Source organism: Danaus plexippus, chromosome 20, assembly GCF_018135715.1.
Source record: "Danaus plexippus chromosome 20, MEX_DaPlex, whole genome shotgun sequence".
NCBI classification, from domain to species: Eukaryota; Metazoa; Arthropoda; class Insecta; order Lepidoptera; family Nymphalidae; genus Danaus; species Danaus plexippus.
Window position 1 is genome coordinate 5,120,738 of NC_083550.1, and position 72,089 is coordinate 5,192,826.

Below are 72,089 nucleotides of genomic sequence, written 5' to 3' on the forward strand. Positions count from 1 at the left end.
ATCGCGCTGTGTGGGAGGCTGTTGAAGGCGTTGGCGATGTCCAACGACACTGCCAACACTACCTCTCCTCTGCGTTCCGCCTCTTCCGTCACCGCCCTCAGGCGTTTGAGGGCATCGACGGTCGACCGACGGGCTCGGAACCCAAATTGGGACTCTGACAGTCCCGGGCCCGAGCCTTCCTCCAGGTGCCGAACGAGACGGGTGGCCATTATCTTCTCCAGGGCCTTCCCCGCCTCGTTCAGCACAACCACCGGTCGCACCGCCGAAGCCGAGTCCAGAGGCCGGCTGCCTTTTGGGAGTAGGCAAAGCCGGCCTTCCTTCCAGGCCCTCGGAAACTGCCCGGACCTCAGACAGAGGTCGAACAGCTCCCTGAGGGCTTCCCCGAGGTGCACCAGGGAGAGAGCAAGAACTCTCCCGTGCACCCCGTCCGGACCCGGTGCGCTCTTCTTACTCTGGAGGCGAGTCAGAATCGCCTCCATTTCAGACTCCGTGACGGTGGGCGGAACGCGGTCGCCCTCTTCCAACGTCAGCCGGGCCATTCTGGGGGGAGTGAATCCCGCAGGAGCGTCGGGGAAGAGTTCCCCCACGATCCCCCTCAGAACAGCTGGCTGGAGCACTTCCGTTATGGGGGCCGACTGGGCGCAGAGCTTGTTCCGCGCCCGCTTGTATGGTCGGCCCCAAGGGTCTCGATCGAGACCCTCCACCAGCTCCAGCCAGGCTGCCTCCTTGGCCCGGCAGATGGCCTGCTGCAGGATCAACTTTTTCGCGACGTAGATCCTGTACAGCCGGCCATCTCGCTCCTCGTCCTGGGGGCGGCGTCGCCTACTCCGGGTATATGCCCTCCTGGCCCCGTTGCAGGCGACCCGGAGGTTGGAGATATTCTCCGACCACCAGTACACCGCTCCCCGCGGGGGGGGACGTCCTACGGGGGGCATCGCCGCTCTGCAGACGTTTTGGAGAACGTCTCCGAAGCGACTAGCCCCTTCATCCACCCCCAACTCCGCACTCTCCGGGAGACTCCAGCGGCCGACAACGGCCGCTTCTTCAGCCAGTTCCCGGTTGAGCTTTGACAGTGCCCAACGCGGGAACCGACTTCTCTCCCGGGGCGACGAGGAACTCGACGCTGGACTCCGGCGACCTGCAGGAGTGGAAGACACTTCGAACCGTATGTAGCGGTGGTCCGAGAGCGTCTCCACTCCTGCCTCAACCCTCCATCCCTCCACTCTGCGTGCGATGGTCGGAGTGGCGAAAGAGACATCCACCACTGAACCTCCCGACCGTCGCACGCACGTCTGGACTGTCCCCGTGTTGAGAAGGGACAGTCCGGCAGTTAGCGCCCATTCCTCCAGTTCCCTCCCTTTGGGTGTTGTGTGAGGGTTCCCCCACGCCGTGGACTTGGCGTTGAGGTCCCCCATCACAACCACCTGGAGAGGCGCTAACTGCCCTACCACCGGCCCGAGAGAGTCGAGAAATCTCTCGAAGGCCGGCAGGTCGCGGTTCGGGGAGAAATATACCCCAACTATGGCAATCTCCCCCCGAACCGCCGCCACATACCCGTGGCCCCTCGCTTTGACTGCGAGGGGGGGCACGGTTCCCGGCCTCGTGACGATAGCGACGGAGCCGTCCGCGTCTCCCACCCAGTGAGGTTGGGCAGGGACATAGTACGGCTCCGACATCACCGCCACGTCAACGGCCCACTCCACCATGGACTGCAGGAAGAGATCCTGAGCCCCGGCGCAGTGGTTGCCGTTAGCCTGTAGGAACCTGAGATGTCCAGCCATTACTCGGACATCTCAGCTCCTGACGCCTGCCTCGAAACCCCCACCCTTTTCGGTTGGGCCGGGAGTTTCCCACGGGTGGATGGGGGGCGGCACGAATGACCCCCCATCACATGGTCCGCCGGCATGCTCGCGTCAGCGCACACAGCGCAGCGCGGTGACGCGGAACACTGGGCGGACTTGTGGCCCTCCTTGCCGCAGCGGTAGCACAGGCCGCTGCGGTCTTTTGGACTGGAGCACGCGGCCGCAACGTGCCCCATTCCCAAGCACTTAAAGCAGTGCTTGGGCCGTGCCTCCATATATGAGAGCCGCACTTGGCTCCACCTCACCAATATACTGCCCAGCTGCAGCAACTTTTTGGCCGCCACAGCCGGCACCTCCAGTAGGGCAGAGCCTGTGCCGCGAACCCCAGGTCGCACGTTGCGCACCCTGACCTGGGCCTCGGTGCAGCCCCCCTCCTGCGCGACCGCGGCTATTAGCCGGTCCGCGGTCGTCGCATCACTAAGGCCCGTGACTCTCAAGTCAGTGAACTTCACGGGCCTCGTAACCTCCACCTCCTCTGCCAGTGCGGACTTCAGCTTCGCGGCCAAAGCGTCTGCTTTGTCCGCACTGGTGGAGCCGGGAACCTCGATGATACGGGCCCCCGTTGCTGTAGCACGGATCTTCAGGGGCCCTATCCCCAGCTCCTTTCGGTCCACCTCTTTTTCGGCCTTGAGGAGGACCGACAGATACGATGCCCCTCGGGCCGCTGCCTCAGGGCGTAGTTTCAGCACTACGGCCTGGGAGCGCGGGAGCATCACTTTTTTCGGGCCCTCTTTAGGGCCCGCCTTCTTCTGCTGTGGCGCTGGCTTCTTAGTCATCGGCACCACCTCCTTCTTCTTAGGGGCCTTGCGGCGGACCACCTCCGTCCATCCCGCCGCGTTGGCCCCAACACCCGCTGCCACCGGTTCGGCCCTTCCACTAGACGTGGATGGACCGAACGCTGTCCAAATCGCCTCTTTCCCCTTACCCTTACCCTTACCTTTTCCCTTGGAGGACGGTGGAGGAAGAGAAGGGAAGTCATCCTCCGACAACACCATTACCGGTGCCAATGACGCCGTTGGAGGGGCCGATGACTTGGCCCCTCTTTGCATGGCCGCCTGGCGGATAGCCTTTTTGGCAGCTATGGCGACGGCGGAGTTGTCACCCGCCAGGGGAGGGCGGGTGACCTCCTCCCGCGGGAGCCGGGACTCTAGCGCGGCAAGTCGTCCATCGACCAGGTTGCCAACCAACCTGGCGATATTCGACTCTAACGCTTGCATCTGGTCCCGGCCGATCGGGCCCTCAGACGCCACCTTTGTCGCCTCCGCCCTCTCCCTCCGCATCTCCTCAAATTGGAGGCGGTGAGCGCGCACCTCCTCTTTGAGACCCGCGTTCTCTCGCTGGAGCCGACCAATATCGGCTCTAAGACGGCGGGTCTCTTCCGCCTCCGTGCGCGTCACAAGCACGCCCAGCGCCTCCCTGAGAAGGGCAGAGGCCTTCATTATTTTTGAAGAGTACCCCCCTTTTAGGTTGGTACTCTTTCCCACTAATTCTTTGATAAGGTCGAGGCTTTTCTCAGCCTCGACCATTATCGCCTCTGCCCCCATTGTCTCCAGGTCCAGAAGGACTTCTTTCTCCCTTGCCTTTCCTCCGTCCCTCCCCCTTACCAGCTTCTTTTCCATTAAAGAGTCGAAGCTGGCCTCCGACTCCTCCTCTTGCCGCTTGCGGAGATATTTTCGAGCCCTAGTTAGAGCACGACCGCGGCCTCGTCTCCCCACCGGAACCGGACTCCTAAAAATCTCGCCCCCAGTCTCAGTGTCGGAGCCAGACATCTCCGAAAAGAGACGTTTGGCTCCCACCTCCGACCCCGGACGCGACGACATAGCATCGTCCGCAACGAAACTCCCTAAATCTAATTTTCCCGGTATCCCCCCCGGGCAACCCCCCCACCATCATCTTCCTTATCTACCATCCTAAACACTCCTACGCAACGACGAAAGCAAAGCAAAACAACCAAAATTACAACGAAAGTTTTTTTCAACATATCAAGAGCCTACCTTAGTTTGTATTAAACTTGGTCTTTGAGTTGGCAAATATAATACATATTTGGTAATGAATTCCAACCTAAAGGGTTTGTTTACTTAGCAGGATTTGGGTCACTTGTGGAACGACCTCACTTATAGGTTTCGATTAACTAATAGTTAATATACCCAACTCAAACTTAAAATACGTTTTTAAATCACGGCGATAAAATGAATTGAGAAGGGTTAATATAAAATAATTAAATAATGAACATGTTGTGAAGCAACATTGTATTTTTCTAAACTAAACAAAACTCTATTTGTTTCTTTAAAATCATATTATTATTAGCTTATAGTTAAATAAGTTAGTTAGTTAAACAAACATAGATTGTGTATGAACATCTAAATGAAAACTTTATATTAAAATGAATAAAAAAAATCTCTAGTATTTGTAGATAAACTAAATTCTTTTGGGTGATAAAATATGAAAACAGTTTTAGATTTAGATTTTTTGAAAATCACAAGCAATGTTGACTGTCAATTATTTTCATGGCTCGCAATACAAATTCGATAGACAGCCAGCAACAGTCACGCAAAAGTATATACCTAAGTATATACCTTAGTACTAACATTTATTTTTATCAATAACTGTAAGTATTTTCATTATTAAGGATAGACTGAATGATATTAGAAAAAGCATTGATGAAAAATAGATTATATAAATTTACGTTTTTCTAAAATATGTCAATACTTTACACCCGAAGATTAAATTAAATAATTTTAAACCTTAAGATCGTGAGAAGAAATTGATTTTAGAGCAATGTACCAAAACAATAAGAGAGGTCAGTAAGTATTGTAAATAACAAATAGCAGGACAAATATAAAGATAAAAACATCCAAACATCACAACCATCTATGTAAGAAAAAAATATCTTAACGTTATGTGGAACATAATCTTAATTAATATGTTCCTAAACAAATTTTTTATTGCTAGTACTATTTTAATATTTTTTATATCATTAAAATAGATACATGAAGTTGATCTCTAGTGTACTGCGACTGTTTCGAAATTGTTCGTTCAGTGTAAAACGATTTTTTGTTGAAAAGTCAGACTGGTAGTCCGGAACAAGGAAAGTTGTTCAAATAAAACCATTCATCTCTCAACTGTACAGAGTGCTTTGAATTGTTTGTAGTGACAACTAAATAAATATTTCTTGTCTCTACATCCCATACAACTTATACATATTCTAGTTTTGTATCATTTAAGATTTTTTTTTTTTATCATTTAAGACTATAAATACGAAATTCTGAAGGCGAAATTTAGTTTTTATTTCCTTTTTTACCGATTGTTAAAGACTATTTTCGCCAAAATTTCTCGACTTTGGCAAAATTACAGACAGTTTTTACGACCCAGAATAACAGAGTTATACAGAATTTTTCAATAGAATGACTAAAAATCTTTGGAAAACCAGATAAAAATCGCTCGATATTTCATTAGTTACGTACGTACGTACGGTTTTTTAAACAGAATTAGATTTTATTTTGTCCTTTTTATTTATTAGACTATAATTGGTTAAGCTTTAGTGTATATTAAATTAATTGTTACATAATTAGGTTGTATATATTTAGTTTGTATGCCCCTGAAATAATTTTAAAATACACAAGGTGCTAATCTAGATACCAGGAGTTAGCCACAGTGGTGAATTCTAATATGAGGTCTTCCAGGAATTAATGGTTGTTCTTAAAATACGTTTTGAAAGATTTAAGCGGACTTTTTTGTAAAATTAGTACCAAGCCATTAACTGATTGAGCAGTGATCTTATTTGTTTAAATTATTAAAACATACGAAATACAGAACCGTAAACAGAAGAAAGATTTTAAAATACATATAAAATTTGGTTTATACGAAGACATAAGTCAGGAGGGACGTTGTCTAAGTTCAACTCTTTACCTGAAATATACTTTATCTTATATTAAATTCAAACAAAGTGTAAGTGCAATCTGACTTTGTTGTATCTTATAAAACTTTTCAGTGAGATAAACACTGTTTTAACATCAGCAAGTCTAATAGTTGTCGAGTTCCGTACGAAGATTATGCAAAAAAAACTTGTAATTTCTTTAACTTACAGAACATTGTATCCAGAGTAAGTAAAGAAAATTTATGTTTAGTAAATTACGAATATGATTTGATTGGTTTTAAGAAACCCCCTAAATAAATGATTCCTGGTCACGGTAAGATCCGTGGACTCGAAAAGGGACAATCTTTGCAATAAAATTATTAGAAAAGAGTAATTAAAATAAAAGCTCTAAATAAAACTACAAAACATTACAAAGGTACAAAACTTTACGAGTGTGACGGATAACAAAACAATATTAAAAATTCTCTGACAAATTCATATTAGGAAATAGCCGTAGTGGAATAAGGGCAAGTTAACACACTGTTACACGGACGTTCATATCGTCCTCTGAGATTCTTCATTTTCTTATCGTTTCATTTCAGTAACATCCCATCAATAAATGATAGATATCTTCCCTTTTTCCTCAAAAGATGTATAGAGACCTTATATGCCCTTTTTATATGATGATATTTAAGAGTCCCTTTGTTAGAAAACAAATATAATTTTATGTTACATACAAAATTATATTAAATTAAGGCCCAACCAATAATATATACAGAACCTATCATAGGAAGCAACAAGACTTTATTCTACGGACATATTAAGTATTATAAAAAGTAAATGTTAACTTTTTGTATATTAATTTATTTCATAATTTTGTTTTCGCTTCTTTATATTGTGTTGAATTAGTTTTCATTCCAATTCAATATAATGTATTTAATTTTTTGATGTCTAAACCGTAATGGAAAATATACAATATTAAAAATATACACAATAAACTAAGGCTTATTATAAATATGAATTATATGTTTTGAGCGCTATTAAAATTTGTTAGGTACTACTAATATTAAAGGCCATTTCTATAATGAAGCAACTTCAGCTTACACCGCATTTTTTCTGACAGGACCGACATGTCTGCGAGGACAGTATAAAATTTATTAAAGCATTCAGATATGTGTCATTTCAATTAAAATTTTGATTTAAATTAAATTCAACAAACTCGAGACCCTTTGTTACTCACCACTTGTTGTTCAATTTTCACATTATCAATATGTAACATCATTTTTCTTACTATTGAACATGAGTCATAAATAATTCTTGTTCTAGACAGTGACATAAATCATTTGATAGCAAAGACAACACTGACTTCAACCTTATTTACGACTTCCTCATAGACGATGTTAGTTTTCAAGTTTGAATTAATGTTATGTAATATTTTTACGTAGAAAACATAAAAATTATAAATAAAATTAATGTATTACGTTAAAATGCTAAGGATTTAAACTCGATTTGTTTGTAATTACATTAAACTGATGTGTTACCTGAAGGATTTGATATTTATTTCATCAAAGAAATTTAAAAAGTGATTTCAATCAGATATCAGAGCCATGAATTTTGTTTTGAAAGAATAAGATTCAGTTCGGGACATATTTTAAAAATGTAATTTCTTAATTACATAAAAATAAAAATAAATTAATTTTAAAAGTCGCACGTGTAGAAAAATTATTATTGATTGTTGTTAAATTAGGTAATTACATAATTTAAGGTAGAAGTTCTTTAATCACGGATTGTATAAATTAAGCAATATGCGGGGCAGTATTATTTGTTATTAATTATATTCTTAATAACATTATTCATTTACCAGACAGTGATCTTTTTATTTTACAAAAATAAATTAATATTATAATAAATATTTTAATCAATCCCTCCAATATATAATCCAATAGCTATGTTAACTGTTCCACAGTTTAGAAACATTTAGGGTATTGTTGAGTCACACTTACTATGAAGAGCTTATTTATTTTCCAATGTGTTGACAATGATTATATTGAAGGACGTCTTCTTTTCAGATATTCAAACTTAAATGATAAAAAGAAAACAAAAATCTTTTGAAAATAATATGGAATTGTTATTTACTAGCTTATCTATTTTCTCTGAAAATATCAAATCCAGAATAAGAATGTCTGAAGGATTCTTAAATGTATGTCAGGCTTTCTGTGATGAACAATCTCTTTATCCTATTGTCCGCTTTCCGAGGCGGGCGATTTTCTTTTGGATATTAAACCAATTTAGACTTAATATCTTTATTCTTACAAGTTATATTCGAACAAAACAACATCGCTCAGTTCAAATTGAAATGAAAAGATAAAGCCGCTTTTTAGGTAAACGTCGGCGTTAATTTCTATATAAATAATAGAAATAAGAAGATTTTTCTGTCTTGTTTGTGTACAAAAAAGTGGGTAAACCCACTTTTATTTATGCTAATGCTTACATAAGTCTTGATAAATTTTGCAAATCATGTTTCTTTGGTACAACTGCCAGAATTGGTGTTTTTTTAATATATAGCAATACCGTTACAATAATGTTATACTTCTTGAAAAACCAAACTGTAATTTTCGTTAGGGTTGGGTAGATGATATTTATTGGATATGTTTAATGTAAGGCTCTTTTTTTTATTATTCAGTGTCTGTGGTGATATTATCAGATCGTTAAAAGCAAATTAAAAAGATGGTATAACAAAACATTAAACTTGTTATTTAACTAGCAAAATCTCCAAAATTTTAGAATACAATATGGGGCTCAGTAACATTTTAGTTCTTCAGTTTGAGAGTCGTATCTGAGAAACCTTTGCTTAAACTTTTTTTTGCCGCTGTCCTAATTTAAAAAAAAAAACTTATATTCGTGTAAGTAATTGAACTAGACTATTAGTGAAAAAATATATTTTTCATTGAATTAAACAATATTGGTATTTATATTATGAATATCGTTAGTACTCGTATACTACCAAGGTACAAGAGATATTCTTCCGTAATGAGTTTAAGCATAGAAATTATCAATATCATTTTTAAGATGTGTAATAGATCTTCCTATTAATGACTTTTTCTCTTTGCTAGATTTATAGTTATGTAATATTCTGAAAAAGCTGAAAAACGAAATGTAAGCTTACGGTTTTAATTTTTAAGTCGTTTTGACGTGATTACAGTTGCGAAAAAGTAATAGAAGATTTAAAACATGTTTGGTTCAAAATTATTTTAAAGTTAAAGTATTTTCATGAAAACCATATATCTATTACGTATATATTCTCCTTTTATATCATAACATAGTAGCTTGGCCATATTTTGTCCAAACAATGTGTTTGTATTTCACCCGACCTCAAAGTATAACATTCAAACTTGTTCAGTTTCTTGTTTTAATCTATTAAGTTGTAGGCTTTATCTTGTTGCCAACTTAGAGAACACAAATCCCTAGAACATTTATGTATTTCTACATCCTGCTTCCTTATTATCTGCAACGTTATTAAAGTTGATAATACATTTTGCACTATTTGCATATTTTTGAATTTTAATTTTATGTAAATAGGAGCACAAAGTTGATTAGTTCTCCAATATTTTCCATTGTGTTATAGTTTTGTTCAGTGTATAAATTGGCTATAGGTTTCTATAAAATAGAATAAAGCAAAAGGCAAGTTAAATACTTTCCTGTCCTAACGTACAATTCTAATTATGTAAGAAAATGGTCATTTATAATATTTATTTCGTTCCGTATCGAGAGCATTGTTTTAAACTTGATTCATAGATAAAATGTTGTACAAAACTATACGATGGATTGCGTTGGAAAGCTTCAAGTTGCTTGCGTTTAGGCATAGATGTGACCACTAAGGATTTGTCTTGTAGATTTTCTGTATCCGCACTGTATTAAACAAACCCACAAAGACTGGCTACAAACTTTACATAGATAAACAAATCACTAAGTTTTGTCTCGTAATATTTGGCATAAGATGGAATAAATGTGATTAGTGGGTTTAACTGGTTGAGATAGTAACTATAGTGTATTGGGCGGAAAGAGATTCTTAAACACTGTTTCCAGTGATAGAAAAAATTCAAAAAAGACCGTAAAACCATAAATTATTTGGCAACAAATGAATTATATTACCTGTAAAGTTCATTTTAATTATCTTAAAATTCTTATTCGTGCCGTCTCTTTGTAGGGAAGTTATAAAATAACTGTAATTCAATAGCCATCAAAACTTTCACTAAGATGAATGTGTCTGGTAAACTTCTTGAAGTTAATCTCTAACTGAATTTCTATTTAAAACAAATTACTATTTAAATTTTTATTCAAAATTTTAAGTCGGTTTTTATTAAAACAACAATCTGATAAATAAAACGGATATTGTCGAACTTAAAATCCTTGTTTTCATGACTTAGTTGTTTGTTATAACTTTATAAACAAAAAAGTTGTGAATGATTCCTTGAGAAGGCCTTCGTAAATAAAATGGTGCAGAATCAAAAAATATCTCTCTGAATATAATATTTGAATGCTTACAGATCTCGCGAGTCGAATACCAAAATCGACTAAAGAACACAGAGTAAGATAGAAATGAAATAAATTTTATCAAAATATAATTTTACAACTTAAAAAAATATACACATAACTGACAATAATTATTATAATATTAATGTATTTTTATATCAGAACTTTATAAAATATTGTTTTATATAATGTTATAAAAATATATCTCATTTATATGAGACCAACCGAACAAAAATTCGGCCCAGGTCGATTAGTCCCTACTTCTGAAATTTGAAAAATTATTCGTAATATTTATTGATTATTATACATAAAAATATAAGCCAAGTAAACTAAAAAAATATTATTTGCTAGATTTACACTACTCTGTGCAAAGACTTATGGCTTTACGAGTAATTCAGTATTCGGATCAAGTTCACGGAACTTTCCTACCCGCCTCAAATAATTTTACCATTGTGATAGTTTATTATTCATTATAAAAATATATATTTTTTATTCCACTACAGTTTCGTCAAATCGATAATAATTAGTAATCGAATAATTTCAAGGAATTGTATGTGTAACATTTTAGTAAAATATCAGCATTATATTTTTTTTTTGTGTATATAAGATCATTAAAAAATATTAAAAAAAAAAAAAAAATTTAGTTGATTAATTTTGGTGGTACATTTTAAGATTTTTTTAGACGACATAAGAATAATTGTTAATACAACACGAACTGGAATTGTAAAGATAAAGCGTGAAGAGGGGTTTTTTGTTCTTTTTCATTAAATCAGATATCTTTTTAAGATCAATCATTGAATTTGTAAAGTCTATGACTCTATTTAATTTTATACACTATGAAGTAATACTTGTAATTGTTCCTACCAAAATATAATATGTATCCTTAAAAGTCTAAGGATTGAAAATAATAAAAAAAAACATCTGATTGAAATTATAATTAATTCATAGATTTAAATGTATTTGAAAAGTCTTTAAACTTTCTGTTTATTAAATGTAATAAAATATGTAACAAAAGTTTAAATTCTCTTTTCTAGTTCGTTTTATATGTAGCGAATCTGTATTACAGCGCAATGACATCTTATTTATGCATAGATTCTTTGTACTGATATAATTTCTATGATTAAATTAGGAACAGGTCACTGTTATGAATAATGTAATATGTAAATTTATTAATACTCGGAGTCACGACAGGTTAATTTGTTGATAACGCAACATAATTACTTACAATTAAAACATGTTACTAGAACGTTTTATAAAATTGACTTGGACCAAAAAAACAGTAATAAATTAAACAAAGGTAGTCCTTTTTCTATATTTTACTACCTGTATTTGGCTATCTTACTTGATTAAAAAAATATATATATACATAAGAGTGGTGCAAATTAAGTTTTTAAATAATATAAGAAAGAAAACAGAATTATTGAGATAACATTAGCTTCATTTATTTATCCGGTTTGAATTATTTTAGACCAATGTACGTGGAGGCAGCTGCTTATTCAGAGGAATCATAAAATTATATATTGGTATTAATTATAAATTTTTATACACTTTAGTAAGACGAAAGCTCTTAGTATTCAATAGATTCACTGTGCGGTTGCCGGGTCCATGGCGTTGCGGGGAGAGGATCTTCAACAGTGTCTGGAACTTGCGACCCAGGTGTAGGTTTAAGGGACCCCTATTTAACGCGCGTTACTATGCTCATCTCCACCGTCCAAGTTCTTCTCTCTTCCTAACCGAATTTGAAAAGAACCTATGAGACCTGTTTTCAAGGTACGTTCCAAGAATGAATTGATATTAGTTCTGGACAGGTCCAAGTCTTTTAGTAGGTTATAGAGAGATTTAGCTGTTATGCTTCTCGTTGCCACTTCTCCCACGACCAGATCTACGACGAACCTATTTCGAGTGAGTGCGTTAGTGAGCTCGTAATATTTATTGACTTTGATGGCATGGTCTTTGGCGATGTTGGTTTCCCATGGAACCGTAAGCTCTTTTATCACAATGCACTTTAATATTCGCCAATACATAAATATGTCTGGTCTGGAGACCGACGCACAAATATCCTATGGGATTTTGTATTGTTTCTCATACCTATCCATCTTTATAGTGAAATCCGAAGCCTCTTTAAGGATAGAGCACGGTTTGACGTTTTATTTTATAGCCCTAGTGCCTTCTCTCACAAAACCTATTGATCGCTCGTTTGTGGTTCTTCTTTTGCGCTCTTTCTTTTTCTTTGATGATTTCTAAAATCCTGTCGTGACGAAGCGAGTATTGGCCGCTATCCAGGAGCACCCTACATCAGCAAATGCTTAGCAGTTCCAACTGCCTCCCCGCAGACGTAGCAAGTTTTTTTGGTACCTTTACTCCATCTTAATAAATAACTCTGATCTGGTAAAGTCATCTGGAACGCATTAAGATAAAATTTTAGCAGTGCTGGCGACAAAACATGAATTAAAGCTCGCCATTTTAGTGATAATGGGATGCAAATATCTCCTATATCCTTATATTCTGTATTTTTAAGTTCATTGCCCGGATCTTATATTTAGTATTCTCGTCTTACCGAATAAAAGTCTTTAATATATATACGTATCTTTGGCCTTCCTACTTGATCCTAACCCTACTCTGTTACTTTGATCTCCTATCATAAACTATTTATGGAATTGAAGTCTTGATTTTAGCTCTAGGATATCTCTGTCTTTTGGGAGCGATGTAGCGACGTCGTCATGGGATTTCCCCAGGATATATATCATGGAAACTCTCAGGTGTTTATAGAGCTCCGATGGACTTTTTAGACTCATCCCAAAACTATTGCGATCCTTAAGTAAAGCTGACGAATCAACCGACAGCGCGAGCACAACCCACAACTTCAACATCTTTGTGACGCCTGGTCTAATTTTGACAAAATGGTTTTATTAAATTATAGACGAGGAAAGGCCAATTTAAACGTGAAGTTAGGTAGTCGTAGATCCAAGTTTTTTTGACGTTACTGACTTTCTGCTATCTTCCTTATTAAGATCGTTTGAAAAACCCATCTATTATTCCTTCTAAAGTTGGAGTACGTCCTATATTATAAATTTTACGACCAAGAAATTTAAATGGTGCATTTTCCGTAACCGTAGAAGCGCATTGACCGCCTAACGATAATCCCGGATTGTATGAGGAATATCTTGTATTTCGCCTACCGAGGCGTAGGCAGTGACATTTATTTGGTTTTGTCCTCAATCCATCAGTCCACTCACCAAATCTATCCACTTCATCCTATTGGATTGTACCTGACAATGTTTTGGGGTTACGTGTCGGTATTGCGAGGTCGTCAGCAAAGGCTAATATGGATCCTGTGTTTTTATTATTAAACTTGAACCGATACCTCCATTTTTTTTCCTTGTTAATTAGTTTATCTACTAAGATATTAATTACAATATTAAATACTATTGGAGATAAATAACAACCTTGAAATAGTCTTACATTATAACTCAAAGTTTTTAAAGAGCGTTCTTTAGTTATTATAGAAAACTTTAATTTTGAGTAATATGACGCGGTCATATCACTAACTCGGGTTATTCTAAATTATTTATTGAAAAAATCTAAATGTAATTTCAATTTGAAATTTAAAATTATATTTAAAAAGAATTATTGTTTTTATTTAACTTCATTGTAATTGTCAATTTAATTTTAATCTATATTATATTTCTCAGGCCATGAAAGCGAAGACAAAAACGGTGTAGCTATATCAATATCCCATACGATAAATAATTGTGTACTGGGATATAATCCTATAAGTTACATTTTATAACGTAAGGAACATTTTATAACGTAGTTTCTGACACCCTGGAAAAGATTCCGAGAAAAGATATAACTTTTTTATTAGGAGTACTTAACGATAAGGCTGGAAATACAACTAAAGACCTAAGAGCAAAAGTCGCCAGATTTGGACCAGGGGAGAGGAACGATAAGGAGGAAATGTGGCATCAGTTCTGTGCGGAAAACTCTCTCACAATCGAGAATATATGCTTCAAAAATCATTCGAGGAGACTATATATACAGAAAATGCCTGGAGATAGAGCAAGCAATCAAATAGACTATATAACTATATCAAAGAGATGGAGAAAGTGTATTACTAACACAAAAACATACCCTGGTGCTGATTGTGGAAGAGATCGTAAACTGCTAGTTGCGGTTTTAAACATCAAGCTAAAGAGGTGTGAGTGAAATTTCCATCATACAAAGAAAAGAACCAACCAAGAGGAGCTGAGAATATTTAACTATTGCTTTGCTGACACCACAGAGAATCGATATTTTTATAAATGGAGGTGTTTGTATGTTCTATGATTCATGAATAAAAAACCTTGAAACTATGCCTAACGAGTTGAGAATGTAAATTTAAACTCTTACAAGTGACTTATGTTAGTTAGTTAGTTGTTAGTTTAACAATTTTTAGTATAACAGAAACGTTAAATATAAATGATGAAAAATAAAAGGTATTTTAAATTATAAAATGAAGTATTATAATTTATTTCTAGTCATTAAATTTTATGGTAACATGAAAATTTTCATTTGTAGTTATTAGTTTCAGCACAACCCACTTCGTGTTGAATGTGTACAGTAAAATTTTAGTCCCATAGTCATTAAAAAGTCTTCACACATACTTTCCGCTGTTTGCAATTTGTTAAAAGTCATTACACAGCAACAAGCTATGAATAAATTTAATGTTTTTTTTAAACATTGCCTTAATGTATTTCAGCATCAAAGTGACGCACTAATTCAGTCTTAAGTTTTTCATTATAATTGTGCATTATTGAACTCATTTTAACTGATTTATTATAGAAAATATTAAAGGTATATGTATATAGTATGTACAATAAATATTCTCTAGTGTTATCCTAATGCATAAATTGTAAGTGATTTTGGATCCGCTTAATGAGCTGCACGACAGCAGTGATTTAGTAACACTCGACCGCTAATGTCCTCTTATCTCTATAGAGTACTCTCTTGGGCGTAGACTGTTAGTGAGAACTAAATTTAATCTAAATAAGATATGTAGTAATAAAAACGGTCATGAATGCGAAATTTTATAAAATTTACTGAAGATTCTTTTCAATTCCTCATTTATTGAGATCTAAACACTAATATTATATACATTTATTGTTATTTTATACCTGTAGTTATAAGACAAGCATTTCAAGAGACCGCTTGTGTTCTGAATACGAGACCTAAAGTTGATTACATTTTTCTGATTTATTTAGACCAAGAATGCATAATTTACACACCAAGTGTTTAAAGTTTACAGTTTTGCAAAATTTTGTGTCTCAAGGAGTAATAAATAACAAGAGAAATTTATTAAAGAACTTTCACTACATTTTACAAGTGCTTAAAATGATTAAAGAAGCTAAGTTCAAAGACTTTTTTCGAAAAAAAAACTGTTAATATAGTATTTCCCTTGGGTACTAATTATATAATACTTTTAAAATTATAATAAAGATCAATAAAAACAGCTAAGAAAACTACTAGAAAAGATAAAAACAACAGTAAAGATGCCATCTGAAATTTTGAACTTTTAGTAAAAAAGTTAATTCCTAAAGAATAAGACCAGATAAAAAAAAATAACACTTAAATTAACAAATGTTTTTTCGTACAGATGAAAACCAAAATTTGGATTAAGCTATGAAAATTTTAGAAGAATCTTTAGTATTTCGTAAATCTGGTATTAGTGGCTTCAATGTGTGGAATATTTGCCACAATGACGATAACCACAACTTATATTTTGCCAGTAGCAGAATGTGATTTAAATATGAATATGTAAAAAGGTCTCTTAAATGTTATGCCATTTTTTGGTAAGTTTTTTTCGTCTTCATTATACTATATAACGTGGTGTTTCCTATCAAATTATTATTTCTGGGCAAATAGTAGCAAGTTTATTCACAGGTTTCCAAATAGATGCTTTTGGCAGGAAGATATTTCTAATAGGTGGCAACGTAGCGATATTTTTTTAATCCGTAATTGAAGAATCGAGCGAAACATATTAAAATTACTTCAAGGAATTTTGTAAATATTTTCTTCACCAGAATAGTTTTTTTTTAAAACAATAGGAATATCCTCTCTTAATAGTAGTTAGATTTAGGAAGGCTTTTTCGGAAAGAAAACTAAAATATATTAATAGTATGATAAAATCCAAAATAAAAATGTTAAAATACGTTTGAAGGATTATTTCAATCAGATTTGTCTGGTTTTAAGTTAAAAATTTGAGGAATTGAGGAAGTGTGGAAGGTGTCTACCCTTTTTTGAACACCTTCCTCACATCCGCACGAAGCAGTATGCTTCCTCCTTTCTAATGCACACAGCACAGTTTGTCTTTCCCCGAGCAGATTACATTTTGGCATATGTAAATGAAGTTGTCGGTAGTGAATGCACTATCTCAGTAACAGCCTGTTCACCTTTTTCTTTAAGATGATCAAATTATACCTTTAAGGAAACAGACGCATTCAAACAAAATAGGCCATCAGTGCGGTAGTGCGGTCACAAGCTACACCTTCATTTCTATTTTAACACGGGTTTGTTCAGAGCCAACTGCACTGCCCAGTCGAAAGTAAAGAAAATAAAAAAAAATAGAAATAAAACAATTTAAATTATACTTAAGTTAAAATTCGCCTTAATAACTTAAATGGAACTTATTCGGTAAATTAAGGAACATGAAAATTTACTTTCTAATAAAACTTAGTATTCCCAAATTGATTTGACATATTATGGTAACAAAGTCGTTGTAATTAAATTTTAATATCATAAATCAATTTAATACCTCCAGTGTAAGTTTCTCTTACAGTGCTATATGACGAATTTAACCGAGTTCAGTCACATAACATCAGAGATCAAATATTAATGACATGCTCAGGATTTTTAGCTGGCTCTTTAATTGTTGTTGCATTAGTTTCATGGGCGATACTGCCTTTACAAATTGATATAGTGTTTTTTGAAGGATACATTCGTGAGTATTACATTTATGGGTATATATACATTTTATATAACACTTAGTTTTTTTCCTTGCTTCATTTTATAAACAAATTCCATGAAGTTTATGTTTTTTCTTAGTTTCACGGTACATTTTATTTATATTTTAATACATATATAATTAATAATTTACAAATATAGAATATAGAAGCAAAATGTCTAATAAGCATCGATTCTTTCAAACAACCTTATTACAGTAATTATAATATTTACACTTTAATTTAATCAATCCTAAAAAAAAAGATTTGTAATCTAATTTTATAATTAGTGTTTAATATATAATTAATTTTATAAGTTTGAAATCGCCAACCCGTCTTGAGCAAGCGTGTTGGTTTATGCTCTAACCTTCTCCATGTGAGAAGAGGCCTTTGCTCAGCAGTGGGCTCTCCTATAGGCTGATGATGATATAATTATTTGTATTTCTGATAAAAGGAACTGGAAGAAAACATAAAAATTATTGAAGAAGTACATACAACTGTTGATGAAACAATTATAACTGTAGGGGGAAATAAGTGAACTACAGAACAAATTATTAATATTAATTGTGACACGAATTTATTGTGTGAGACACTGCTAATATCATATCATTATTTGGAGAATTACATTCTTAGAATATTTATTTATATGTGTGCTCGATGTGGAGTTTTATAAACATTATTTTATTCTATCACTTACCAGAGACTCCTAAATTTTTAATATCACACGGTGTAGAAAATGAGGCTTTAAAAGTAATTAGAACGATATACCATGAAAACACTGGAAAACCGAAAAATACGTTACCTGTATGTTAAAACTACATAGAAACATAATAATATTAACTTTAGCATTAAATTCGACTGTTATTTTTGTATTAATAATAAATTTACATTATTTAAGACGGCGTCTTTTAATATAACATATAACATAGAATCAATAAATCGAATAGACATAGAGAAACAATTTACTAATGCGTTAAACGAAGTAAAAGGACTATTAAGGAAACCTGTGCTGTGTAATTTGTTGTTATTCTCAACAATTTCTTTTTCCTCTTTAATAAGGTAAGATTACTATAGTAAGTTAGAATGAAATTCCCTAAACTTGGTGTACGTCCTATTGAGATGTGTCAATGTTAATCAAATCTAGTGCCTGTTATTTATTGTAGAAAATTTTTCAGCTATAGGTCGTTGTGGCCGTGGTTACCTCAGATATCAGTTATTGTTGAAAATTATGAACCGAAGAACGGAGAGACAGCTCAATTTTGCACTATGATGGACAGTTACATGCAAAAGTAACTTGAAAATGAAATAAATGATACAATATCTCAAGCTAGCATTTATATATGTAGAAAACAAGGTCTTTTTATTTGCCTTTGCTTTACCTTAACTTGTGACCTTTACCTGACCTTGCTTGTAATAACAGATTTTTATAACAATAATTTGAAATAAATGCCTTAAAAGCTATTTATTTGAACATAACCTTTGTAACTAAAAAAAATAAGAAAATTGATATTTTTTTGTCGGAAATAACAAAAAGAATAAAACGCTGCAACAAAAATACGAAAAATAAACAGTTGTTTTCCTTATAATTACAATTACATTATCATAATTACTAAGAAATATTGGTACTTTACTCATTGAAACAATTCCAGAAGTTAACTGACAATGATCCCTACATTAATGGAATAATACTCGGACTTGTTTCACTCCTATTAAAAGCGCTTTGTTGTTATTTGGTACAGTACGTATCTCAAAAGGTTTTTATGTTTATCCTGCTTATAGTGTGTTCGACCGCTTCAGACGCCATGTTCTGGACTAGAACTTCTATGCTAATGGCAATATTAGTGTCTTGTACGTGTGCTTTTAATCAGACAATGTACGGACTAAAACAAATTAACAAAACATTTATGTATGATGCTTTCCAACAACTGTAAGGTAATTGTTGTTATATTTCATTAGATACAATTCTCAAAATATTATGCAATATTTGTGAGTTTATTTTAAGCCAGTTCTTGTCATGTTCCTTGAAATGTTTGTGTAAAAACTTTTTATTATATACTTCTAGTGCTAATGCTAGTCACTTCTTGCAATATATGAGCAATGAGACGAGAAAGGACGCAACTAACTCGTTTGCGACTTAACTATAACGCACGGGATATATTTGCGCCCAAACAACTCTCTATAAATTAGAATTTGTTTTAATTATTGTCAATTTTTAATATTGGGTTAAACTTATTAGAATCAACATTCAAAATTACTTTAAATCATTTCTACTGAACTTAATCCTGTTTATAATTATACTATTTAATTATTAATTGACACCTTACTAATAAAACATATAACCTAACATTTGTGTAACTTCACAAACGTAACTTCAAAGACGTGTCACTTCAAATACTACATCGACTTTTAAACACTATTTAGACTTCTGAAACAACTGTGCCATTTTATTCAAATTACGGCACAGAAAAAATGAAAGGAAATAATGATTCAACATTTGGGTCGACATAGGAGGCAAGATCCTGTGTGAGTGAGAGGAAGGGCTGAATTTCTGGTTTCTTAACAGAGACTCCCTCAATATCTATGTGTTACACCATGTAAAGTTGGTGGTAGATCTGTCATGGACGTGTCTCACTTAATTTCGTATGATGTTGGGATGGAGTGTGGTTCAGACAGAGTTCAGTAGTATACTCCTTTTAAAGACAAACAAGAAATAGAAAACAAAGCGGCAATCGAGCAAACGGGATTTCGAGTAGTAAGTGGATACGGTTGTTCTATAGACCTGCAACGTAAGGGGAATTGGAGATGAGCTGCTGGAACTATTTTTGTAGGAAATATTGGCACATTCGACTTTTGAACGACCCTACATTATAGCTGGCAGAAGAAACTTTAACTGGGACATCAATCAATGTAGTTGATACTTGGGGCCAACGGACTTTAAATGAGAATAATACCTCATGTGTGGACAAAACTTTGCATATAGGATAGTAAAAGCAAATGTCCCGATGTGAAATAATGTCTCGCTTCCCCAGTGTTTTGAAAGCTAATAAAGAGATCTGGCCCAAAGAAGTTAATTTTAGATACAAATTCCAATATGCTCTCTTCAACTTCATGGATATTCGTTCAGCCAGCGAGCCATATTTCGATAAAAGTGAAGTATGCCAGACCTGATCGCAGGCCTTTCCATGTCTTAACATACTGCTAAAGCTTTACCTTTTCCTCAACGGCTTCAGTCAATTGATGAGTGAAGTATACTATAAGGTGACCAGTACTTAGCGCTTGACTGAGACAAAAATTGCGCTGTCGGTGTATGCTAACGTGATTATGTTCTAGATAACCCAGAACTTGCGTATTAATGACACACTCCATCACCTATGAAAGCAAAGACGTAATCTTTAGGCCTATTTTGGGACGAGACTGTACGATTACTCTTGGTTATTGAAAATAGGGTATACATTGGCTACTTTCCATAAATATGGGACTATACCAGTGGAATAAGAGAGGGAAAGTAGGTTCTTTAAAACTCAAATCAATCCAGGAATACAGGTATTAGGCATAATTATAGAAATGATAACCGGAACGCTAGACTTCGAGGCATTATGGCGTGAAGGGAAAAATAAACACGCAAATTGTTCTGCTTAAAATCCAAATAATACTTTGTAACCCTGTATCATGGCATTTTGGACTGTAGTTTACTCCCTCACTACTCATCAAATATTCAATTTATCACGAAAAGTGTTAGCAGTGTCGGATTACTGATATTGGTTTACCCATTACAACATATTATTTCATACGCTTTAATTAGGAATAAATTAGTGTGATCAATTATATCACGAAACCGTTGTGATAATCGAGGCTAAATTGATTGACAAGTGTTTACCTTCCTCATCTTGCCTTTTGATTGAAACTGGAGGTGAAATTATAATGACCTTTGGCCGAGTTGGGTCGCTGATAGGAAGTACAATATTTCCAATTTTATTGGAATTAGGTTGCTTGGCACAATTCTTAACTAATACAGTTTAATCATTGTATAAGTATATATTTAAATAAACTTACTATAATACGATTCAATATTATGGAAACTATATTTTAATTAATATTTTTTATTAAGCATATTTTTTTAAATATTAGTTTACCATCATGATAAGCAAGTAATTTACATAAAATAGCCTGTGTTTTTGTAAGCAACCTTCTATTTCTAGGTATGGCTGGTCTAGTATACCTCTTACCAAATATTACAAACGAAAATTAAGAAGAGGGGGATAGTAATAAATGAAGTATCTCAACTTAACATGTTTAGTAAAATTCTGAAAGAATTAATAAAAAGTAAAGCATAAGTATATTTGTGCTTTCTTATTGTATTGTAATGAACAAACCATATAAAAAAAAAATTGATGTAGCAACTGCAGGAAACTTATTAGGTGAAAAGTTAAACAATAACCTAGATATTTCAATTATTTGAAAAACCCTGTTTTATCTTGGATCTTTATGAACAAGAATGTTTTACATTAGTACATTATTTGGAGCTCAATATGAAGAATTGTTTTATATTTGTTTAAGAAATTTATAATCCTAAGTTTGTATAAAATATTATGTTATTTTTACTATCAAAGCCATAGATTGATAAAAATAATGTTTTTAAATTAAATAATAAATATATATAATATATTGTAAACGGATTCAATTTGTAGTAATCAAATTAATAAGAAAACCCTTAATGTATTTGCAGAAGTTTATGTGTTTGTGATTGAATGTTATCAGATATTAATTTTAAATATATTTTGAAAGAATGTTACATAACAAACATTATTGTAATCGCTTTTATATAAAAGAGCATATTTTTACACTTTGCCTATTTCATATAGTTCTTAAAAAAATAATAGATACTAGAACATTTCAAATATATAAACCAAGTATTGATTGAAACTTCGGTTATTGCTGGTTAGAGTCCAAAACATTATTAATTACAGTTCTTATAATCACTCTCATTTTACTCATAAAATTGTATAAGGTTTATAAATACTCTTTAAATTTTCTTAGCAAATTATTTTCAAATTTAACAATATACAAATTCTCCAACATAATCAATTTAATTTGAATAATGTGTACTTTGCTTCCTGATAAATTAAAAAATAAATTATTCGTTATTATAGTAATATTTTTTAAATTTTAAATTATTGAGACCGAAATGAACCTTGGTGTTTACTTCGTCCGACGTTTTAATGGAGGATGAAAAGTTAATTTCCTCTCTCATATCCCGACATAAAGGAAATACATTAATTGAGTTATTATAGCCATATAATGCTTGTTACGATACCATAAATATTAATTTGGGACCTGCTGGGGACCAGGTATCTTTTACCAGCAGGTTTCTGTTTGAAGTGGAATAAAAAATGTATGATGTATTAAGTCTTTGTATGGGCAAAAATATTGTAGAGTCAAGTAATTAAAACGTGTTATACAGATTTGCTATTTTGTGTGTATTTTGGAAAATAATCAATAGTTTCAATGAAACTGTTTCATTGTTTGTTACTGTTGAAAATATAAGTGTACAATATTATATTAATTGGTTAAGCGTTTCCTGGTTGCCTGAAATCATTTGAAATATTTTACCGAATGGGATTTGATTTGATTTGAAAAACATGGAGGTAGGAGGAATTATGCTGATTCCTTTTTATCAAAACCTTTAATAAAGAACTATTTATTTTGATAATAAGGTACAAAAAATTATCTTGTACTTTATCTTTTAAAACCTAATGTCTGTCTCGTGCCATACATAATGCTACCCCCCTCCCTGTTAGTGCTTTCAAAGTGAAATACTGTTTCACCCAAAAATCCACCCTTAGATTCTTTAGTAGAAAGATCCAGTGTTATTTTTATTTTAAAGAACTTAATTGGCGTTGGAAGTGATGTAAAAACCAATTTCCTTTTAACAAGTTTTTATCGAAAAAACCGGATGACGGAAACAGCTCAGCCGTTCTTTATGATTCAACGACTGACCGGTCTGCTCTCAATTTATCAGTGATTCAGAACTTATCTATTATTAGAAGAATTAAATTATTATGATCTAATTTTTTTAATCTGAAATTAAAATATCATTTCCTTTTATCTTTTATAAAAATATATTCTGTCTTATTTTATTTTACCCTTTGTTTTCAGATATCAATGTTTTGATATGTTATATGATAACTATTAAATCAGTTTCTTTCCAAGAACAATATGAACATAAAATAAATATTACCATAGAATTAATGCGGTATCGGTAGAAATCAATATTATCTCAAAATTCTGAACACGTTCCGCTAACTCGAGTTGGCATAAAGCAATTAGTTGAGGAAATATTTTTTGTTTAACAAAAATAAAGCAAGGTAAGTAGAACCAAGAATCGAAACGGAAGGGAAGAATAAAAGGGTCAAAAAATAGTTGGTAAAAGATGTAAATTTAGTAAGAAAGGTATTGGAAAAAAAATATTCATTTATGAACAAGATTTCACATAATTTACTGACTAAAACCTAACCAGTATAATATTTTCACAGTAAGTTCATTATGTGCAGCAAAATAAATACATCGGGAACATTGAAGCCAATTAAGCAACTACCGGTATAATAAATACATAAACTTTCATAAATCTGTTTAACATTAAATATTTGAAGTAAAGTAGAAATTATCATTTAAATTTTTGGTCGCGTATGACAAATACGTATTTAATTTATAAAAAAAAAATGAAGTCACAATAATTAGTATTTATTTTCTTTACAGTTAATTTAGTCTTAGAACAATAATAATTACCACATTAATGTAATTATAGTCCATTTGTATTTTAAATGTAATTTTAATTTTATTTTTCATCAATGACTTTATCCAAGAAATTGTTTCATATTTTTAGCGGTAACGTCAAAGTCGATCTATCCATCATCTGTAATAAATTTAGTTATAATAAGATATACTCTTCGACAAAAATAAAATTGACATTTCTGGCTATAAAATATTTTGCTGTCTTTTATATCATTATTTTCTGATAATTAGAAATATTTAAGCTAGAGGTGTTTGCATGGAAGACTTAATTTCAGACGAAACAGCAAGATGTATAAAATTTTATTCTCGCGACTTATTTGACGTTATATTTAATTTAAATTATTACTTTCACTAACATGCTTACCTTCATTTATGATTTTCTTCACATTGTTCCGCAGGCTCTCGTAGAAGTGGGACAAATTACGTTTGAAGCAGCCTCATAAAATCAATAACATGTCATATATTTATTTTACGCGAGTAAAATAAAAAAAACAGGACCACCAGCAAATTAATATTTTTTAGCTTAGTCTTACTCTTTATTCTGCAATGTCTTATTATTTATAATAAGTATGAGTCAGAGCGCTTAGAAATCCAACTTAATTGAGAATTTTGAGCATTTCATGGAGAGTATTTTTTATTTCATTATATAAATCGCTATTGTACTTCTCGTATGTAAGTCTTATTTATTTGTTTTGTTTCTGACATATTATGTTGTCTGTTTTATCTGTCATCGGACGAAAAGCAGCCATTAAAGACTACTTCACGTGGATCTTCTGTGAGAGGGTTGTAGTTCCCTGGTCAAGCCAGCCCATGTTCGAACTGTAATTAACTAATCACAGCTAGGCTCACCTGTAACTAAGCTTTTTGTGACCTGTGTAACAAGCTGGATCTTCGGAGTTTTCAATTTTGTTTTTTAAACACTTATATACCTAAAATTTTATTAACAAAATTATCTACCGGTATTTCTACGTGTAAAAAAAAAATTCGATAAAATCTTTGTCTATAATTTACATAAATTTTTTGATTACTTACATGTCAGGTAATTTTATAATACTCATATTACATCTGGGGAGATTTCTCTTAATCCGGCTCAGTTTGATTTAATCCCCTACTAGACCCTATAGATCACGTCCTGTCCGTCAACGCACATCGCTGTACGTGACACCGTGGCTAATTGGCACCTGGAGCTACTTATACCTTTTGTTACTATTGAAAACCACACAACAATGCATATAAAATCAACTGGTTAATTAATAAAGAAATCTCTGTTTTTAAATTGACAATTTTATATTCATACAATAGTTTTGAGTGGTAATAAGAACCGTGATTATTAGAATTATTTAATGAGCTTGTATAGTTTAATTCTTTTAGTGTTTATTAATATTTAATTAAATGTTTATCAAAATTAAAATAATTCACTAGAAATAACATACGTACGTAGTTATGTTTATTGATTACTTTAATAAAAAAAAATTACCATGTATATTCATTGCTAAATTCATTCTTCATAAATCGTTATTCCAATTAATAAGATTATTTTCGAGTTCTTAATAATTATTTTTAGATTTCTAATTGTTCAGTGAAATTATTTATTTAGATGATTAAACACTTTTTAGAAAATTGTAAGTGTTCTCTTTATTAGAAATTACCTATACCATGTATACATAATTATATGCATGTCACTAATGTGCACCTTACGATGACATTATGGTGAACACTGTAATGAGATCTAAGACTTTCGAGAGTTTTATTCATTTAAATGAAACTAATATATTTTCTGATAAACTAAGAGGTTTTTATTATTTTAAAACTACATAATCCCGATGTTTCGGTTATTTTTCAGCAACCGTGATCACGTATATCCGAAAATATATTAGTTTCATTTAAATGGTGAACACTGATTTGTAGACAAAACCACCAGTGTTTCTTAGATAGTTCTTATAGATTCTGGTCAAGACTATTATTATAAGATAATATTGGACTATCAAATATTTCTAAGAGTAAATGTATTTACATATATGAAATATTAAGCAAATATTTTTTTACATTACATTTACAGTTTTTAAAATTACCTGGCATTCTAAATTTTTTTTTTTATTTTTTAAATATGTTAAGGATATATAATATTAATATAATATAATATGAATATATTATACATGTAAAGTTTCTTAATGATATGCTTACTAAAATCCAGCATGTAAACAGATATAAAATGTGAGAAATCTGTGTAAGTATCTATCTGACATACATAAAGTCCAAAAAAACAGGAACATTTTATAAACAAGTAGGTATTTCTGGGCAATTATATTGTATTTATAATTTTGTAATTTTGAGTAGCCACGTTTGTCATTTTACCTTGGCGACAAAAGTAATTCAACAAGTTTGAAAACGATGGAAAACATAGTTAAAAGTTTCGGTTTCAGGTCAAACAGAAAACTCAAAGCTATTACTGCTTTTATTATGTATGGTTTAACTTCATGTGTCCCCAAAAAATAAAGTATTCCTAGTAAACCGTTGTAAAGGAAATTAGAAAGTAAATTGGCTGAATATATGACAAAAAATTATGTAATAATTTATGAAGGAAAAATTATATTACTATATAAAGATTTTAGGTAAGTTTTTATAATGAAGAAATTACTTTAATTGTTATTATTACTAAAGATATTCTGCTATAAAGATGCTTTTAATGAATGATTCAGATAAAAAAATCTAATAATCCTATTTCAATTGGAATCAACAAAAATAATTAACAGCGATTGTAATGATTAAAATGTTTTTTTTTTTATATAGTTATTTATAAAGATTATATTTAAGAGTGTCTATGATTCCAAAATTATTGAATTACTTCTAATTCTTATTCAAAATAAAGGGCGTGGGATTAAGTAATAAGAAATTTTTATTGTTCTGATTATACTTTTTGGGGCCGTCTCTTAAACAGCTGAGTCAAATTTAAATGGGATTTATTAGATGATATCTCCAAGCGTAGAAATTAATGATGTATATAAAAATTGGTATACTTTGATTGTAATAAATTAGTCATTACAGATAATCTGACTTGAGAAGATTAAATTTTTCATGAGACAGGTGACATAAAATGGGTTCTTATAGATCATAGCTGCTTGCATATCACTTTATCTCTTATTTGAGTTATTTTTATTGAACTAATACCTTCTTATAGAAGATATGCGGGAGAAAATAATTTTAACTGTATTTCTTGCAAGGAGTGAGACTGAGTGTCAGTTCTTACTGAGTGTTAGTTCTTTTTTAAACATTCCACAATCCCGAGTGTGACAATACGTCAAAGTTCATATTAGAATATAGTTTTAACTAGAGCAAGGGGGAAAATTCTTTATATTTATGTCAAAATAAACCTGTGACCAAAAACTATGATGTTACTTGTGAAATTTTAATAAATTATGAGAATATTTCTCATTCATTCTATTTTATAGCTTTGTGCTCAACAAGACACGTAAACACAAATTTACATGGATTAAGTTATTTTCATCCGATAATATTTCTTACTTATATCTTCTGTAGGGTTGTCAGGTATCCAAAAATCTTTAATAGAGTGCGTTGACAAATCCACTAAACTATTTCAACTGGGATTTGATGAATAGTCCAAACATCAAAACAGTTGAATGCAGGCATTTTTGCTGAATCAAAGGGAGGTATGATAATTATTTACTAAGTTATTTTTTTTAAAAGTATACAATTAAACACTAATTTTGTTCGTCAGATTGAGAAATATGAGGTTAAACAAAACGATAAAATAAGATTAAATTTAACCTTTTTTTTTATTTCAACTGGGGGGTGCTTGACTGTCTTTCCACCGGTCGGTAGGTGGAAATCAAGTCATAGGTTATGAACGCCCTAGTCCCTACTAATTATCAGAGTGTCGTACTCACCCTTTTCTTGAAATCACCCAAATTAAAATTGGAAGGAAACATAGTCGTAGGCAAATTATGCCAATTTTTTGTTGCTCACAGCATTAGAAAGGAGGAAGAATGCTGCTTGGTGTTAATGCGATATGCGATATGCGATAGACCCCCATCTTGCGTCTGGTTGTCCGTTGTTAAAAGGGGCATACGGGAATTAAAGCGTGAATTACCCCTGCCTACTTTTCAAAGTGTATCCCGTAGAATATCGAAGGGGCGACGATTATGGTTTTAACCCAGTTTTGGTCACCAGTAAGCATGTTTTTTACCTCCTTCCCCGGAATCCAACCCAGTGACGTAACATTTTTTAGTACGTGCCCAAAATAATATAGTAGTATTGAACATACGACCGGCTCTTTTCTTTGGATAAACAAAGCTACTATCCCGGCTGGAAGTGCTGCTGCACTTTTGCGATGGCACCTAATTTGTCTTGAAAATCATTATTGCTGGAAAGTTGAACTCTTAATCTTTAATGACGTTTTACAGGTCTTAGTAGCTTGTTAAAGGTTCTCTTTTTGGAAATATCATCCATGACATTGCGGTTTCGAGTACCTACCCATAAAAGATATGCTGAATGCTTATGCTTTTCAGCCCGAAAAGCATAAGCATTCAGCCTGATCATATTTAACTAAAGACTATGGATAGTTGAGCCCCCAAAAATAGAGATTTAACCTGCTACCAAGGATGAAATGTCACATCACATCCCAATCTGCCAACGTGTACAATCACCTTTCACCGTAAAGTTAAAAAATGTAAAAAAAAAATATGATACAGCTTTTACTACACAGTCTTTAATGGTCCCCAATGAGGCTGAGACCTCGATGATGTATCTATCTGAATCCTTTGGTAGTAAAAATCCAGAATATTGAATTTGTGGTCATTCATATCTGGCACCTTGTTGCTTCTTTTATTTAGAAGAAAGACTTAGGGATAAGGCGAAATTTCTAGCTTCTCGCCCGGCGTGGTCAGCCAACTGTACTAGCTAGGTTTGATGGTAAGCATTAAAATCTCCTAAAAAGATCAACTACCCTGAAGAGTACTGAAGTAGAGCCACATAAGGTGTGCAAATAACATGTCATTTCCTGGTCACTGCTGTTTTTGGTAGACATCGGCATAAACAATTTTTTCCACACCAGTGTCCACTACCATTTAGTAGATCATTTGGGGTCTTTTAGTAGGTCAATGCGAATATATGTGCATACATACCCCTGCCGGGCTAAAGAAAGTTATTCTCGAAAGTATAACCTGGGTATGTAAGGCGAGCCAGTTATGTAAAATATAGAATCTACATCTCCGTTAAAGAAAACAAGTATGGCTTACTAGTCTTTTGGTAGTGGTGGATTGGCGATAGATAACAGAGCAAACATCTAATGTTAGTGAGTTGTACTTTTAAAGAGAGGAAGTGTAGCTCCTGCATGAACTTACTTTTCTCTTTATGACTCCTGGTATTTTGTTAAGATAAAAAGTATAAATGGCGGACGATAGTTGAACGAGTCCTTGACACTATTAAACAACAACAGATACAGACACGTTCTGCTAGTGGGGGTTTCAACAGGAAACTACGAGGATGCCTGAACCTTCCCAGAGATCATTATTGCATCTTATCATCCGGTCGCCAACCGGTATGATGAAACCATCCTGGGATTATATAAAATTTGTAGGGCAGCTTTTCATGGGTAGCTATTGGCTCCCTATAGATTGCATGAGGCAAGCGCCATTGGCCAGCAATCGAGTGACCAGCGCCCGTCTTCGGATTTCGCTACATTCCATGATAGAGCGCTCATTCCATTGGTGATCATGGTGATTCGCAATCGGATCGAATCATAAACCAACTGTTCAGACCCTTCTTCCATATGGCTTCATCAGAAATAATATGCAGAGAAAATCTTTCATTACTACGAACTGTTGTGTAATTCATGTATACATTTAAATTATATTTATTAAGTAGATTACGTCGACGGTCTCCTCTTATCATAGATAAACAAGTGAAGACTTTGTATTTGCAAAATTAGGATTTTATGTCATCATACTTGAATAGCGAAATGATTGATAGATACCAGTAGTAGTGTTCTCTTAATAGTGACATGAAGGCTTATTTTAAAACTGATAATATTTCTAATATTGAAACCATACTGCTAATAAGAAAATTTTTGTTGTTTACTGAAGTAAAATTTATTTTGTGATATTATATTTTATGAAACATGGAATTGTCAGTAAATGGTAAGTAAAATTTATTAAAATTAAATTTCTAAGACGTGCGTGATAAATAAATGAATGCAAATATTGAAATCTTATATATTTCTCATTTATTTTAACTTTTCATAATATATTTTAGTTCTTTCCAATAATAAATAAATATTCAAAAAGTGAATCGCTTGCATACTTACAGTGGACTACCTATAGTATACCTATAGTCGTACATTTATAATAGAACCGAAAAAACGACGATGTATAAAGAGTGGAAAAAAATTGATGATTGAATTAACGACGTAGTAATTTAAAAGAAATTATAAATATTACTTCAATTTAACGAAAATTATTAATGACAAGACATGCGATTTTACTAGGGTACCTTTACATGGAAGTAATAATAAATAGTTATTTGAGGATAAGAATAGTTTAATAAAAGATAAAAATACATGCATGAAAAAGTTTCTAATTATAATTTAAAAAAAAAAAAACTTCTTTGTGTTGACGAACAAAATATGATATTAAATCTACATTTTATTTTATATTTTCAAGCGTTTGGACTAAATAAATCAAACAAAACTTTGATAGCGGAATGTTTTGACGATTTTTGTAGACACAATTCTTATAAACAAAGTACATGTTAAGATAATTAGTAATGAAATTGTTTGCAAAAAATATAAGTTATGATAAAAATATAGCAAGTGATCAATGCTAACCTGTTTAATTTACATCAATGATCAGATCTTGGAACTTATTGTAATTACAGTAATTTTTAAATACGGAAAGTTGTAAATCATTTCAGTTATTATTTTACGTTTTGCATACCATTATATATTCCTGTTGAATAAATAACTAACCAACTAACGTAACTTTAGATAAACTACTAAGTACTACCCTAAATGTTTTATAACAATATTTTAATACGAAACACTTTTAAAATTATTATTGTTATTTTAGGGTAAGTAAATTTTTTATTATCTCAGTCGCCTTAATAAGAACCAAGGTCGCGAGTGATGTTGATGATAAAAATAAACGGTGATGGTTTGTGAAATTCCTATTAAAAATGTATAGTTAATTATATCTATTTTTAGGTTTTTTTTATTTTTTTTTCCAAGTAACTGAGATCAGGTATAATCCACATAATACTTGAAAGTTTCGTGATATAATATTTCGTTTTGTAGTCATCAACCCATAATTAATAATACGCCAGATATGAAACAGTAATCTTATTGGAATACCATGTTTTATATTTTAAAAATAATCATTTAATAATATGAATTTCATTTCATATTATATGAATCCTTTGCAGATAAGACTAAAAACACAGATGATTCAATGAAAATATTAGAGGATGCACTAGTACTTTGCAGATTTGGCAAATTTCATATCAGGTTACTAGCCGCTTCATTATGTGCTGCATTTGCCGTTATGATGGTAACAACGACATCTTCTTATATTCTGCCGGTAGCAGAATGCGATTTGAATATGAATATAATGTATAAAGGGCTCCTAAATGCAATGCCATTTTTTGGTAAGTTTGTAAATCCTACTTTAAACCCACTGATTTAGATCAAATTTTAGTGAAAAGTATGTGTAAATAAAAAAGATTAACATTTTTTTTTTAGGACAGATTGGTGCAAGTTTATTTACAGGATTCTTGATTGATGCTTTTGGCAGGAAAATATTTCTTGTGGGTGGAAACGCAGCCATTTTTGTCTGCACTCTAATCGAAGGGTCAAGCCAAAATTATTGGATGTTAATATTTATGAAATTGCTAGAAGGAATTTCGTAAGAATTTTTTAATATTTTTAAGATAACTTAATAAATTTCATATTATTCTTAAAATTTTAATCAAATATCAAGTGCAATTTACCAATTCATGAGAATTATTATTTGTTTAGAAAAACTCTACATTACAATAGTAAAATAAGTACAGACAAATGCAGTTACATAAAAAATCTTTAATATTTTCTTACATATTTGGTTTGTTGTTATAAAATCTTATTTGTTTCTTTTTTCAAATTATTTGAGAAATTTTACATTATCGTCATACATAACAAGTTTGTCCTCATTATTGTCTCCTAATTTCAAAATTTTAAAATTTAATCTTCTTGGTAAAATTTGTTGTTGTAAAATTTGTTGAAGTGAGTTTATCCACTTTGTATCCAAACATGGGTTAGGTGAAAACCAACAAATAAATATTTATCATCTATGCAACCGGATAATTGACTGATAAAAAATTAAGACGGTAATAGATTTATCTTTGGATCCATCACCAATGATTTTCTTTTGATCTTTACTCGTCATAAGCATTCAACCAATAATAAATTCAAAATCTTTTAGAATGAGTCTAAGCTTTAGTGCAATATCGACAAATTTAACGGAGTTCTGCCATAAGGACATAAGGGACAGAACATTAATGTTACACTCAGGGTTTATGTCTCTATCCTTAATCGTCGCTGCTTTGGTATCATGGGCGATATTGCCCTTGAAAATTGATATTGTATTTGTGAAGGGATATTTTGGTGAGTTGCGGAATTATGTAGTAATTCCTTTCATTCATTAGTTATTTATTTAGTTTTAAGTAACAATCAATTTTTATGTTATTTGGATGTCACCTATTACAACCTTATTCTCAAAATGTGATAATTTCAATTGATAGATTTTTATTTTTGTAAATAATTTATGAAATACATTAATATTGTTCTCTTTTGTTTACGTTTAAAAAAAGAACTTATTGTATATTTTGAATAATTTACAGAATTACATGCATGGAATATTTACTTATACGTCTGTTCAATATGGAGTTTCATGGGAACAATTCTATTCTATAACCTGCCTGAGAGTCCCAAGTACTTGCTGTCACATGGTCAAGAAAAAGAAGCTTTGGAAGTAGTACGAATAATATACTCTGAAAACACAGGAAACGCAAAGGACACGTTCCCCGTACGATCTATCTGCCTTTTATTTTCTCTCTTAATGGTCAATTCTTTTTGCTAAAGAAATATATGTCTTGGTTTTATTTTTTATAGTAGAGAAGTAAATTTTTATGTGTCTATTTCAAAACAAACAGTAATTTTGTTTTCATTAATAGAAATAAAAAGAGATCTCACAGTTCATAACATAACCTACGTAATGTTATTATCTTATAATTATAATTTGTCATTTTTGAATATAACATACATTTTATATAAATATCAATCAAAAATAATGATATTCCTCCACCAAAAAATATTATAATAAATATATTTTAACAATATTGTTATTGAAATTTTAAAGGTAACGTCATTCAATGTTTCGTGCAATTCAAATCCTTCGAATGAGATGAGCCTGAGGAGACAATTAGTGAATGCTTTATATGAAGTCAAAGAACTATTTCGAAAGCCCTTAGTGTTTCACCTGTTACTATTTTCCATGATATCTTTTATCGCATTCTTGGGGTAAGCTTAATTTCTTTACATATCTATAAATGATATTGCTCTGAGATTATGTAAATTATTTGCGTATTTTGCAAAGTCCAACAGATAGGTATATTCGATTTTCTATGATATAACTTTGTCAATTCAGCTTCACATCCTTGCGGCTCTGGTATCCACAATTATCGACAATTGTTGAAAATTTTGAGAAACAAAATGGGGAAACAGCACGTTTTTGCGTCATGCTGACAGATTACATGCAAAACCTTAAAGTGAAGCACAGAAATACCACTTTACTTGAATTGACTGAACCTGATGTCTGCGTTCCTGTAAGTATGAATAAATTTAATAATATATATAATATTTTTAAACTAAATATATAATATTATTGAACTCTTACCTGCGAGTATGACACGATGTTATTTGGTTAGCTACCTATTTTTAGCTACCTCCCAGGTTAACTCTATTGATTAGACCTAAAATCAAAATTAATATTAGTAAAAATTATAATTTTGACATCTACCAAATCTTTAGTGAACAGCAGTGAATATTTAATTATATAAAAGTGATTTACATCTCTCAGAAAATGACAATAATTTCTCATATGAAAAAAATAAAATATACCGAATGCCTTGACATTAATTTTTCATATGAAAAAAATAAAATATAAAACTAATAAATACACCGAATGCCTCCAAAAACGGTCGTTGAAAAATATATTCATTATTACAACTGATGGAGAAATATAAAAAAAGTAAAATAAACATAATTTATTCGCAGAAATTGAGCGGATCCGAAACCTACATTAATGGAATGATCTTGGGATTTGTTTCCCTAATATTTGTCGCTATAACCTGTTATTTGGTAAAATACGTGTCGCAGAAGGTCCTAATGTTTATCTTTCTAATAACGTGCTCAATGACGTCAGCTGCAATGTATTGGACTAGCACTTCTATTCAAATAGCCCTATTAGTTTCCTGTACGTGTGCTTTTATACAAACAGCATTCAGTTTACAACAAAATCTTTTTGTTCGTGTATTTCCAACAACTCTAAGGTAAATTTATTCTACTTTATACTATATTGTTTTATTTATTAATATGTTCAAATTAATATATTTGTCAATAAATAAGAGCATACTTAATGGATTTTTAAAAAAATTATTGTAAAATATCTTCAAATTATCAGCTTAAGTCATTTTTGGATTAAGCTTCACCATTTAGAAGCGAAAGCTCAGCAAGTATGAACAAAAATCCGAAACTAAAGATTTTTTTTTACTTCCAGAGCTCTTGCCTTTTCAATTATCATGGTCTTGGGCCGATTAGGATCGGTCGTGGGGAATATAATCTTTCCAATTTTATTAGAAACTGGATGTATGGCTCCATTCATTTTAACATCTACTATAACATTATGTGAGTGCTCTATTTATATAAGTAAGATATTAATTAGTACCGAGAATTTTTGTAACAACAAAGAAGACTGTTGTATTTTATTATATCATTTAATATATTGTGTCATAATTAAAATGTTATTTCATCATTCAGTTTGTTAAATTAATGTATTATCTCTAATAATAATTTATGGTTAAAAATTAATAGAAGTAACTCTACTTATATTTCAGGTATATCAGGAGTAGTGTACTTCTTACCCGGTGTGAATAAAGAAAATAAAGAAGTCGGAGACAAATGATCACTTAAAAAATTATTAGAATTCTACAAAAATTAATGGAGTAAAATAATACATAGTTTTATGTTTAGGATCAGTCCTACTGTTTACTACGTCTTCTGGCTTTTAACGAAGACCTGGCTACAAGGCCATTTTAGGCACCTGATTATATCAAAGATTTGAGTTACAAGGTGCATATAAATTTTATAGTAAACAAAAATCACTTCTATAAATAATTCATGTATAAATTGAATAAGAAACTTGTTATTCTTATTCGGACGTAAAAGTAAAGAACAAAGAGATTTATCGGCGAGTTTGTACTTGCTACAATATATTATCTCCTTACCATAGCAAGGATTCAAGTTTGTGATTTACAAGAAAACTACTTTAAGTTTTATCTCAATGTAGCGGTTAGAAGAGTTATTTTCAAAAGATTTTTTTTTAATAAATGCGTTTTTACAACCGCCAGCTTTGATATAAATCATTATTCTTCCTATACAATTGTATCATTTATTCAAAGAAATTACGTTTTTGTTATAGCTCCTTCTTATAAACTTTTAATATGTTTTGTACCATATAATGTGTTTCTGTCTTTCTAAGAAATTCATGACTTAGTATATTTTTCTTAATATATTTTTATTGAAATTATTTAGTTATTTTTGTCCAATATAGACAGAGAAAAAATACGATTTGAAATATAAAAAATCAACCGAATAGAACCGCAAGGTTTTATAAGTCATAAAGAATAAGAAAGAGACGATTTGCTGGACCGTGTGAAGGTTGTTGCAGTTCGAGGAAAAATTGGTATTTTCCTAAAGTGTTGGATGTTTATAAACACTCTAGAAATAATATAAATAAATATACTAAGTCTGTTTTTTTATTTCTTTTTATCTTTCGGTGTGATTATATTTTTATTACGTGTGATCATCGCTAACGCTAAGTTATAGTACAAAAAATTATTTAATTAAAATGTATATATATATAAACATATGTATATAATTGTTAGTGTAGTTGACAAATTTCAGAATTTATACTTTATTTTTATCTATATCATTCCCAAAGACAAATTATTTTTTATCTCCTTCTGAACTCCTTATTAGTTTATTTTCAAATAGAATATCAATAAACGAAATCTTTATATTTTGAACTTAAGTTCCGAAATTGTATTTATAATTATTAAAAGCATGATTGGAAAATAATAAATATTTTTTTATTTAGATTTCATAAAAATATTTACACAAATACATGTTAACCTCTAATCCCCGTGCTGCTGCATTCTGCAATTATGCGACATTTTGGGTTTAAATATTCTATTTTTTATTCTATTTTTACGCAGTACTTTTTTTTGTTCGGTAAAACGACTGTCAAAACGCGTCTACCAACAATGACTTGACATTTTTATACGACCGGTTATCTTTTTTGTTACCTCATAACACAAATAAGACAATCAGATAAATTAAATTAAAGTATACGCTTTTTATTTAAAGAATTTTATCTCAGTTGAATTTAATTTGATTCTTAAACATACATTTTAAATATTTATTTATTGCTTGATACATTACTCATTTTAAACTTTTTTTTTCATTTGAATTTAATATACGAATAAAAATTTCTGTATATTCCTTACATCAGGTTTTGTCGGAACTAAATTGTTTTGGTAACTGCATTAAACAGGTCTTTATATTCAGAAAAAGCTTGGTCTATAACAACGCAATCAGTTCAGAACATATTATTATTTATTAAAAATTTTATTTCCTACACTTTTTTACTTTATTTTGAAAACGGATGTGGCCCAGGGTTATTTATAATTCAAATATCGACGACAATGGCGTCGGTATTTTTGGCGAACGCAAGACCGGTCTACAAATTCCTGGGCCATCATTTCGTTCTCGCAATTTAAATTCAAATAGAAATGCATATACCGTTTTCAATTTCAAATTAAAAGCACTTTTTTTTTCTAAGCTTTTTGAAACAATTATGAATCATCATCGGTTCTTTAATAAAAAAAATAAGGATTGTGATAAATTTACATTCTAAAGCGTTAAATAAGTCTGCCTGACAAATAAATAAACACTTAAATTGACTTAACACGTTCAACGTAGCAAAAATAGGATACTTAAGGATGTAATTATTGTACATAAAGATACTATTGATCAAAAAATTTTAATAATTTATTGTTTTAATAAAAACCTTTAAAAATTTCATTTGAAACTTTCATCATATAAATTCTATAACGACTTTGCAATGTAATAATGTATTGAAGAGATTAAAAAACTTTCATAAACAGATTATAAATGTTTTCACCTCAAAAAAACTTAAGTGTTATTTGTATACATTTTAGACTTTTTTAAAGTACACTGAGTCTAGACAAGGTAATGAGACTTTATTACACAAATATATAAAATACAAATTCATTTGAAGTGAATATTTCATAGCTACGTAAAATCATATCTAGTTTTAAATAAAGCTAAAGTATTCTGAAACCAAAGAGTTTAACTTTATTTAACTTATTTAAGTAAAAAGGTGCTTGAAAACATTTCGTTTAAGCATTCGATGGAAATAAAACAAACAGTTCCTGAATTCATGCGTGTTTTTTAAATACTGTAATTGTTTTACGTCTTCAGTTTTTTTAATTCGTTGGTATTTTTTGTATTACAGTTTACAAATCAATAACAATAACCAACGTAATTATTATTAAAAAAAAAAAATAAAAAAAAATTAAAAATACTTTTTTTTTTACATACCCGAAAGATTATGCCATTTTTTTTTGTTTTAATAAAAGTTTCATTATATCAATCCTAATCAACGTTTTTAATGATAAGAAATTAAATATTGTTTGTAAACGAATAGAAGAGGCTACTGCCAGTCCGTGATAGGTATCTTGTGAATTTTATTTTTTGCACTGTTTATGTAATTAATATATTTTGCAAAAGACAAGAAATGAAAGAATAGTATCATAAACTAGGTAGTTTATATGCTATATATATATGTATATATTATATTCATTTAGAATATACTTATATGTATATATAGGAAGATTTTCTCTTGGCCATTGCTCTAAATATGAAAAAAATGATGATACAGTACAGTTCATTTCACACCCAGACAGTTATTTGACATGCAACAGTACTTTACACCTATGACACATAGTGCTTTTTTTAAATAATTAAATCTCAATCCATAACATGTGTATTAAATGTAATTTTCTATACAATAACTTGCAATATTATAAATATGTGTATACACTGCCTTAATTAATTATAATCTAACGAATGTTATACATTTTCATAACAGTAACAACTTCTCATTAAAATAAGAAAATATCTCGATTAGATAATATGTTATCTTTTAGGTAGTAAAATATGTATACAGTGATAAGAAAATGTTACCTATCTTATTCATGGTGACATGAAAGACTTGCCTTATGTCTGGTTTCAGCATAAAACATAATATATCAATGACGTTCATATCAAACGTAAGATTTTACACATATTATATCGATATGACCTTTTATCATACTTCTTAATACCTTATTTAAATCAGGAGGTATATAACTATTTGTATTATTTGTGAATATATATATATGTATATATATCATTATAATCATTGAACAGGACTGTTAAATAAAGTATAATAACAATCAGGGTAAGCTTAGACTTCACATCTCGTCTGCCCTGCCCGTGATCACGGTTGCTAAGTAACCGAAACGTCAGGAGTATGTATTTTTTTAACTAAAATAAATCACGCGTATTATATCCGAATAATATTAGTTTCATTTAAATGAATAAAACTCGCAAAAGTCTTAGATCTCATAAGACTCCTCTTTTCGTGTTTCGTTATTATTTCAGTTAGTAAATGATCTAATTACACCAATTTCAAGCTAACAGAAAACAACTTTGAGGTGACATTGGACAGAAGGTTACTAAAAATTATCTCGCGTTTTTTGTCTGATTTAAATGCTGTATGTTTATTAATTACGATACAAATACGTTACGAGTTGATATTATATTTGTACAAAAATAATGGAAATAACATGAAACGAAAATGATGATAAGTTTTTATTCTGAACTGTATAAATTAGATCGTTTTATTATAGATTTTCCTGTAGTTATAGTTTTATTTCACAAGACACCACTATGCAATTATATTACAATTTTAACTATTTCTTACTTTTAAAAACGCAATATCGTTTTTATATATTATAATCAGAAAAAAATATTATTTTCTTATTGATCAGAATGTTACTGGTTTTTATAGTAGCATGTTAACAAGTGTATCTTTTTTTTTTTTTTGATGACGCAGGGAAACTCTTTTTACGAGCCGTCTCACCGCCCTTTGTGGCTGGGCCGGGAGTTTCCCACGGGTGGATGGGGGGCGGCACAAATGACCCCCCATCACATGGTCCGCCGGCTTGCTCGCGTCAGCGCACACAGCGCAGCGCGGTGACGCGGAGCACTGGGCGGACTTATGGCCCTCCTTGCCGCAGCGGTAGCACAAACCACTGCGGTCTTTTGGACTGGGGCACGACGACACTTGAAGCAGTGCTTGGGTCGTGCCTCCATGTGCGAGAGCCGCACCTGGCTCCACCCGACTGACAGGCTGCCCAGCTGCAGCAGCTTTTTCGCCGCTGCAGCCGGCACCTCCACCAGGACGGAGCCTGTGCCGCGAGGCCCAGGTCGCACGCTACGAACCCTTACCTGGGCCTCGGTGCAGCCCCCCTCCAGCGCGACCGCGGCTATCAACCGGTCCGCGGTCGTCGCGTCGTTGAGGCCCGTGACTCTCATGTCTGTGAATTTCACGGGCCTCGACACCTCCACCTCCTCCGCCAGTGCTGACTTCAGCTTCGCGGCCAGAGCATCGGCTTTGTCCGCACTGGCTGAGCCGGGCACCTCGATTATCCGGGCCCCTATCGCAGTTGAGCGAATCCTTAGGGGCCCAATGCCCAGCTCCTTCCTGTCGATCTCCCTCTCGGCCCTTAGAAGGACCGACAAGTACGACGCCCCCTTAGCCGCTGCTTCAGGCCGTAACTTAAGCATTACGGCCTGTGAGCGTGGGAGCGCCACTTTCTTGGGGCCCTCCTTAGGGCCCGCCTTCTTTTTTGGTTGTGGCGCCAGTGTCTTGGGTCCCGGCACCACTTCCTTCTTTTTAGGGGCCTTGCGGCGGACCACCTCCGTCCACCCCGCCGCAACGACCCCGGCCTCGGCAGATATCGCTTCAGCCCTACCACCTGAGGTGGATGGGCCGAAGGCGGTCCAGGCAATCTCCTTCCCCCCCTTTGTTTTTTTGTCCTTCCCCTTGGAGGGCGCAGGGAGGGAAGGGAACTCCTCGTCGGAGATTACTACCGGCACCGATGGCACCGGTACTGAGGCCGACGTCTTGGCTCCCCTCTGCAGGGCCGCCTGGCGGATCGCCTTCTTGGCCGCAATGGCGACTGCCGAGTTGTCCCACACCAGGGGAGGGCGGGCGACTTCTTCCCGCTTGAGCCGGGACTCTAATGCGGCCAACCGCCCATCAACCAAATTCCCGACCATGCGGGCAATGTTGGCCTCCATTGTTTCGAGCTGGTCTCGGCCGATAGGGCCATCTGCCACCGCCTTTGCCGCCGATGCTCTCTCCTTGCGCATCTCTTCATACTGGAGGCAGTGAGCGCGCACCTCCTCCTTGAGACCCGCGTTCTCTCTTTGGAGCCGACCAAGATCGGCTATGAGACGATGGGTCTCCTCCGCCTCCGTGCGCGTCACGAGCACGTCCAACGCCTCCCGAAGAAAGACGGAAGCCTTCATTATTCGGGAAGAGTACCCCCCCTTGAGGTTGGTACTCTTTCCCACAAGCTCCTTGATAAGGTTGAGGCTTTTTTCGGTCTCAACCATTATCTTTTCCGCCCCCATAGCCTCTAGGTCCAGAGGAACCACCTTCTCTTTCTTGGTCCTTGCCCCTGCTCCGTTCCTCTCTCTCGCTATTGAGTCATCCGCACCAAGACGATCCCCAGTCAAAAGGCCCGTTCCCCCCCCCCCCGAGCACTCCCCCCCCCATCATACTCTCTATCACCCATTACCTAACACTCACTCACACTCAACAAAACAATCTAACAGCAAACAATGTAAACGAAAACGACAAGAAAGCAGTCCACAATCCTCCCAACAAGTGTATCCTCGCTTACTACCAATTTATAATAAATTGTAGAGTAGCTTACAATTTTTAACATTAGTTATTTGTTCGACTATAATGATTCCAATTCAATATTAAGAGTTTATAGTAAAACCTAAGGAGCATACTTCTTTGATTGATAGTTGAGATAATAAACAGAGGGCAGGACCAGCTAAAATCCTCCAACTCAAATTAATTTTCAAGGAAAAATATAATATTATTATCTAAGATTTTAGTGCGTAGATACAAATTTTACTGTAACTATGATTTTCGGATAAGCTACGCTCATTTATAAAATTATTTTACATTTTACCAGACGTTTCAGTTATATAATAAGAACCCTAACTACGGGCGAACAAGATGAAAGTTTCTGTCAGTTACTTTTGTTGTTTGTCATCTACCGCCAACTATTTCTAAATTTTCTCGCGTACTGCACACAACATGTGCTAAATGTTTCTCGAAGCCTGCCAGTGTAGAAGTAAGATTTTATTTTTTGCTGAAGAGATTTCAGATGATTGATAATTGCCAGTCATCTTCTCTATTTACTCGTACATTAAAATATTTTTCATTTCAATAGCCTCGCCGATTAATCTCGCTATATGCCCGTCTTCACGAGCGGGGATCTGTGGTTTATCAAACCTGACGAAATGAATTTTCCTGCCCTCTGGTTATTCACACACTGCTGACTCCGACTCACGCCTATTTTTAATATCTGAGGTATGTTCTTTGACCCTTATACAGATGCTCTTCATCTTTTTATTCCATGTAAGTCAACTCATAGATAACAATCAAGGTTTTACACAACCGCTTGTTGAAAAAGAATGGTACTCTTAATCGGCCTCAAGAATTGGCTCGCCTGCTTATGTGATTTATATATGGTTGTTATAGAAACCCACTGAGGGTTACCTATTCTATTATTAATAAGGGAGATTGTCGTTCAACTGTGGGTTAAGATAATGCTTTACGAGCTGTAACTCCCGATTTTCATCATAATTAGGCTTCTGCAACGTTCGTTTTTATTTAAATTTTTCTCGTAATTAACAGATTTTTTCTGCATAATTTAAATGATTAGTTTGCTTTTCATCTTCCATAGATTATTCTTTTAATTTTTTTATAGAAAAACTGAAAATCTTATGTTTTTTCAAAATCTTATAAATGGGACACATAAAATTCAAGAAGATAATGCATTTCATATTTTCAATAAATCTGTATCCGTTGCAGTAACCAACTGGTATAAAATATTAATGCACGCCTCCAGATGGGTTATTTCATTCGCTTTTCATGAAGAACGCATTAACCAACTTTAGATTATTTTAAAATAAATTTCCAATCAATTTAGAATTGTTTGGGAATAAAATTTAAAACATAGACGCTTGATTTTATTTATATTAATCATAATTTATTGGATAAATCATTTTTACACCATTTAACTAATACATAGAAGAAATGCATATTTGTGGTTTTTAAAAATAAATGGTCACAATCAAAGAATCTATAATTGAACTTAACAAAGCCGTAAGTTTGTAGTATTAAAAAATTTTAAATGAAAATTTCAAATTGAATTTTGAGAGAATTATATTTCTGAGACAATTACCATCAAGCGAACTTAAAGGATTACAAATTGTTGTAGTTCTTAACACAGAGTTAACATTTTAGTGTTATTTCGAAATAGAGAAAATAAATATTTTAAGTGTGACAATTGGTTGTATGTGATTTTATTTTACTAAAACAAAAATCTCTTGGTAGCCACAAACAAGAAAAATACCTACACTATTTTCTACACATAAATCTCAAAAGAGGGGGCGTACTAATGGGTGAAATGTAGTTTATTTTATGCATTAAATGCGATCCTCGAAAGGTTTAATAAACATAAAAAAAGACATTTAGCTTTAACAAATAAAAAACGTCATTTTATATATGTGTCATGTTCCAGCGGTGCATGTAATCACTTTTCTTGCAGAATAATTTTTTATACAATCTCAGAAATAAATGATAAACCTTGTAAAATTAACTAGAATATTGTGGTCAAAATGTATGAAAACTTAATAAGTGACTTGATTGAACAGTAAACTAGTAAAGAACCTTTTCAGTTAATACTATGTAAAGGTATATTACATATTCTTAGCAATTTTAATTTTTTTCGTTCATAGCAGCAAAACGATATTAATATATATTTCAACAGGGTATTAAATGACTTGCTCCACACGTAATGTTTGTAATTTGAATAAAAATAATATAAATAAAGTGCATACAAAGAGCCATTGTTAAAATAAAACATTTCGCTCCAAATGATCACATCTGTAGCAGCCATAAAGCTCAGCACGGCGTCTGACAGTGAGTGTCATCGGACGTGAGTCCATTACTAAAGTGTACACGAATAGACTCTAAGTAACTTGACTTTTGTAATACAAAGAGTTAATCGGATTTACGTACATCAGAAAAGTACTACGTTGTAAGCGTTCGTTTTTTTTCTAACGTTTTGTAACGTACTATTTTATACGTTGGTACACTGGTAACTGGTTTCAAGAAAAGTTATCCTGTACGTGTATTATACTAGTATATGCAAAATAGATGAAACTAAATTTTCAGATACGACTATCAAAAATTATATCGCTTAACTCGAAAGCATAAAGTCAGGTGATTATCACAATAATGTAATAATAAAAATCACAAAAATTTACACGTGAGTATAATTTCCTTTGAATGTATACTTGTGTACTTTGAAAATAAAATCAGATTTCTAGATTTTTTGTTTGTTTAAAAGTCATAAAAATAATAACTTTAAAACTTCTAAGGGGTCTATGGAATCTTCAAATTCTCGAATCGAAATGATGAATATGTACAGTCAACAAAACAACACGTTATACAGATATAATACACAATACATGATATAACATTTCATCCATGAAACGGTGTTGCCCCGCAATATTCGTAAACTTTTAATTAAAGTATCGCGTACATGACACTTAAATTTTTAAATACAGAGACATTTTTTGCGACAATCTACGAAGCTTACAATTTTTTATTACTTTGGTTTCAATTTATTGAATACACTCTTATGAAATGAAAATATCTCGCATAATAAAAAAAATGTTTTAACGACAAGTTATTTTGCAGCTAGTTTACTTATTTTCACCCTTTCTTTAGCTAAAGAAGCCACTCCCGAATGTCTATTTTAATGTTACTTTCTAGTGCAACGTTAGAAGATTTCAACATTAGTTATTCTGAGATTTTCTCCGAAACAAGCAAGTGACCATCTGAAACGAGGACTTTCCAGAATAAAAATTATTTTTATTCCATTTAAATGCCACTGCCTTACAATTTAAAGATATCAGTATGTTCAATAAATGTATTGCTGAAAGTTGTTCACAGATAGAAATTACTACAACTAACTTTCTCTGAGCATTGGAACGAAGCATCCTAACTTCTAGATTATATGCATCTTTCCTTTAATAAATGCCTATGGTTAAATGGAGGGAGTATAATTGTTTTCCGGTCTTAATATCTAGATTTCGTCTTATAATTCACATTTTGTCTTCATTGACATATTTTCCCTTATATCGTTTTAGGATTAATTTTGGTAAAACAAAGAAAAAAAAACCGTTACTAAAACAATGTGCTTGTAATTTAACTAAATACCAATCCATTGACTCTCTCTTATCTAACAACTAGTCTTATTTTTATTTTCTGTTATAAGAGCATTGTGATATGGGCATTCCAATTTATTTCTTGTTCTTTTATAAAATGAATACAATTAACGATATTTAATAAAACGTCAAAAATTACATTAAAAAAAATCATAGAGTAATATAAAAATGAAATATTGCAGGGATTATATTTGATTCCTAGTGTCTGCTTCTCTTCGTCAAGACAAGGATAAATAACAATAATTTTTAATTTTTGATAGCGTGAATTGTTGAAATCATCACTTTTCTTGTATAAAATTGAATTTAAAATATTATTTATATCGTTAACGTTAAATTGAATTACCTACTTAAGCTTAAATTTTAGGCAAAAGTGATTTTTTTACTTTTTTTTTCCAGATACATGATGACTACATGACTTTAAAATTGTCTTGTATTAGGTTATGACATACATGCATGTAAATATTTTTTTAGATTCCCTTTTCCTAATTTGAATGTTATATGTTATATATATATAATAACCTCCATTTAATATAAACACCGGGCAAAAATATGAAAAACAAAAATAATTTTACAGACAAACAATAATTATGCCATATATATAAAATAATGATTTTTACATAAGGATCACTAAATAAAGCATTCAAACGATATGTTACTTTGTATGATGAAAAAAATTTATAGCAAATTTTTTCGCTGAACACTTAACAGAACCTCTAGAATAAGTAATATTTGATGAAAATGCTTTCACAAAAAAAACTCAATTCTGTTTGATGTATTAAGCTACACTTTGTTCATAAAACATTTGAATAATTGAATGAAATTTTCACATTTCAATAGCATATTTTTAAATATAAATCACCTCTCTAGCTTTTGTATCAAAACCAGTCAAGTCAGTTTTAGTTAACATCCAATGTTACATGTGAGAGGATCTTATAATGTTAAAATTTCCAACTTTATATAAGCTTCTCCTCCACTTCTAAAAGCTTACCTGACTTTCCGCCTTTAAAAGCTTTAGTTTGATTTTACCTACACATGTTAGTAATGATAAAATTATATTATAAGACCACCAAGAACGAAAGAACATTTGAAAACTAAAAAAAATACAGTAGAAATATAGTACGTTTTTTATTAACTAAGTTGAAACTTTAGTAAATATTCATTAATGCATGTACTTACAATATACATATGTAAGTCTTATATCTAAATAACACATATTGTTTGATGGAACAAAAAAGTACGATAGGCGATTGATAAATATAAAGCGTAAAGTATATGTGATTTCCTATAAATATAAACCTATATTAATTTCAATACAGTAAAACGTCTCATAGTCGATTGAAAATGTGTAATTTTTTAGATGAATTTGTGCCAAAGAGAAAACAAGCTGAAACGAAATAAAATTGAAAAAAAGTAACTTTTCCATTAGTCGTACGAATAATGAATATTCAATGAAATAAATTACGAACTTTAAAGTATAAGTACACTGGCCAAGGTCCCTGAAACTCAAAAGTTCTCAGCACAAAACGATTCTATAAAAACATTCCTATTAAGGTGTCTAACTTAGGAAAAATATATTCTGGTTTAAGAAAATTATTAACTGAAATGTAGTTTTCGAAAGAATGCTTTTATAAGACAAGATCTTTTACTGTTTTAATAACACTGAAATTATATTGATATTAAAATCAAAATTATATTGGGAATTATATTAGAAAATATTAGGAATTGATAAAGAGTATTATAAAGAAAAATTTTTGTTACTGAGTCAAAAACATATTTTATAAATTGAAATATATATATGTATATATATTATAAAATATATTTTATAATAATGACCATAAAAACTATTATAAATGAAATCGAAATTCAAGAGCATTAATGAGTGATCCTAGTTGTCTTTCAGAAACATCAATGAAATAACTAAAACAATTGCAGTATGGCTTGTGAGATTTAAAAATTTTATGAAGTGATTTAAGGAATATTAAAATAAAACCTGTATAGTATTTCCTATAACAATTTTTTCGTACAAAAGTAATGATTTCACTTTTATAAAAATAATGTTTAATCATTTCTATTGAAAATAAACATAAATGAATTATATTATAAGAATTAAAAAGACGTATCTCAAATGGTCACATCTGCGAAAGCTATAAAGTTCAGTATACCGTCTGACAGAGAGTGTTGTTGGACGTGACTCCATTACAAAAATACTTCAATACAAAGTTTTTACAACTTCTAACAGCGGAAAATAAAAACTTTGCCAGCTATATTATGTAATCAACACATAAATAGTAAATAAAGTATTCGTGAAGAGTTTTTTTTGTAACCATTACACCGATTTCCCCCAATTAGTACTTTTTAGTTCTTAAAAGAGATGTCAAGACTATATTTAATAAAATTCTCTTGTATTTTATAAAAAAATGTGCCATAATGAAAGATTTATACCGTTTAGTTCCCTGGTTCACAAATGGGTGGTATGGTGAGAGGAAAAGGTTTTTCAGTAATAATGTAGTGTGCTTTTTTATGGGATGAAATAAGTTTACTACTAATTTAAAAATGTATATAGATACTTTTCTCCAAAAAATAAAAAAATAGCTATTTATTCTTTTAATGATATCACGAAACCTGAGGCTCTATCAAGAAGCGCAATCAAGAAGATGTCGACAAAATTTTTTTCATTACTATTTTTTTATTCAAGTGTCTGACACTTTCATTTTGTCTGCCCGTCATCACGGTTGCTGTAAAAATCTGAAACATAATGATTATGTAAATATAAAATAATTTAAAACGCGTAGTATCCGAATAACTTAATTTCATTTAAATGTGTCCAAGCGAAAATTTTATATATGACTGTATTTGGAGGTAATTGTTAAAATGCGAGTATGTTTTAGATCTATGAACACAAATGTAGCTCTCAGTAAGTCAAAAATGATAAAAAATATATACAAAAAAATAAATATTCTACTTGAAAAGTGTAAAACTGAGTGTAATAGAAAATCTAGTTAGGAATTTATGTAGCGCTATTTGTGTGCTCTAAAGCATTAACAAAAGGAGCTTTGAAAACATTTAATCGTACCTAACAATGAACTAAATTAAATCAGATATAGAAAGAACCAAATGAATGTAGCTGTTGTTCAGCTTTTGTGTTAAAAATTTTAAACATACACTTTATACTACTTAAATGTTTGGAAATATTTTAGCTTTTGTAATAAACTTTAAATATATGCTTTCATCTTTAGAACTAACAAATTTTTAGATAATCAAAAAAAATTTCAAAATAGTCTTTTTATTATAAAAAAAACTTTTTGTTACGTAAAAGTTATAGTACAATGCTCTTTAAAGGGAAAGTGATTTTCTTGCAGATCAAAAATATGAATTCGTTATTTTCAAATACCTGTGAATTTTTTTTAAAGAAATATTCATAGTTTTATTTATATGTGTAGCCGTAATGCTATTACAATTAACAATGTAGATCGCTTCATACTAACAACATTAATTAAACTAATTGGTATAATCCGATATAAGTTGACCGCTAATATGATACCCGTGTATTCGATTATCGAGGGCTTTACATTATTCTTATTGATTCTAATTCAAGGGACATCGAAGATAATGCTTGAAGTTTTTGTAATTATCTCTAAATATGGAAATTGAAACAATAGTTTGCTTAAAAAAAATAGACAGTTGCAATCAGGAATGTTTTAGTATTAAGACTTTAGTTAATAATATTTCGTTAAGATGTGTGGCATCATTTAAACAATAGACATTATTTTATGAATTTTATGTTCTGTACGTCATATTATGTTATTAAATTTCTTAAAAAATATTTTATTCAATCATCATTATAATAATACCTAGTTTAGTATTTCATAAGGATCAGTGGAATCTTTATGTCGATGTCTCCCTAGTTGTGTAGTTCGTTTGATAGTATTATATATCATACTTTCGATGTTTCGAGTCCGATTTTTCATTTGCTGTAAGATACTTTTATCTTCTCTTCCTGCTTTATAGTAATCGAATCGTCTGTTCAAAAATGCAAAAAAATAATAAATCTGCGTCTATTAAATCCGAAAACATAGTTTTATTTCAACTAAAAATTATTATTAACCACAATATTTTTTGTTTTTAACACGTAAGTAAAATAATTAAGTCAATAAACAAAAGTTTTTATTTTTATTTATTTATAAAATAGATAAAATGTATAAATAACTAAAACGGTATATAAAGCTCTTGAAATTGTGCCAAGTTAACATATGACGTGTTCAGACAAAAATTGACTTTGTTTCTCTTGTTACCTCTGTCGTAAATTGACACCGTCACTAACCAAAGGTGGGTTTTTTTCTTTTCAACCAGTGGCGTACATACCATAGATGAAAATAAGCACTGTTTACCCTACCCATATAACAACTAAACCTGCATTGTGTAATTCTTACATTCTTTTAACACACATTACGGAATACGAATTTGTACCAACATTTAATATGTCATTTCATTCACGATTTGGTAAAATTGTTACAAGTGCCATCTATAAATAGAAAACGAAACATTTTCGATCGGCCTCTGGTAACTGCTAGCGCCGCTATGCAGCCAGAGCGGAGGTAGGCACAAGAACTCGGTGCATATTTTCCATACAAATAATCTCAAGGACGATCTACAAATCTCGTGTTGTATGCAGAATATATTTGCATGTGTGTGTGTAAAACTAAGCATGTGTTGTGTTTTAGAGGCACTGCTTCCTTAATCCTATTCTTTTAAAATGTCATAGAAACTGCTTTAATTATCATATGAAACGGGACTCTGTTTGGTCGGTAAACTGTTCGTATATTTTTCAAGCGCAAGTGAATAAGTTTTAAATAGATAATTAGTAAATAATGAATTAATTTATTAACGAATTATGGAAAATTATAGCTGTGAGCTTTGTGCTGCTGATGTGTGTTTATCGAAATTAATTACGAGGAGATTTACAATATTGTTGTTTGATAATAAAATTAAAATAATTACAAAGGGAAGGTGTGTGAACAGTTAAGATTTAACTAAAAAAAGGTAATGTTACTCGTTTTATTAAAAACTATTATGTTAGTTTTAATTAGCAAGCAGGTTGTGTACAAACAAATAAGTTATTTTGTTTTCCTTGTTTGTTGTTTTCAAATAATAATAATAAGAATGTTTGGATCTCCACTGGATATTCCGATTTAAATATTCGTGGCGCAGAGGGAGTTGATGGATTTATAAAATATATAGATGTTATTTTGATCGGACTGCTGTAAATTTATGCGCGAATATTATCAATGTTTAAACAAAACTAATATTTTCAGATTACTACGCGTATTAAATTATTTTTAAAAACTACACGCTCCCGACTTTTCGATTACTTTGCAGCAACTGTGATAACGAAACACATATCGTCTGGCCGTTAAATTCAAAGTTTCATTTAATAAATACTCACGAATGTATTAGATCTCATTAGTATCAATGTTTGAGTGGAGGAAACTATGATGAAAATTGGTATTTTTTTTCGAGCAGACGGTCTACCTGAAGGAGGTAGTACCGTCGTCCATGGATATCTGTAACAAAGTTTTGTGGAAGTGTTGCCACCCTTGATTGGGGAAGAGGGGGAGGAAAAGTGGGAAAAGGAACTAGTAGGAAAGGTTGAGAAAAGGGAAAGGGCAACCGGCTCTCTCATTCATCGCACGTAACGCAGCCATTAAAGACTACTTCACGCTGATCTTCTGTGAGGGTGGTACTTCCCCGGTCGAGACTGTGGATGTTCAAGCTGCAGTAACTTGACCACAGCAAGGCTCTACCACCTCGAAGACTATATTGGGTTCATCAAAGTGGCTAACACTATTTTATTTACGTATTATTCAAGGAAACATAGTTATAATCAGAACCATAATTATAATGCAATAATTATTGACACGTGTCAATGAAGTACAATGTCACGTAAACCATTAAATTATATTAATCTGAACGTGACCAGACGGAGCAAGTGAGGATTAAATTTTACAAGTAATTTCCTGCGGCTTCTCCTGATTTTATAAAGAGTTTTCAAGGGCAAGAAAATTAATATAGGCTTTTCATTACCAATTTTTAAAACAAATTTGAATACACTGACAATCCCGTTGCCGCTCTATTTTCTCGTTCGTTTTCAAACGCGCAAATTTGATAAAATAACCTACGCGTACAGTATTTTTTAACCAAATAGCTTATGAATCATCAAAGTATAAGTGAGATACCAACAAAATATTTGACTAGGAATTTAATGTACTATTAATTCCAAGAAAACCTTATACAGATTTGTATTCACCAAGGTTAAAAACTTTTAGGACGACAAATCCTTTATTGTGGTGACCTCAATTTTGTCCACGTTTCATACCTTTGTCTCAGACCCTTAGGGGTGGATTGTCCCTTGTAACTTTCGAAGATCGATTGTGGTCAAATATTCCAGTATCAATTTAACAGCTGCGTAGACTTGAGTCTCGTAAAAATATTTTTTGTGAGTTTTAGAACGAAACATTTTGACGTGTCATTAAATAGATTTTGTTTCTAAAAAATGCAATGACACTGTCGTTTATTTTAATCCTTAGTAAATACAGATAATTGACAAAGTTACAATAGTTAACCAATAACATTGTTGATAATTATCAGATATTCAGAATAATCAAATTACATTTAGCCATAACATTATTCATACTATATCCTGTTAAAGCAATTAACAGCACTTAGTTAAGAAACTACCCGCGCTCCTATAATAGAAGGGATGAACATTCTTTAATGTTAGTACCCACTCTTATAAAATATTCATTACTTGTTCGGTAACCGGAAAAGCTTTTACTGAATAGATGTTTTATTTATTAAAGATCTTATAAATAGTAATTCGAAATAATCACTTTCAGTCAATGATGATTTGATGCATTGGTTAATCTTATTAAAATGAATCTGAAATAAGTTTCATAAAGAAATATATTTTTCTATTCTTGTATTTTAATTGAAAATTCTGTGAAATTTAATTATTTTTTACTTAATAATAAACAGATAAGTCTTTAATTTCATTAATTTATCCCACAAAAAATTCTCTGAAGTAATGCATTCCTCGTAACTACCTACACAAAGCTAGTTATGACAATCAAGAGTTTTTAGAAATTTTTATACATTAAAAAACAATACTATATTATATCAGTGAGTCAATGGAATTGTACGATGAGTTTGATGAAAAATAGCACGCAAATAATACATTTTAGAAAAGATGACGATGAATTAACTAAATGGAAGATGGCGTATTTTTAAAATAGCATGTTATTTTAATTTTAATAAACGTTAGTGAGTGGAATGCAAGATAAAAATGAAATCTCTTACCGATTATTGTGATTGAATTATATATTTTCTTTATATCTGTAGATATTTAAATTAACTAGAATTATTGGTGATATCATAAACAATTAACACCTAGCAAAATGTTGATTTTGTTCAACATTTTAACAACGACGTTACTTTGTATTTCTTTTTTATATCATATCATATCATATCATTATATACAACAAAGGGTGATTCTGATGCAACTAACACAGTAATTGGCTCATAGTAGCACTAGCAAAAGCAAAATAATTAATACTAATAGTAGCCTTTTCAAATAATATGATTCATTATTTAGAAAATAATATTAGTTATTAAAGTAACATAATAAATATTGATTAAAATTTTTTTTTAACACCAAATCAACTAAGATCAATCGTTCCTTTGAGAAATGTAAGTCGTATGGGTGTTAACCAATTGTTACTGTTATATTACTAGTGTATATTCATATGTAATATGTATATGCATATGGGAAGTTCAAAAGTTTGTGCATATGCAGCTCGCAATGCTATTGTTCTATGCAGAATTTCATTTTCCAAGTATCGGAGAAATATTCAACAGTGGTTAAATATGCAATCCGAACAGGCATTGTTGACGGAAAGTTGCTGTTTGATCATCAGGGACCAATTTGTTTATCTTACACTTGTAACAGAGTTTGACTTGGAAATGTTTTGGAAAGAGAGAAATATTTTTTGTTTTGGTTATATATTATTTCTAATAAGATTGTGATTCAATAATATCAATTGATTTTATATTGATATTTGAACGTTTTAAGGTCAGTTATATTTCATAAATTTTTATCTATTCTGAAATCGAATTGATCTAACGTAAAGTTTTCTATCGACACATTACTTAAACTTATTGATTATAATAATAAATAAGAAATGTTCCTTCAACACATATATTACAATTTGCAACAAACGAAAATCATATTGTACGAAACATAACCTTTTTTTTACTAACTTTTAAACTATTATCTTATTTGTGTTAGATTGATATCTCGGTTTTAAATATTAATTTGCACTTATAACTGTTGTTACAAATAACTATTTAACATAAATCCTCCGTTTAAATTACGTGTTTATTACTTTATATACGAAAACCAAATGTCACTTATTATTTAAGAACATTTATACCTTAATGCATTGATCATTTAATTATCAGACAATAGGTGGTTAACAGTTGCAGGAAGGTTTCCCCAATCCTCCAGACAGTTAGTAGCAATTATAACGAACTAAAATCACGCTTAGAAGATTAATGGTTTCCATTGTGATTTCAGTACAAAATTAAACATTTTAATTTATTTTAGATAACATCGTAATGTTAATCAATGTTACATTTAATTGTGATTATAACAATGGTCAAACGTCAAACTCAGCGCTTTTAAAAATATATTCACATAAATTTTTTTTTTATTCGCTCTCTCCATATATATATATCCACTAAAAAGAAAAAACTCCGAATGACATATAGAGAAGTATATTTGTTTCCAAAAATATCTTTTTATTTGAAATTAATTTAAATTAATTAATTTTTTTCCAAACATTTTATATAACAATTTTTAATACATACACACTTAAAGCAAAAACTAGATTTCTACGAAATATTTTTAATATCTTACGTTATAATTAAAATTTTGATTAATTTAAGACGAGAAGAAAGTCTTCTCCTTATTCTGCCTGTTTCTTGGTTGTCTGTTAGCAAGTCTTTGTTTTATCATCAAGATTAATTATTAACAAATGATCTCCTTAACTTGAATTGCATGTTTTATATATTTCTAATCATAATATATTATTACAGTCTTTATGAACTAGAAAACAAATTAAACGCCAAGTACTTGTTTACCTGCGAAATATAAATATATACCGAATGCAAAATAACCCACATAATTAAAAATACGAAGACAGAAACTCAACTATTAGCCCCCAGGGAACTGAGAAAGGTGTATTTATTTTATAGCGGACTTTATTATAAAAGTGTTAGAAATGTTTTGTAAATAAAAATTGTATTTATTAAAGGTTATACACACATTATAAAAATACTATATTCTCAATGGAATGGTTTGTAATGAAATTCATGAAAGAGATGATAATTAAAAACTTATGTATTAAATCAATAAAATATATTGATTATTCTATTAGCTTTGTGTTAGCCTAGTAATAGATACGACTATCTTGGTTATTCACAAGTCTTAGTATATAATAAAGCCGTATACTTATGGAAAAATAATTATATTTTAAACATAATTCTAAACGTTCATTACGTAGTTTTCCTTTAACAAATTCTTTGTAATAATATTCATGATCAAAATATAATATATATTCATAAATAAATAACGATTCCTTAATATTTAAGTTGTCAGACAAAATTACTCTTAACGTTCTAGATGTAATTTGAAATAAAAAGAAGTTTTATCATAGAAATTTCTTATTATATTTATTTCATAAACAATTGATGAGAACATCTTTATATGGAATTTATTAATTTATAATTGGAAGTTAAACAATAAATATATATTGTAATAATAAATGTTTATTATCCATGAATAAGTAATGATTCTATCTGAATGGACACACAAAAGAGTCTGGTTTTTAAGAAGAATTTTTGCTACAGCGGGTTTTGTTAATAACAACAGTAAACGGATAATTCAGTTTTTAAAAAAAAACAAAATTATTGAAATGAAAACTGCGATTAATTTTCTTAGTAACATTTTTATAGACCTAATTAAAATACAAGCCTAATTAAAATACAAGCTACAAAAAACAGTTTTTTCATGTTATCACAAGGACGGATCTCAATTGGACTAAACGCCGTATATTCAGTAAGTCTTTTAGCATTGACAGCAATAATTCTGTAACACAATGCACGTCTGCAAATTTATATGAGAATGTATGTCAGTGGATCATGCTGAAGATCACTTGCAAGCTAGCAAATAATAACATTGCAAGAAATCTTCTTCTACACAATATTTTATTTTATATTGAGAAGTTAATTTATAAAGAAATATTTTAAAAACATTGATGTATTCACAATACTATACAGTTACAGTTGGGCTTAAGAGCCAAAGATTAGAATGTCCATCTAGTGCACCGCTTAATGCAGCAATTATTAGGAGACTATACATTAGACACGTGTGACGAACCACTTTTTTTTCGATGTGACGGAGGCGCTTTGTAAAGTTTGGGAAAACTGCTTCCCTTAAGAGCTGTCCGAACTAATCGTGTCAGATACACTCATGCACATCATACGAGAATAATTATCTAACTGCTCTTCCCACTATAAAGTAGAAGGCACCTACTCCTCCTCCCATTATTATGCTCTCACCGCATGGTAACGCAGGTTATACTTCAAAAAGGTCTCCAGGCTACATAATTAGAGCCCTCAAGCAATGGTCAATGCTTTTAAAAACTGCTTTTGCCGATTTTTAAAAACGGCAGTATCGCATTCGAACCCACTTGTCGTTAAACCGGTCGATTATTTCGGACATAAATACCCTTGATGCAAACAATTACACACCTACCCGTACTCTCACAGCCTTCGCCGGCGAAAAGGAGGTCGAAACTAATACACTTCGGGTGACACAATGTTTTTTCATCCCCAGATGCTGTCCTCTCTTTAACGCCATCGTAAGCCGAGGTCCGGCCTTATAGAGGCACCCTAGGGACGGGTGTACCGTTTAGAATCGAATTGCAAGGGTTGTTCCCAAACAGATCACCCTCCCTGCTGAGCTGTCACAGCAAATAGGGCAAACAGTTACAGTTAAGTCAAACAAATAAATAATATTAAAACAATAAATTTTCTTAAAGTATAATTTTAAATATTATAAATTTGAACAATTATTTCAAAGTCACGCAGCTGAAGTATAGGATTTATCTGTGTCTGACCAACAATTCAGTGTTAAATGAAGACCTTTATATTCAATATAGCACTCTGACGACCAAACGATTACTGGAATGGTCCGGCGAGTCATTCGGAACGAAATACTCAGCGAGGAAATAAGACTGCTCTTTTATTTTTAGTTGTTTTTTATTTTATTTGAAGACTTTGACATTATTGTGTTGAAAATGTATATACTAAATGAATATTTCAATATTTTTATCATTATTTCAAAAGGGTTCAAAGGCTCTTTAAAATTATTACAATTTATTTATTTATTTTATTAAATTATTTACTTAGTTTAGTTTACTGAAAAGAGTTTTTTATAGAAGGAATGTCCAATGCCCCAAACAAGATAAAACCACGTATTATAAGATAACAATATAATTTTTCATTGACGTTTATATTATTTTTTTTATATTCAATTTTATTTTCATCACATCCAATTTAGTACAAAATATGACAAAAAATTAACAGTTAAATAATAATATTTAAATATGTTATGTACAAAATCCTTCTTTCTTGAACTGTCTACATTAAAATATGAAATATAAATATGCAAGAAATAATAACCGAAGAGATAGTATAACTTCAATGTGTTTTATTAATTGCAAACTGAATGGAGTAGCATAAATATAAATCTTAACATTCGTACCAGTACATAAAAATATGGAACAAACACATATAATGAATTACTGGGCATAAGGGCCGGTTAACTGTTTGGTCTATTATAATGCTATTTCATCTTGTATTTATTTTTTAGTTCGGCTATTTTCAGGTTAAAAGTTTTCTCATAAGCTTTTTTGTAGATAAGAATCTATAGAAAATATTTTTTGTAAGATATGCATGTTGTATGTTGTATATACGAACCGTTATTGCGATTTAATGAGAAGCATTTATTTTTTATTAGGATACAATAGAGCAACCTTCCTAAACACTAAACCTTGCAGCCTTAAATCACAAAACTTTTAATCAATCCAGTGCCCAAGCTACTCGACAATATAAATAAGGCTCTGGGACGAGGGTTTAAGCTAAGGTGTCAGGCTAACAAAGGGGTAGTTCACGTCTTAAGCGATTTATGACGTCGTATATCGATATATTAAGAGTAAATTTCCCATAGCCTATACTTATAGAAGTAATTTATTTTAAGAAAATTAAATTGGATGGTAATGATAAACACATTAGTATTAATAGTTTTCGGTTTTTGCTTGAATTTGAAATCGATTCCGCAACAGAATTAAAATCATTTTTTATCATTACACCTCCAGTCGTTTTAACTACCCAAAACTATTTTAATGTTGTGTTTTTTTAAACTTTAATTATTTACGACTTTATAAAGGATCGAAAATATTATCTTATCAAAACTATAAATCAACTTTACATATCGTCGCATTTCTAGTTTCTGTTGTTTATCATGCATATTATATGAGCATGTTATTAAAACATTAAACGTCTTACAAAGTGACAGTCAGTGAAGCGTGAAACTAGGATATTCCCAAAGCTCTACACAACTAATACCAACTAGAAACTCTAGCTGTTTCAATACAGTTCAAAGCTTGGCATCTTCATTTATACTATATTTCATATAATGAATTTAACTAGTAAAGCAAATTACATTTTAAGTTTTAACCAAAAATCTATCTATTGTACGCGACTCTACAGTATGAACGAGTCTAAGATATAGGACTAGAAGTGGGAATAATTGATTAGTGATAATTTAATTTATTTCGTGTTCAAGATGTTAGTATTTTGTTTAATGTATACTAAAAATATATATAACGAACACAACCAACATAAATTTCTATTATTCTTATTTTATTAGTATTTGTATTAAGTCGGTCCAAATAAAAAATACCTGGTATAATGCCTGTTCTTTGTCAAGTACGTTGGAAATTTTATCAAATCCCTGACGGTCGTAATTCATTTAAACGTTCAGAGATAACAGCTGTTATGTGTGAGAATAAAATGTACTTTATACATAGATATCATTCTTACATAGTTGGAATAAAACCTTTAAAATCGGTATTAAAATACTACGTGTACTTATGTCATTTATTTTATTTAGTATTTAAGTACTTTAAAAATATTAATTTAGTTGATATGGGTCCTTGTTTTTTCCCTAATAAAAGGAATGCAAAGAAGTAATATAATTTACAAATATCTTCGTTTGTGGCTTTAAGCACTTAATAACGTATTTTTGGTCTCATACCTACATTTAATATTTTCTCAAAAACTATAATAAAACATTCACCTTATTTTATATTCTCATTTAATTATATATTTTAAGTATTTCGCTTGTATGTAAGCATTAAATCGACAAATAGTTTAAATGAAACTAATATTTTTCGGATAAACTACGCGTGATTTATTTTTGTAAAAAACTACATACTCCCGACGTTTCGGTTACTTTTCAGCTACCGTGATCACGTGAACGTGAAAAGTAACCGATACGTCGGGAGTATGTAGTTTTTTACAATAATATATCACGCGTAATTTATCCGAAAAATATTAGTTTCATTTAAATGAATAAAACTCGCGAAAATCTTAGATCTCATCGACAAATAGTTCTTTACGAAGTGCCTAAAAAATACGTAGAATTTCTAGAAAGAGAAAAGTCAGTCCATAGTTGAGACATTTATAATAATTTTCAGGTAATAATTAGTTTATTTTTATTTTAGGTATAACTGTGTATGTAGAATAGATTTAAAAACTGTCTATTATTGTACCTGACTTGGACCTGACATGGAAATGTTCGATTTGTATGCAAACAAAGGATGAATAAATTTATAAAATAAATCGGAAAGAAAGGCAAGCATTTTCCTGAACTGAGAATATAAATGTATTTAGTCAAAATTATACTGATTTTTCTTTGTGGTTATGAATATTAAAATAGTAAAAAATGTTGATTTACATATTATGAGAAATCGAAAAATTTTATCCTTACTTTTAAACACGTATTTAAAAGAAATTTGAATGTTTTTTTACACAAAACTTCATCAAAAAACCTTATTACATTTGAATATTACTTACAATTTTTTTTTTTACAAATAATTTAATAACCGCTTCTATCTAGAACTGACCTAAATTTACCAAATGTAACCATATTTTTGCAAAATTTGTATTGAAGTAGAATATTTTTTTAGGAAGGATTTATTTTTTTATTGCTTATATCTATGCAACAAGGATTAGTATTTTTTATGAACAGGTTTATTAACATACTTTTGTTACTTTTGATGAACCAAAATTAAACGAAAGAAGACTAAGAAAACGAAAGAAGACTAAGTCTACGGAGCGGAGCAAACGGGTAAAATCATAGCTTTAAAAAACATATATAGTATATATAAGTGTACCACACTGTCTTAATACGCTACCGTAAAATGCTTTTAAGGCAATCTACGCATTATATTTTCTTTTTATTATTTTAGAGGGTGACTTCACTGGCAATACTGCATTGATGCGATATTTTATACAATACAGTAGAAGTTTTCTGTTTTATCTGTCAAATTCTACTTTGGTCAAAGAAAAGTTATGATGCTTATTTGCTGGACCAATCAGTTTCGTGTACGTGATATTAATTTTGTATAATTTTTGTTGGATGTACCTGCAAGTCATAATCACGTGTTGAAATAAGACGGAACATAGTCAGGTTGATAGAATGATTGAAAATAGGTAATGTGTTCTAGCTTAGTAATATCAGAAGCCAGTCAGGTGTTCTAAAGAACGATTCTCCTGTGCTTGTGTAAAAAAAAACTTATTGGTGGCCGAATTATAAATTAAATATTCAACCTAGTTTTTTTTTATATTGTAATTCTATAACTGTTATATATATTTAATTGAACAAAATATTAATTGCATATGTATATCTTCCTTTTAAAACATACAATGTGAAATTATTTACTTGAATGAATTTATGATGGCACCTTGTTATTTTTGTATAACTTGTTATTGTTGTAGATGAATGTGATGGTATGATTTTTCGTCGCTCTACTTTTTTCTTAGTATAGTAGTCTGTTGACGCCTATTAGGGATATTTTATATTCTGAATGCATCACAAAGAATCCTTTTTCATAAAGAACTAATTTTGATACAGGCCTTCTAGCTGCATAGCTCTCAAAAACATCCTATCAAAGTACTTTAATGAACAAAGTTGATATAATTCTCGTTTATCATTTAACACATTTAATGGTAATTGTTATTTCATTTATACAAAATATTTAAATTTAACCATGTAACAAACCAATAAATTTATTCTGTAAAGCATAACAGTAACACTTAATCTTTATGAATGCAAAATACGGTCCATAAATTCGGTCCAAATTATTCAGTGTTAAATCTGTGCATTTACATTACGTGTGGATTTTGGACGTTTTCATTTCAGACTGCACAGTTGATAATTCTAATAGTTAATCGAAGCTCATGTACGATTTATCTCCTTCTAGATATGCAAGTCATTTTTTTTTTAATAAAACATCGGCTTACATTCACTATATATCCAGTTTGAAAAAAAAAGAAAGTTTTTTGAGCCATAAAATATCAACAACATTTAACAACGAAGCAATGTCTTTGTTATCGTCCTATTAATTATTATTTCTTTCGAATCAGAAATCCAAAAATAAACAACATTATCTCATCTTTGTTATGGAATATTGATGTATAGTATTTGTCTAAAATATATATTCGATGTGAATCTGCGGGGCTGAAAAAAAATACATTTTTCATTATTTACTATAATCATCACTTGTCAACAGCCTGGTGCTTACCGAGTTTAAATGTTTGAATGTTCAATCATCTAACTATTTATACTTCAATAACCCTTCACTGTAGTCATCGTTTTTTTCTAATCGGTACATAAATATAACCAAAAATTCTATTTTTACAGTAAGTAATAATGAGAATGTCATTGTATAAAATGACATAATGATATAATACCACGACAAATAACTTGAATATTTACTTCTAATAATAGTTATATTTTATATACATATTAAGTCGCTTATTGATAATTTGTTTAAATATATAAATAATATATTATACAATGTATTTGTTTTTCTATTAAAATTTGAATTTCTTGAAATAAAACTACTATGTTAGATTTACTACGTGATTTTAATTATTTTAAGTACATAGTCCCGACGTTTCTTTTACAACTTTTCGGTTAAGTCTTAGATCTCATTATGTAAATTATCTTTTTCATAATTAGTATAAAATATAATCTTCATGCCATTAAGTCATAAACTATGTGGAACAATCATCAAACGTTTCAGTATACGATATAATAAGTGTTATCTAAGAATTGTTTATGCAATTTTTGAAATATATTATTTATTATAGGTAACCATAAATTTAAAAATTTAATATCTTAAAAAAAACATTGTATGCAGTGAAAACAAGCTGATATGAACGCATTATATATGTCAACGCCTGATGTTTTTGTCTTAGCATAAACAAGTTTCTTTAGTCGATGTACCGTCGTAGAATTTTCTCTCTCACCGTCTTAGAAAGATGTTACAGTTTAATAAATATTTTATTTAAAGATAATAGAGCCGGTTCATTATAAACTCTTTACTTATTAACAACAAAATCAATTATCACTAACGTTATAACATAACAATGTGACAAAGTAATAAGATTTTGGAACGAATTCATCATGAAGTACATCTGACAAAATTATAGTAATTTATTACCCCTATTCTGATGTAGTATCTTAGTTCTACCAAAGTTTAATAAAAGCTGTCTTAGTTAGATTAATCTCGTGCTTTGTACGCATCGTCTTTGTAATTGATGACCCAAGAATCCAGAATGCAGTAATTGCTCACGAGATGAGTCTTGCGCATAGTTAATATTCCAGTTATTGATTGCTTTTTGATTGCTTTCGTGTTTAATTGGCTTGATTTGTAATAGAGTAGAGTGAAACACGGTCCATGGGGATAGGGGAATAATTACACTTGCATTTTCACACGTCAACATGCACGTAATCGTTCATTTGTGTCTATACAGTCTAAATTTTGCACTAATTTATTGTTAGTTCATCTGTACTGAATGAATAACATACTTATTATGCTATTCTATATATATATGTATATATATATAATGCAAAATATTTTATCCAACGACAAAATGTGGAAGCAATAACAATGATAATTAAAATATATTTAAAATCTTCAGAAGCATCAAGCTTTAAGGAGACAGGTAATTTATGAAAAAATCAAGAGCTATATGACAAACATTAGTTATTGTGTTGTGTATAAAGGAATCCTAGGTGTGATGACAAACCATACTGGAATGTTTTCTGTCCCTAAAAGATGACCTCACAGGTGCTATCTTGCTTAAATCCTCTTTTATTGTAATATTTCATTCATCCTGTTTTCTGTTGTTCCATTATTGTTGTATTTTTTATTTATTGTAATGTTTATTTCTATCATATAATATTTTTACTCCCTGTAAATGCTTTTATTGTTTCACTTTATATTTAAGCTGAGTATTTAACAGTATAGAACGTAATTTTGACGGTATTTTAATTTTAGTACATTTAGGTTTTTATTACCTTTAGGTAAGTAAATTATTACAATCTTAACATTATGATAATAATAAAAATTTCCTTATATTCTATGCTTTATTACATTTAAAAGTCTAAGATTTTTAAGCTAACACATACAGATGTTGTACTTATGGTATAAATATAATATTTTACTGTGACACTTTCAGTTTAATATTTCCGTAAACGGATGAGATTTTTATGAAAAATCTAATATCTTAAAATTATATGCAACTAAACGTAGGGACGGAGCTTAATATCGTTTTAAAACTTTTATTAAACTTTGAAAATAATATTACTTTCTTCTATTAAAATCTAAATTATTTTATTGTTGGAGTTTATAAAGTTACTGTGATGGTTTTTTCCATGTCAAAGTGACACCTCAATATGGATGGAATGATATAAAAAAAAATCCCCCAATGTAAAAAAAAAACACATTTCCATGCACAAATTAATTCAACAAAACGTATCATTGTAGATATTTTTACGCCACTCTAAGAAATAAAACAAATTTTACTCATCTTCATATCGTAGTCATCTTACGACTGATCTGTTAAAGTAATAAAATTATATAGCATAATTTAACAACGTAACATAATTCTATACAGAGCATGGAAACATGAAAAGATAGCGCTCCATGTTTAAGTGGTTGTAAAACCGTGTTCAGTATAAAATCAAAGTATTCTACAGAAGATAGATTGTAATGAAATTTTATTTTGTTTATTTACAAATGGTTTTTGATAAGAGAATTTATCTTTTATTATTCAAAAGGTTTTATTACAAATCAAATCACAAACACGCTTTTAATTAATTAATAAATTTGTTAGACCCTTTTTTACGTTTTCTGGTGTAATGTCGAATTAGTTATGTGTAAAAAAACGGTTAAGTAGATATAAAGTAATGGTTTTAATAAAACGTTTTTATACGTTTTTACCTAATGTACGTTCGTAGAATCAAAACAAACGTAGAAGAGTTGAAATATTATGACCTTTATACATCTAATGGTTCTTGTAATAACTCATTATTAATACACCATAAAAAGACTCTTTTAACACAGAATTTCACAAAAAATTAAAGTATTTTCAAAATTCACTAGACAATTTATTTATCAGTTCAATAAAACGTACATACATACGTGGCACGTTTTATCAGCGACCGCGGGGCAGTAACTCATGTAACTGTCTAGTAGATAGCAAATCAACCGGACGTTAAAGAGGATATCACAAATTGTTTCGTTTTCATTTATAAAGTAATATTTCACGTTTTCCTAAAGTATTTTATCGGATTACTGTTTCCAATAAATTACTTCTAACATATCCTTGTTTTGTATAATATAAATAAGCGGTGTTGTTTTTATATCACAATTTAGAATTCAACTATTTTGTTCATTTCAAAAATGTAGTGTATAAGCCGATCTTATTTTCGATAACAAAAAATTAAAATATATTTATTTATATACTTTACATATATCGATGAATGTTTTTTAGAATAGAAGGTGTAATAAAAAATAAAAACAAAAGTATAAACCGGATTGACTGAACACCTATAAAAAAAAACCTGAAAAAATGTAATCTTAATAGCCTGTAAAATATCTGTTCAGGCTTCAATTTTGATATCATTCTTGAGGTACAGTTGTACGTACATTTATATACATATTCATGTATTTGATTAAGTTGGAAGCCTGTACCACATTTTATTACACAACTTTATTAATTAACATAGGAGTTAAAACTCTTAGTATTATGTTTTCAGTCAGTTAAAAGACGGTAGCAGAAAATGTATATCTGGCTGTAATATGTAGTCGCACAGGTCGTATATTACCCTTAGTGGTTTAGCTTGAATTTCCGTTCAAGGGTCGTTTGCTTTCATACCTCAGAAATTTATCTCGTGCAAAACATAACATATAGTAATTATTACTAAGAGTTATGTAGCACTTGTTTGATTATATCCGCTTCTCAAAACATTTATCAACACTGGTAGGGTTATAATAATATTACTGACGTGAATATAATATTTACAAAACGTTTCTATTAAATTTAGCTTAATATAACTTGGCGATTATATTAAGAGATTAATTCATAAAACTAAATTAAATTTCGTATATCGTTAGAATATAAACATACAAATAGTAACTGGATTTAAAGTATTATAATAGGAAAAATTCTTTATCTTCTATACAAATATGCATTCAAGAATATTTGCCATTCTACGAGCGCTCAAGATTGCCTGGATTTGGTTTAATGAAAACCGCTGTAGTTTAATTTAAAAAATCCAGACATTTGGCTATATCGTTTTATTTCTACTTTATTTTTAAACAACGAGTATGATTTTTTTATTGAAAATTACTAATAAAGTAAACACTTAAATTTGTTGAAATATTTCCATTTTTGTTAGTGTGAATTTTATTATAACAATAAATTGATATTATTATATATTATATACTATCTATACTTGCCTTTTTCATACCATGTAGAAAAAATATGTTCACAGTTATTTACCTTTTAAAAGAACTTATCTGCTCATATTACAGATTGCTTTACCTTATACTTTGATAAAACTTATATAAAAATTAAATTAAACACACAACAATATTTTTTCTTCTCAATTTTTTGCAGGTAATGTTGAGTTATGAGCAGAACAAGATCGAAACTGCTGGAAGGCATGAGTAAATTTTAAACGGAACTAGAGGCTTATAAAGGCATCTTTATAAGGTCTCTCCGTAGTTTGTATCCCTAATCAGAATTTGACCTATAGAGTAGACTTATATTCATGAAAAAATATGTGGTTGAGATGTCATAAATTATAACACGTCTCCCTTTCGGACGGATGGTCTAAGACAGTTCTACCGGAATAAAATAAAATGTATATACACATACTTTAATAATTATAAACATACATATCTTATTTAAAAGGGATCCTTTTACACATTGTTTAATGTTAAATTAAATTTAATTAATATACACATTTCCTATGCTAGAAATTAACCTGGGTTATAAATTTATATAATGCTCCGACGTTGGATAACGCCAGAGCGTCGGTTTTTAAAATCAAAATAGAGAAAGATAGACACAAGACACAAAATTTAGCTTCTAAATCCAATCCTTTGCGGGAGTCAGCATATGAAATGACTACATATTGTCCCTTATTGTATTTCTACTCTTTTTTTTCTTGCTATGTTTAACTCCTAGTGTTATTATTTGTTATTATATTAATTAATTGAGGATACCAAGTGCACATCACTGTCAGTCATTAAGCGTACTTATTGTTTTTGAACAGTATTCGACTTTTTTCAAAAGTTTTTCGCGTCTTGGTATGTATGCATTCTTAGCATGTGTCAAAAAACCTTGGCTTTAGCGTTTAATGTCATCTTCTACTCTATTAGCGGTGGGAGAATTCGAGTGTGATGTATCTTGCGAGTCACTGGAGGCCGATTGTCTGAAATTTGACTGTCTGCTTGGAAGTTTAGCTATCGCTTACACTTGTCGACACCTTTATTGACTCGTATTTCGTCATATGTACAATAACGTTACCTGAATATTCTAAATATGAAGCCATTTTTGTATGTAAGTCTGACAGACAGGTTATAAAATAATATACTTATAAAATATAGTTTTTATTTATAAAAAAAATATATATAAATACAAATAAATTTTTGTGTATTTCTATAAAAATCATAGATTTAAGACAAACGCCAATTGATAGTAGTAGTTGATTTGGAGGATTTCAAAGTAGATTTTAATCCACATTTTCTTATTTTGGATCAAATGTAAATTATATTTACGAATTTATTTACTGTTTCGAATGATAAAAAGCTATATTTAAAATGAGTACGTACAAAAAATTTAAACAACCTTAGTATAATTTTCGATTAAGAGTCCCAATATGTGGCAGATCAAGACTTTATTTAAGATCTCTTTTTATTATATATAAAATGTGGTATATTTTTTCATCAATAAAACAAATATCAATTATTTCCCTATCAATTAAATAGGATTAACTGAATTTAAGAATAAATTTCCAAATTACACATAAGGGAATACAACGATTAAAGGAAGAACGAAGGGATAAACAAGGATTTTTGCTCTGAAGGATTATTATTGTAAGTTTTTAACTGCTTCAACAATCTTGAATTCTAAATAAAATTTCTCAGAAGGATCAAATTTAAAATTCAAATAAGCTTGTTTTAACTTAAACACAGCCAGTGAACATTTATCATTCCAATATGGGAGCTTATATCCACGTTCCGATTACCTACGACAAGAAGGAGGCCACTGAGCATTCCTATTAGCTCTTTTCTTTTTGCAATTTTCTGAAAATTATAAGCAAAAAATAGGCATCAATCAAGTATATCTATAGTAGTTGAAGATCACAATATTTGCGAGGCTACAAAATTGTAATTAATGTAGATGGGCATAGGTAAATGTGCTCTTATTGACAGATTTACACTATATACAATTCTGTTCCCTATTTGCAATCTTATTTGAAACAACTATCATAGTCAATTCCTCATTCAGAAAAAAAAGACACTAATGCTGACCCTAATGATAATCGAGAGAGTAAATTAAGAGTGAATAGGGTTTTATTAAGGTAGTGTACTTACATTCCAAGGCTACATATCACTTACCATCAAATGAGAAGATAGTTTAGCAATATCAATACCAATTTAAAAAATGGGCCAACAAAACCTTTGAGTGTCTAGCAAAAAACTATAAAAACAAATTTATTAATCACGGAATACTTTTGTTTTTATGCCATCAGCTTATGAAAATTTTGCGGAATAGTAAATTATACTAGTTATCAAACTAGAATAATTTCTTTATTATTTAATTATATTTCGTTATTTCTATTCTAACATATAGTTTTTGAAGACGGTTATCCAAATTAGTATAGATAAAAATTATCATAAGTAACAATAATTGCACTACTATGTTTAATTGCATGGTTATTTATTTCTCCATGACAATCCCTATTATTCAGATAATTAATGGGTTTTAACCAGGTTTCGCGAGTCATAACTAAATTCATATAAATAAAATACTAAATAAAACTTATCGACATTGAGTCGTATTTTTTGTCACTTCAACATTATTTGGGAGATATTAATTTTAATATAATACCTTGAACTGATCATTATATACTTTGTACCAAGAAAATGCAGGAATTTGGAAACTAGGAATATATAAATATTTTAATAACTCAATTCGCTTCTTTCTCTTTGTGGTTTCGGTTCGTCTTACGGAACGCCATCACTCTCCTTTATATCTCACACCCATATTTTCCTTTCACTCATTATCAATGTTCCATCGTAGAATTTTTAATTCAAATTTGAAACATGAACACTTAACAACTTCATAAGAATTACTATGAGGGAAAATGTAAATTAATTAAAATATTTAACTATAATTTTGAAGAAATCTCACATTATAGAGAGTAAATAAATTTTGCTTTTCTGAATAAAATAAATATTGAAAGGATTGTGTAGTTCTCAGTTCGCAAATCAGTTTACTTTTATTTGAAATATAAAAAAAGTAAGTGATTTAAACTGTAAATATAAATTCGATGCTGATAATTCATTGAAATGATTTTAAACTCTTGTTTATTTTATTGTTATAATATTATGTTGTTTTTTTTTTTGACATTGAAAGAAACTAATATTAACAAATACTTTAAAAAATTCAAGTACATGACGATTTTTCTTAGTTGTTTTACCAGAAGATTGAAAATTAAATAATTTTAATTCAAATTTCGTTTTAATGTTAAATATACTACTACTATTAAACTTTCTAACTTCCTAAAGACACTTATAAAAACCTTTGACCTTCCCATAAAAAATGTGAATGTTTTTTCCACATTCAGAAGTTTTTAAAAGATAACATTCAAATACAATGGAAAATTATGGAGGCTCATTTAAAATTATTTATAAATTTTATTGTATTATACTAAAATATTATCAATTTCAGTGCAACTTCATATAATAGTTACAAAAACGATAATTTAATTTCAACAAATATAAGGTACTTTTGTATTATTTGTAGTTGTACGATTAAAACATAAATATAGAATTAATAAAATTAGTATGTATACTTTATACTTGTAAATAAAATTTCTAAAAGCCAACTATTGCTTTATATTTGTATTTGAATATAAAATAAAGATTACGTATGCATTGAAAATGTTCAGAATATAAATTCATATTTCACACACAGGAGGAACATTCATGATATTATTAGTGAGATAACATACATAATATGCAGCACTTTATCTTGGAACACTACTATTTTGACAGAATCAAATATACATATATATATATATATAAGTTATTTTCTTTCCCATAAACATACTTTAAGTCATTTTATTCTTTACTCTAGTTAAAGCAAGTTTATTTAAATTTAATTGTATCTGCTATTTTAAACATTAAAAACAATGCATAGATTTTAAAGTTGGAACTTATTTTTTCTTGTAATATCATTTATTTTGTATTAATTTTCAAACAAAGCAATCTAGATTCAATGTTATGATAATTTTATCTCAATATAAATTTACTATATATCATGGAAAAGGTATAGCGTAATTGAAATTACAGGCAAGGCTTTCGATTTATTATAATATACTTCTATCTTTGGAACGTTTAGATCATTTTGGTTTATATTCAATATTTCATAAAAAAAGTTCTTTAAATATTCAAATAAATAACTATTGCTAGCACTAAGGCGTGAACAATTGTAAGAAGATATCGCCAAACGCTTTAAAGGCCTAATAGCCAATTATTGCGGACTGTTACCGCTCAACGACAATCTTACAAAGACGATTAATGGCACCTTCTGTTAATTACAGTTCAAAACTGAATAGCTTCTCGACTTACTTGTTAAAGTAATGTTTGCGATGTAACGAGGTTTGCGTATTTTGTTTGTACCATAAAAATATATTACAAAAAGTTCGTATTATAAGCTAGGAACGTATTTTGTTATGTGATGAAGATTGAAGCTTCTGAGACAACTATAAATAGTAATTTAATATCAAATTAACTTTCTGTTCGATTACAACCGTCTTAATTAAAACTAAATATTTTGCCCAAAATTGGAGCCGTTCATGTCCTTGGTTGAATTTTTATTCCATTTTTTTGCCTCATATCTAAATCCAAATAGCATTATATATATTTTTAAGAAATAAAATAAATAATCATGTTAAACTTGTTACGTACGCGCTACATATTATAAAATAAATGAACGTCGCCGGGGCAATATCATTGTATGGATAAAATATCATATAACGAGTGACGCCGCTGACTCCGCTAACGAACAGCAAGCCGTGTGAACCAGATGATTCCTGATACCAAACAAGCTGTGGAATGGTATTGCTATCCTAACATCGGGGCAATCATGCAGTGTTAGGTATAGTTTTAAAGTTTTAATATGTATTTTTTTATTATAATATACACATAAGTAAGTTTCGTAGTTTCTCTAGAACCTCCGGTTGCCACCTTATATAATTAACTGAATACCCACCTGTTCGCGTGTAACAAATAGAAGCGACTTAATACAATTTAACAAAAAATATATGAAATTCATTTTAAACAAAATGCTATGATTGCTCTTTATTTATAATTTTTAGACCAACACGTTCAATTCAATTGCTAATTCAGTTGACATTAGGGCATTTTACAACTGTTGTTATTAATTTTAGTTGGTGCACAAATATTTTGTACTGAAAGGAATAAAGTAAACAGAGTTATTTTATATAACAAGAATATTGCTTGACTATAATTTTACTTGATAGTAAATGGAAATGAAGCCAAACGTGGGAAACGCACTATCTAACAAATAAAATATTAACTCTTAACTTGAATACATAAATGTAAAAAAACACAGACGCAGAGCATCTGATCCGATTATTTTCTTTGCTTTTAGAAAGCAATATTACACCTTACAGACCTACAACGAAAGAATGGAGACTCGCCTTTTCTCTAAAATTGAAGACTTCCTATGCATATTCTCTTAATGTTATCCTATAAAATAATGTGGAATTGGACACTTTGAGCTTGTACTCAAGGCCAACTAGACTTCTTTTTACCAAATCATAGTTCAAACAAAATAACCCCTTTTTCTCTTTACTCCGCGGAATCAAAAGCTGTGAAGTAAAAGGGAGTACAAATTATTTACTACTTATTATAATTTTATTATTACACCAAGCATATTTAATGTTATATTTTAGTGTTAAATATTTTTCACACTACAAAAAAATTCGTTTGCTGCTCTGTTAAATGATTAAAATAAAAATACTCTAATACACTACACTAATATTTTACAAGCATTAGTGAAAAACCTGATTTTATTATAAAGACAAGTGCAAAGTTTAGTATGATATTCATTAAAGTCACAATAAATTATTATTATATTATTCTCATAACGCGACTGGTTGTAATGCGACATGCAATAGAACAAAAAAATATAAATTTCACTTTATAGTTTTTTGTCTGTTTTGGAAAATAGTTCTTATTAATATTAAACGTATGCAAAACATTAAAAAAAGATATGTAAATAAAGTATGTGTAATAGTTTATTAGATTAAATAAAAAAAGGAAAAACATGTGTATTTGTACTCGTGTTATAGGTGTGTATTCATTACGCTGTGTTTACAAAAACAATCAGATTTACAACAATAAGAAAGGTCAGAATTACATTACAGTGTTCGTTACGCAAGCCAGCCATTGAGAGGGCGAGAAGACTTCGTTACGAGGCTTTATAACTCATTCAGCTGAAGTACCAAAATTTCTGCCGTTCCAGAATATTAAGCAAGTTATAACACTGACACAACGTTTGATGAGCTTAACGATTTTGTTAGCAAATGATTTAGAATTTATTATGAAAATATTTTTTATAAAATGAACGAAAACTTACATGAAGTTTCCATCGCAGGTGTGTTAGATTGTCATGAAACCACAGCTGCAATTAATCTTTTTTAAAAGTTTTTATTTTAGGTTTTTAAAAAATGTTATTAAGATATACCTATAAAAGTTTTAAATTGACACTCTAGTTTTTCAAGAATTTAAAAAATGATACATTGGTGTGCGTATATTTATATATTTTAAATGACATATACAAAGTATAAATGTAATAATAAATAAATATTCCTGGTTGGAGCTATATGTATAATAATTCTACATTTAAATGCCTGCATCATAATCGAAGTAGTAGGAGATTTATTAGTTTTGTATTTTAAAAATTTTCCTTTTTTATGCTTAAAGGGGCAACCGAGCAGACAGCCTACCTGATAGAGCCGGTACCATCGCCCGTGGACATCCGCACCATAG

The 72,089-nt window shown here is 31.1% G+C and overlaps 1 protein-coding gene across 1 annotated transcript; it reads left to right on the forward strand.

Annotated features, from left to right (window-relative positions):
• Positions 1–29,998: 29,998 nt before the first annotated feature.
• Positions 29,999–35,845, forward strand: LOC116774093 (synaptic vesicle glycoprotein 2B-like). The gene is made up of 10 exons (XM_032666737.2): positions 29,999–30,175; positions 31,455–31,676; positions 31,771–31,933; positions 32,489–32,670; positions 32,907–33,091; positions 33,425–33,585; positions 33,713–33,890; positions 34,342–34,616; positions 34,844–34,971; positions 35,181–35,845. The coding sequence occupies exons 1-10, from the start codon at positions 30,157–30,159 to the stop codon at positions 35,246–35,248; spliced, it is 1,581 nt and encodes a 526-aa protein (XP_032522628.2). The 5' UTR covers positions 29,999–30,156; the 3' UTR covers positions 35,249–35,845.
• Positions 35,846–72,089: the final 36,244 nt, after the last annotated feature.

Excerpts from the sequence above, each read along its gene's own strand:
- LOC116774093 (XM_032666737.2), top strand. Across the intron at positions 31,934-32,488 it reads AAATTGCTAGAAGGAATTTC|AATGAGTCTAAGCTTTAGTG; the intron begins GTAAGAATTTTT and ends AAAATCTTTTAG. Across the intron at positions 34,972-35,180 it reads AACATCTACTATAACATTAT|GTATATCAGGAGTAGTGTAC; the intron begins GTGAGTGCTCTA and ends CTTATATTTCAG.